Source organism: Daucus carota, chromosome 3 (genome assembly GCF_001625215.2).
Source record: "Daucus carota subsp. sativus chromosome 3, DH1 v3.0, whole genome shotgun sequence".
Classification (NCBI taxonomy): domain Eukaryota; kingdom Viridiplantae; phylum Streptophyta; class Magnoliopsida; order Apiales; family Apiaceae; genus Daucus; species Daucus carota.
The window spans coordinates 55,537,089-55,609,177 of NC_030383.2; the positions used below are offsets into that span (position 1 = coordinate 55,537,089).

Here is a 72,089-nt window from a genome sequence, read left to right on the forward strand (position 1 = left end):
CAACAATCAAACGATTTCACCTGATACGCATTAAAATTCTGAAAAGAATTATAATCTTGATATCGTTCTTGATCATTGTTGAAATTCTGAGCGTTATTCCAACCAAAATTGTAATCCATGACGTCTCTTTAGCTCGCACTCTTTTTGTATCTACCTCAAAGAACCTGTAGACACACCAAAAACAACAAAAGAAAGAAAAATAATAATATACAACAATAAAATCTAAACCACAAAAAACAATTAACCTAAAATCAGTATTGCTGCCTTCCCCGGCAGCGGCGCCAATTTGTTGTCGAGTATTTTCAAGAGTATCGTTCGCAGGGAAGGACTAATATCAATACCAATTTCGAGTCTTTTATCTCTTGTAATTCAGAAGTGTGGAGAAGAATTTGGTGGGTTTTTCTATCAACTAATTAATATAATAAATAAATAAATATAATAAATATGAGAGAAAACAACCCAAGAATTAGAGTTCTTCAATGGCTATCATGAATGTCTAATTTATGTCTCTTGATTGCTAAAAACAATCCTTCTAATATTTATAAACTCCTCTCCCAAGGTAGATTATAATGCCTACAATTATCCATTAAAAGCCACTCCCATGGTCAATCAAAGAACACTTGTAAACTATTAAGAACCAAGGATTTTATGTCTCACAATTCTCATATTAATCTCCCGATCTAATACTCAAATTGTGTCCATCATATCATGTACTAGAATTATAACTCCTCTCCCGATTCGTTATAACTCCTAGAGATTCAATTAAAAGTTAGCTACTCTTTTAATTGTATAAAGCGCTCAATGACAGATTAACAAATCAAGAGAAAACACAATCCAACTAAACAAACATAATAAGCCAAAGAATACTACCTAACTCTTGGATCAAAGAATTAGCTACTCATGAATAGGTGAAACAAATATATATTTATACCACAAACCATGAGAGTAAGAATTTAAGTACAAAGAATACAACTTGATGAAAGTGCTTGAAGTCCGGATGAATCCCTTCACTCCTTCTTCCAATCTCTCTCTCACAAGTGTTTCTCTCCCTTTTCTCTCTAAAAGGCTATCTCTATATTATTCTATATGATACAAAGTTAGTTGTCTCTAATCTCTATCAAAACCCTAATATATATATATGAGTTTTCTTAATTTACAAGAAAATAAAATAATATCCTAAAGCGAGTTGGATTCTTATGCTGAAATTCGTAGGCTGCTGTTCAGGCCTGATTCTGGGCTGATCCAGTTAGATTTTGATATCTGGACCACCTTAAACTTGTAGAGAATTTCAATATCTTCGCGTGGGCTGTTGAATCGCCCAATTCTGACATCCAGAACTCAAGTTACGGCCCAAACAAGATTTTCTTCGCTGGCTATCCATAAAGTCCGAATTTCCATCTGATTAAACTCAAATAAGCTTGATTTAATCCAACTTTAGGAATATTTATTTTCCTGAAATTAAACACTTAAAATCAATTAGTAACATCCCGATTATTTACAAAATACTAAAATTATGGGAATAAAATCATATAAAAACATATATAAATATATGCTCTATCAAAGACCAAGGGCGTGCCTTTAACGGGGTGTCCTCGCCTCCCCGGGGGCGCGACCTCATGTTAAAGAAGGACCTGTCTGATGTGTTGTAAGAAGGCTCTTCTTATGGGAGAGTGTACATTCGCTGAGACAACCCTTCCGAGGGAGACGAAGACCGTCCCTCCGGGGATAGGAAGACCTACCCCTCCGGGGGGGATATGACGACCCCTCCGGGGGATACGACGACTCTTCCGAGGTGTTGTAGCCGTTTTTGTATATCATGTGGAGGGGAGGACGCGCCCTCCCCAGACATGGCCCGGGAGGTGCGGTCTCTTGTCCAGTAAGGAGGATTGAAGACAAGATAAGGGATGGACGCGCCCTCCCCAGACATGGCCCGGGAGGTGCGGTCTCTTGTCCAGTAAACAGGGATGAAGACGGGAATTGGGAAGGACACGTCCTCCCTATCAGGGCGCGTCCTTTGACTCAGAAGAGGCATAGTTATGAAATACATGATGAAAGAAAGAGGATGAGTGAGTCTCCGTGACGACCCTTCCGAGGGATATGAAGACTAGTTACCAAGCTCATTTGGTAGTTATCAGGCTCATCTGATAGTTCCCGGGCTCATCCGGGCATGATCTACAATCCTCAATCCTGCTATCTGCCGAGTTAACCCTCGTGTGGGGGCTTGAGGTGATCATGGCTCTTGAAGGCCCTCCGGGGTAACACGAAGGCCGATCATATGTCTGGATCCTGTATTCTGGTGAGTTAGCCCTCATCGGGGGATTGAGACGATCGTGTAATTTGGCTCCTTGTCTACCTTGTTTGAAGATGAAGACCTCACCGAGAGGTGAGGACGTGTCCCTGCACCTCGAGGGGTTAGTCATGGCTCCCCCAGATAACTTCTCCATAAGAGTCGTGGACTCGTGGTAGATGCTATCTCTCGTAGTGGAGATATCGTTGAATCCGTGATCTATTTGGATTAGGAGTCTGAGGTAGTCATACTCAAGACTAATTCTAACAGGAGTAGGATTTTCCAAGATGGGCCTTCGGCCTATCTCCGACCTTATTGCCAAGAGGCCTAGTCCTGATCAAACTAGGACTCCTGGTTCCATAGAACTACGTATGGCTTGATCCCCTATAAATATAGGGGTACGTAGGCACATTGGGGGATCATGAGTTGAGAGCACGTGAGACCAACTCAAAACCCTAATCTCAGCCACCCCCTAAAACAAACAACCACCACTCTCCGGCAACCAAAACCACCGTCACAGATCTTGATTCCGGCTATGAACCTCATCTTTGTTGATTACCAAATTCCTCTATCAACAGAAACTAATAGGACTTCATATCACAAGAAAATACATATATTGTTATTGATTCAGCGAGTAACAGATGAATATCTGCTGAACCATAATCAAGGAATAACACTAGAAAATTATTAGTTTAATATAGGAAGACCTGATAGTCTTTTAAAATATGTACATATATAATTTTTTTAAGAAATAAGTGACTTGTTTATACAAATAAAAAATATTAAACAAATGTTAAATATATAATTAAAAATATGAAAATATGATTTTTCCGCCGAAAATTTGATTGAGAGGATAAAAACCGATTCCCCACACAAATATATCATCATCCTAGTTAATGCAGATTAGCTATTTTACACATGCAGCCGTAGATTAGCTATTTTACACCTGCAGCCTTATAGTACGACACTTCTCACGTGGGAAGTGTCCAGGAAGTACACAAATCAAACCATACTGGATAGCAAATATTATAATATCTTACATTCTTACCGAATACGATAACTACGCAAACTCACCTCCCAAGTTATTCAAGCTCCAGCTATATTACACAAGTGAAGTAAATCACTTCTCATATCTAGGAGGTTCTTAGAATATACACACAGCTAGTGCATGCGTGTAAAGATACACACATGACACAACCCTATAGTACCTCATGCACGAGAGGCTTGCCTTTCAGCATCTCTCTGATTCCCCACAGCTCGAACACGAAGATGAAGCTCGATAGCAGACGCAAAGAACCTGAGTTTCTGATGAGCGGACTCCAGTTTCTCCAAAACGTAACAAACAGTCATTTCTCTTAAATCATTAGCCTCTTGGTACAATGCTTCCATTGGTGATTTGAGCTGGGCCGCAACAAAGTACCCGTCCTCAGATGGCATTGCCACAGAGTCATGAATCGCAGCCAATGCAGACATCAGCCTTCTCTCTTCCCCTTTTATGTGCTCACGAAACTCTTCCATTTCCTCCTTTTTATCCTCACTTATGTCCAACACCGTCTTAGACACGAGGCGTAGCACCTGAGACGGCTTGTACCCCCGATCCATAACAAGGAAAGCTGCAGAGTGTTTAACCAAGTTGGTGAAATGATCAGAAACACGTCCATATTAGCTAGTTCTGATTTCATTTCATAGTACTCCCGGTAATGACTCAATATCCTGGTGACTAGAGCATTACAACTGGTTTCCTCCTGGTCATGCTGTTGATTGATTTCGCGAAGATAGTTTTCTAGACGTTGCAACCAGCCTTCAAAGAAGGTTATGAAGGTGTTGAGGAAATGGTTTGTCTGGCTCATACTGTGAGGAAATATTTAGGGTTGTGGATGAAGAGAAATGAGATTAGCAAGTATTCTATTTATAGTGGTAGCTAGATGGGCTAGCCGGCCCAATCCATGTAAATGAGATTAGCAAGAATTCTATTTATACATGAGACTCCCTTAAGGTCTGTGAGTTTTACAGTTTAGCTAGGTTCATGAACTGCCCTCGAATTCACGTGAGCTGCTTGCTTGCATACAAAAATTGGCAGAGGGAGATTCCCTTCTGGAAAGTGCTATTGGTTTTGTTTTGTTGCTATTTACTCACTTTCAGTATATATTTATTCGGAGTGATATGAACTTCCTAGAAAGTGTTGGATTTTTCCCTGGTGGTACAGAGCGGGTGCTAACTTCACCATCCCAAATAGATCTCGAAAATGATCAACACCTCGCTCATTTCTCAAGTCGATTTAGAAGTGATTTCTCATATTTTCAAACCGCAAACACTTCTCTCGATAATTTTCTCTTCCTCTTTTCATGTATGTAAATATTTCCCTATTTTTGTAAGTCGATGTATCAAAATTCTAGTCGTCAATTCATATGCTCCATTTCCCTCTCCCATCACTCATTTATCTCATTAATCTTCTTTGAGTAATTAGCACTTTGCACCCTTTAACTTTGGTCGTTTTTGCGATTTGGTCTCGAACTTTGAATTATAGCAAAGTGCATCCCATAGCTTATAAATTTCAATCAGATTACACCCTTTTTACTAACTTCCGTCAAAAACTAACGGTCAACATTAAAGGCGGAAAGTTTTAACTTTATAATTAGCACTTTGCACCCATCAATTTTTATCATTTTTTCGATTCGGTCTCATATTTTTATGTCGGCATAATGCAACTTCCAACATAAAAAATTTAATCATTTTACAACCCTTTAACGAATTCCCGTCAAATATTAACATTTAACATTAAATGGCACGGATAAAACCGAATTATCATTTAATTTTAAAAGATAACGTTAGATATATTGGATATATAAGTAATTAAACAATGATTACTTTTAATTTTAACAGACAAATACGTAACAATCGAAAGAAGAAAGAAAAGATAAGTGAAAGCTGGGGATTCTAAAACGAAAAACAGGAGTTTGGTTCTGTAGAAAACAAAGCGAGGGAGGGGGAGGGGGGTTTACTGCTTTTGTTAACAAGAAACAAAGAGAATGGGTTTGGAGTTTAATAATCTAAAACTAAACCGGTGAATCAAAGAAGAGACTGCCAAACATATATTAAACGCTAGCTTTTTTATAATTTTTTTAAATCACTACTTTGCAATTTAAATAATAAAATTAAAACATAATGATTTTGCAATCCCTTAAGTATAAACTCCCACACAAATTTGAAATTAAAGAACAAGATAAGAGAATGCAAAATTTTTTTTTTTTATTAAAGTGAACAAGTGTTTATAAATTTTACCCGTGCCATTTAACGTTTAATGTTGATTATTTACGTTCACCATTTGCACGCATTTTGAGGTTTTTATAAAGTATAGTTTCATAACTTCTTTCTAATATTTTTTTCTGAATAAAAATTAAAACATCAAATTTTTATTCAGAGAATATTTTTTAAAAAGATATTATAGAACTATACTTTAAATGGTCGTTGAAAAGCATGACAAAATGTAAAAAGGAGGGGACAAATGGAGTAATATTTGACGGAATTCATTAAAAAGTTGTAAAATGATTAAATTTTTATGTTGGGGGATGCATTCTGACGATATACAAAAATATAAGACTGAATCGAAAAACGACAAAATTTGATTGGTGCAAAGTGCTAATTACGAAATTCAAACTTTATGTCTTTAACATTGACCGTTAGTTTTTTACGGAAATTAGTCAAACGGATGCAATTTGATTAAAATTCCTAAGTTATGAGATGCACTTTGCTATAATTTAAAATTGGAGATCAAATCGCAAAAACGACCAAAATTAATGGATGTAAAGTGATAATTACTCATCTTCTTTCTTCATCTCGGTATCTAAACCCACCCCACTACTGTCATTTCTCACCGGCTATCACCGACTACTACTTCCAGTCACAAACATCCGGTATAACATCTATAAATTAACTACTAATTCCGATAACATCCGGTCACCATTTATAAATTACTCCCTCCGTCCTTTTTTATCTGTCCATTTTGGAAAAAAAAACACATACCAAGGAATAATTGATTGTATGAACTTTTTCATTAAATATCTCTAATTAATATCTTGAAAATGGTGGAATACCCCTACTTTATGTCTTGAAAACATGAATTCAACCAAGTTTCAAATAAGTCAAGCCTTGAAAATTGAAATTATGGAGATATATTTGAAAAACTATCATTAAATTAGTTTTGAAAGTATAAATGGACAAATAAATAGGGACAAATTTTTACTTCCAAAGTGGACAGATAAATAGGGACGGAGGGAGTATCAGTTTAATACCATATTAACAAAAAATTTAATGCCAAAAATGACTCCACTCTATGTAACAATACTAGGTTCGAACTTTTTCCAGGCTCAATTATGCTCCCTTTGTTTGGATATAATAATCTTTTTAATTTTTTGCACGTATTTTTAAAAGTTTTGACCGTTCTTCTAAAATTATATTTTTAAATTTTTTTTTGTCAATAAAAAATAATTAGTGATTTATTTTTATTCACAAAAGAAAAAAATTTAAAAATAATAATTTTTCTAGTGCGGTCAAAACTTTTAAAAATACGCGAAAAAAGTCAAACGACTATTAAATCCAAGAGAGTACATCAAAGCCGTACCTCGAATTTAGGCTAGCCGAGGTTAATAAACACATACCAATAATTACAACATGCATTCCAACTAATTACGTAATTATTTTAAATTAAATTAAGTATCGGATACCTATTTTCATTTTAGGGTCGCGAAACAATGCTTAAAATAGAATTATAGATGATAAAACCATTAAGGTTAAGGTTCTGCTACAGAACCCACCTTATTTCTTAAATAGATTTTCAGGGTCTAAATTTAAATACATATTTTTTTGCATCGCTGTGTGTTCAAAAGTAATTTCAAAATAAAATACATAAATAAGAGATTTTTTTCATCTGTAGTTCTGCTGTAGAACCCTAACTAATACTAGAAATAAGCTCATGGTTCGAAGGTTTCTATGATTAATGATTTTATGTGGAACATTTATATGACCCTTTCATTTATACACAAAAGTACACGAATGGATACTTTTAAATAAATAAGTATAAAAATATATAATTACGTACATATAATAGTTATACATGTACAAATTTGTATATGTACACAACTGTATGCAAATATAAAAATTTAATACATAGTTTATTAAATAATATATAAAAATATAATTTTCAAAGTATGTATATACAATTAAATCAATATGAAAATTACACGACACGTTTCAAAACGGACATGGATATTAGTTACACGAATCTTAAACGTGATAATATATAATTTTATCATTTAAAATTATAAAAAATAAATTATTAAAAAATATCTCAAACCACATTTGATTTAAAACACTTCCAATTTTAAATCAATATATAATTTATGTAAAAGAATAATTCTAACATAAATTCAAAATTTGATTGCCTAAACTTCTTCCAAACGTGTGTTCTAAGCGGTGTTGTAAAAAGTGGGAATCGGACTTAATCGGTGAATTCACGGAACAAGGATTAATTGAGGATTAATTGAATTGATCGGAGATTAATTGAATCTAAGTAGTGTTAAATTACTTTTTTTTTTCTTATTTTCCTTTTGACGTGGCTTGTTATAATTTATACAAACTTCTTCTTTGAGTTTGTACGATCAAGATACTTGAATATGTCTTTCTTGAAAAGGATTTGGAGACATGCGAATCATTTTCAGGGAGAAGGTTAACAATTAATATGCCCTCTTGCCCCACTTGCCCACTTGCAAAACCAAGTTGCACCCCCTTCCAGAACACACTTTTTAATTAAATAATAATTTCAAGAAAATAAAAATAAAGAAATGCTTTCAATAAATATACTACTAAAATAGATACACAATTCACAATTCGGCCGTTTACAAGTAGGGATGGCAGAAAAAACCGATCCAAATGGATACCCGACCGTTTCGACCCGAATGGATCTTACCGAACCCGATATTTTGGATTTGGATTTGGATTTGATTTTTAGACCCGAACGAGTTTGGATTTGGATTTGGATACTAGGTATTTCGTATCGAAACCCGACCCGAAATCCGAATCCGATCCAAACCCGATCCAAACCCGAAACCCGAAAAATATCCAATATATATATGTATGTATGTATGTATGTATGTGTGTATATGTATATGTATACTAATATACTTTTTTTCAATTTTAAATCTACTAAATTTTGTTTATATATATATATAGGTAGAGTGTGAATGTGTATATTTTTGGGTTATAGTGATTTTTTTTGTTTAACTAATGAGTTACTTTAAAATTTCATACTCCATATAGTGAAGATTTGTGTTTATAAATTATTAAATACGGTTCAAGATTTTATTAATGTGTAATACTTTATTATTAAAGTAGTTTAGTTTTAAATATAATGAAATAAAGGACGAAAAAATCAAAAATAATATTTTTACAATACTATATAAATTTCGGAATTCAGGTTTTGGATAAACCCGAACAAACCCGAACCCGATCCGAAACCCGTGGATTTGGATTTGGATTTGATATTTGAAACCCGATTGGATTTGGATTTGGATTTTAAAAATAATTTGGATTTGGATTTGGATATCTCAAATATCCGAACCGATCCAACCCGTTGCCATCCCTATTTACAAGTCTATAGAAAAATGTACTATAATAGTATGTAAATGCTTCTATAAGAAAATGACAGAATAATAAGAACATTTTAAATAGTGAAACATTTTGAAGTAAATTTTTATATGTAATATATTTATTAATATTTTGATTATATTTCTGGAATTAATAAAATGCTTAGTTATAATTTTATAAAATCATAAAAATAAATAGTTTCATCATAACTAAAATTTTACATAATTATTTTGGTTGATTATTATATACCGAATCAATTTATAATTGTAGGAGATTTACGAAGGAAAAATTGATAAAAATGAAAATTCATGTTCACTCAGTTTCGATTCTAGTCTTCGTTTTCTTTTTCTTTCCTCAAATTTTTTTCTCATATTAAATTAAAAAGATAAAATAATGTTAAGTTTATTTTTTTGATAACTGTATAAAAAAACTTAAATGACTTAATTTAAATCAAATAAAAAAATATTTCTTTATAAATGAACAAGAAAAAACAAATCGAAAAGTTTCTTCTTATAATTAAATGGTGTCAGCTCTATTAGACAATGTTAACAAGTTGTGATAAACAACATTCAAGTTGAGCGGCGATTGATTCCTTCTCACAACTACTACATTTACAATAGAGTTTAATCTCAGCTTTTCCATGTCTGCGTGCTTGCACAGGCTTTAATTATAAGACTTTTTTTTTTTGAGGCATTAATTATAAGACTTGAATTATATCCATAAGGTACAAAATTCACGGAATTAATCTATATTATTATTCCAAATTTAAAATAATCTATATTATTATATTTACAAATATAATTTTATTATATTATATACTAATATATATTTAGTCCAATTCAATTTCACAATTCTTACAAGTAATTAATTATATATAAAATCACCGGCGCATGCATGTGGATGTATTTTACAATAGATATATTAGTCCACATGAATAAAAAATAAAACCCTTTGAGAAACGCTGCATGTTATTTAATTGCAATATGCACTTTTAGAATCGAATGAGATTTTATTATTCCCTAGCTTACAGTACTATCATCGTAATACACTGATAAACTATTGTTAGTGGTCCTTTGGCGGTAAAGCACACGGCTTTGTTTCTGTTGAGCTAAGCGAGATCACAAGATATCCTCTAAATGAAATTATACATGTATATTATTATAATGTATCAAGGCGAACCCTTTTATTGTGATTATTGCTGGCTCTTAATTAATCATCTCGATCTTCTGTTGTGGTCTTGATCTTGATCTTAAAGGAAAGAAAATTACTGTGTATACATTTCCGGTAAAAGTGAAAATGTTGTTTTAGATTCGTACTGATAAACTGCAAGAATGTGCTTATAGATCAAAGTAATTTTGGTCCCAGACTCCCAGCAAAGGAAAAAAAGTATAAATATTTTTAATTGTCGAAGTAATTTGCACTTATAATTACTTGCTTTGAATCTTTAATTTTAAATTACAAAATTAGTCTAAATTTCCTTTTATCGAGTTCTATACATTTAATACTATTCTTAATTTTCAGCTCGGATATTCCAATTCATGTAAATATTATCGTATAACTATTTGATGTTCTCAAATTTGTCACGAATTAAATTCTATTTCAAAATATGAAATCCATTTTGTCTCAAATGAAGGAGCTGTCATTTCAAATTTATACTTAAACCTCAAAGTGAACAGAAACAAACTCGAATTTAAATCATTTTAATTATCAACACATATCTATTTACCGTGCTTTAGGTTATTTACTTGCTCAATGTATATAATTCAACATATATATTAGAAACATTCTCTTGAGCTGAAAAAAACTACATATTTACATTATAACCATTGAACAAATAAACTCATTCATACAAATCAAAAACTACCGAAGAACAAAAAAAAGTCTGCATGTGAATTACTTATGACTTATGAGTCAAGTTTTCAGCAATCTTCGCCAACGAATGTAAATTACACGTCACAATCGTATTCGCAAACCCGCAAGTCTCCTCCTTAGTATTCCCCTCCGGCACATCCACCACATACGACTCCACCACCACCGTCCCCTCCCCGCTCTCCGTCGCGTGCAGCGTCGTCACCGACCGGTAATTATTCAACCGGTGATCACCCCCCACCACGCTAAAACTCATAATGTGACACTCATCGTCGAGAATATCTAGCCTCTCGATGCTCGAAACCGCGGGGAGCCCCGAGATCACGTGGACCTCACGTAGACTCCCCACGGATCCGTCCCCGTGGATGACGTGGCAGCTCTTGATGAAGTGCTTGTAGATTTGCGGGGTGTCGAAGGTTCGAATAATTGACCAAACGGTCGATATAGGCGCGGAAACTTTTTGGACCACGGAGGAACAGCTTTGATTCGAGCTGATCATGTGAGTGTGGTAGGGTTCGATTCCTTGCGGCAGCCCTAGAGGAGGCGGAACAATTGTGCACAAATTATTATTGCTCGATTTTTTTTGGAATTTGTATTCGGTGGTTGTGTTGTAGATTCTTTGGAGTTGGAGAGAAGAAGGCATATTCTCGTATATTTGGTTCTTGCTTGCTTTCTCTTCTTCAACTTAGATGGGTTTGAGATGGAGATGTTATATATATATAGAGTGGATTAGATTTGTATATAATTGTGTGGAGAGAAAAGAAAGAGTCGACAAGCAAGTTGGTGATCAAGTTGGTAATAAAAACTTATGGAGGAGCCGATCGAGTCTTGTTTTCATTAGGCTTGTAAATACTCCACCCTAGAACTTACGCCACTCTCTATAATAATATTAAGTCCCTCCGTTTCTTTCGGCAACCTCGTATTCCTGCCCTATAAATCCCTAAACTGTGAAAAAATTATACTCACTACTCTCTCCCTCCGAGGTTATTCATCTTTATTGTTTAAATATATTTTGAGACTCTTAGAATGTTTTGTTTCATAATATTCCTGTTAATTTTTTTAATAAAAATTTAAATATTAAACATTTATTCAAAAAAAAAGTTTAAAAAAATATTATGAAACTATATGTTATAGGAACCTCAAAATTCGTGTCAAAAAGTAACATAGACAACCTGCCGAGACGTAGGGAATACGTCTCGCCGGCACCATTTTAATTATGTAAAAGTACTTCCAAATACATATTTAAATAATAATATATTTTAATAAAAAAATTCTATAATTTTGTATTCGGATTTCGCAGAAGGTGTCCTCACTGCATCCATATCTAAGAATTCTTTGCATTGCGCTTTCCTAAATAATTTAGGTGTGTATAATATTCGCATAAAATTGAATTGATCTATCAAATATCGATTAACATTAAAGTTTCTTAACATTTTGGGGAAAATTTTATAATCTTAAAAATAATGATATATATGTCTATATAATTATATCATTAATGATATTAATAAATATCTATTAATAATCTGATTAAATATTAATTCCAAATTCCTTTTCCACACTGACTATATCCAGTAACAACTGTAAAATAGTACTACCTCCGTCCCTTTTTACTTGTCATTTTGACTTTTTGCACGTAACTTAAAGTGAGTAAAAAACATAATTCCGCTCACTATTTTTCAAATTTTCTTTTTGTGAATAAAAATATAAACTATAAATTTTAATTCGGAAAAAGAAAATTTTAAAAATAATAAGTAGAAGTATGTTCTTTAGTCACCTTAAGTTACGTGCAAAAAGTCAAAGTGACAAGTAAAAAGGGACAGGGGTAGTATGTTACAAACTCTTTTCTACCCCTATTATTATAAGCATACAGTAAAATTGACAAATGACAAGTAGAATAGACCTAGTGTCCCTAATAGCTACCAATTTGAATTTAGCAAAGATACCATCCTCAAAAATTGACAATTGTAGGAACTTGTTTTACAGTTTTCAATGTATAGAAAAAAGAGCAGGCTGCTCAACCGATCAACTAGCATCTATTTTATACCAGTACCACACAGTTTAGACAAACTTAGCCAAAGCCTAGTTGCAATATAGTTTTACTAATTTGGTGCTAATAATTGCAGTCCAGTTAATAAAAGTCTCTATGCATATCTTTTCCTCTGTCCATTGTGCATATTTTCTCACCCACCTTCCTTCAAGTTGAATTTGTTAAACTTTAAGAACCACTTGAATAAACATAAAGTTGAGCTCTAAACAAGTAAAAGCTATCAACTTGGTTTGCAGTCTTCAAACGTTCCAAATTGCACTAAAGGAGAACCTAACCACTATTCCACCACTAGAATTTTGTTGGGCGAACTTGTAATTTTCACCTACTAGAAGCTACTTGTGGATTTTTAACGGAAGATTTTTAGCATTGGTGTGTCATTTGAATATTTGAGTCGGCTCGGCTTGATTCGAACCCGATTTTGAATTTGAGTTTAGATAAATATTAGAATTTTAGAAAGACGTTTATCACCGTTGATACGAGTTTTTAATAAATTTTGTTCGAACTTATTTGATTTTCCAACTCCATTCGACTTGATTTTAACTTGAGAATTTGTATTTTTGTAATTTAATGAATTGGACCGGATAAGATTTTGCCAAGTCGTTCACTTTTTCATGGTTCATCAAGTACTTTATAATTTTGAGTAGTTTGAAATCTGACCGGGCTTGAAAAATCATCATAGGAAGCTTGGACTTGATTTTATACTGCATTATAATTTTTAATTTATAACTTTTGGACTCGATAACTTTCAAACTTGACTTGGTAAAAAAACTGAACGTAGATTTGAGAAGACATGTCGACAAATCCCTAATATCCTTTTTCACTGGTTTGAGGTAAAATTATAAATTTAGCTAATTTCATATTAACCGCTGAAATTTGTCAAAATTTCAAGTTTTCACAAAGCTAAATATTCAATAATATTCTATAAATTATGATTATGATTAGAAAAAACTTTTACTAACACGGATATCTGTAAGAGAACTATTCACTTAATATTAAATATATTATATCAGATAGCTCGGTCAAGCTAGCACGAGACTTGAATGGAGAATTACAAGAAATGTTGCGGTAGAAAAATCCCATCTCCGTAGTGATGCTGACATAAATATTAGTCTTTTATTAGTTGCCTAAAATATGCAGAAAGTAGAGCAAGTGCTAAGATTTGATCACACAGAATTGAGATGTATGCAGCATAATTGACATGCAAGAAGCAGAATGTACAAGAAAATCCATGTTAAGAACATATTAAGGAAACGCATACTATGCCTCGACAGTGAAAAATAAACCATCAACAACTTGCTAGGTGCAAACAACCAATAACAATCTTAGATGCAAGTCTCTAACCGACTAGCTTGATTCATAAAACACAACTGCATGACTGCAGTAATGTTATCGAGTCCCTGAATTTCTGAACTCAGGTAGAGAGATCAAGCTAGAATAAGTCACATTAATAATTCTACGAAACAAACATGTCGATAGTATCACTGCAGATAAACAGTGATTATAAAAAACCATAAACAGCATTCCATATGTTTCTTACAGTTTTGTCGAACACAGCATTGCTCTAGACCAACTTAGCCTTGGATAACAATAGCTGGCAACGAAACGAAGTGGATGCTTGCTGCATGAAAGAGAGGAGTTGTAGGGTACGAGAGGTTTTACATCCGAGAAAGCTGGAAGGTTAATCTTTAACTCTCATCAAACCGTTTGAAGCCTTTTCATTCTTCATAATCTGATGGAACAATGAATTTCGATCTTCCTGTATCATCTCTCCCAAGAGTTCATCTTCAATCTTCAGTGCTTGCCACTGAGAAGGATCCTCCACAAACTCCTCGCTGAATATCATACTTGAAACCCACTCCTTCCATGTTGTTCTCTTGAATTTCTCTTCTTCGAGGGTCCCTGTAGCTAGTAGTTGATACACATAAACAACCTTATCCTGTCCAGGACGAAAAGCTCGTGCAATGGCTTGCTTACTCTTGGAAGGATTCCACTCCGAATCGAGTAAGATCACTCTTGATGCAGCAGTCAGACTGATCCCTTCACAACAGGCCGAGATGGAAGCGAGCATTACCCTTGACGGTCCTGCTGCCTCTTCAAACTTCTCCATCACTCTTCCTCTTTCGAAGAGTTCAAGTTCCCCCTGTAATACAAGAACTTCTTCACCCTTCCTCCAGCCATAGAACCTCTCAAATATTGTAAGAAATAGGTTAATTGGAGCAATGTTGTGACAAAATATCAGTACTTTCTCCTTCCTGATAAGACACCGAGGAATAAGACTCATAACGAATCTTACTTTTGAACCTAATTTCAGGTCATACTTCAGCTTTTCAAGAGCGGCCAACTCCTCCAGACTAAAGTAATTACCCGCACATTGTGTAGTTCGGATTAACCAGGGATGTATCGACCCAAGAGTGATTAGAAGCTCTAGTTCTAATGGAAACCCTTTGTATATAGGCCTTTGATTCTGAAGTTTTTCCAAAATGTCCTGTTGAATTTTTGTCGACTTCATCATCAAAGTGTAAATTTGTAAACCAGGAAGGCTATCGGAACTTCCACCTTCATAAACATCTATAAATTCGTTTGTTAAATTCTTCAAGACATTTAGACCCTGAACTCTTTCCTCACTTATATCAGAATTGATCTTCCCCGATATCTCATTAATAAAGACTTTCCTCGCACGATTTTCACGGGAAAAGTTTGATATTTCTTTCTTCTTCTTCCTAAATTTTGGATCAAGTTCATCTAGCACCTCATTGACAAAATTTGGCCTTGCTAAGCAAAGGGTGTTAAAATATTCTCCAAAGTTATTCTGAAACAGCGTACCAGAGAGCAAAACTCTCAGGTCTGTATCCACCTTCATCAAACCTTTCCGCAATCGAGATTTAGTACTTCTGGGGTTGTGCCCTTCATCAAGGATAAGTATACCTGGACAACGGCGTAAAACTTGAGCCATATATTGTCTGTGGGTATAATTCGAATCATCTCGGGTCAAAGTTAGAAATGAGGTATAACCCATGAGAAGGACACTTGGATGAGCAAGCCAACTCTGTATTTTTTCTAGGCAATCCAAAACATGTAACACATCTTGATTGCGAGGAAGCCCGGCAGGTGCTTGCACTTTCCGCCTTAACAATTCGCCTCTGTATGTCTGACCACCATGGATTTGGTATACAGGAATAGGAATCTTCCACTTCAATATTTCTTTGTACCAAGTATACAGGGTTGTCTTTGGAGCAAGGACTAAAGGCCTTGCTCCCGGGAATAACTTCAAGTAACTCTCCAGAAATGCAATGATCAGCAATGTTTTCCCGGCTCCAGGAGAATGAGAAATGACACAGCCACCCCTATTATTACGCGCTGACTCCATCTCTGCTGGTATCATTGAACCAGCAAGGTTCCGCCAAAGAAACTCAAAAGCTCTTTTTTGGTGGAAGCGCAACTTTTCTTTAAGGTTTGGTATCAAGGCCCAAACACTGTCTTTCTCTTCTGATAAGAATGTATCAGAGTAAGTAGGAATAGAAATATTATCAAATTCCTTTTTCTCTTCCTGCTTACTATCTGAAACATTTTCTTTGTCTTCTTTGCGTACATGCTTGCTTGTGGTCCAGCTATGTGATGGGAACTACATGTAAAGAAACTGAGTTGTGAGAATGAGCAGGTTTGTATACCAAAAAAGGAATTATAGACTATATTCAGCTTAACGGTCTCGACATAATTATAAATATATAAATACAGAATGTTTATGTTGGTATTATTGATGAGATATCCTCACACGGAGATGTTACACTGAGACAGCAATTAACTATAAGGAATGTGCAACTCAAAGCAACCACATATATCAAGTACTTTTTAGCATTTCGAATATTGAAGTTACTTACAAATGGTAATGAGACATATCTAATCTCGGTGCAAACAAATCCACAGGAGCGGCATACGATTCCAATCTCTTCATTTAGTCTGTAATCATGCTGACAAACTTGCCGGCCAATTCCAGTTGATTTTTTTGTTTCATTGGGGACTTCGTCCATGGTGTCCTGAAAATTCAAGCACAATATCATCCTTAAGATTGATAATCAAGTAACATTATCAAGTAGGCATATGCAAATGTAAAAATTAAAAAAACAGCTTAGAACAAGGTAACCGTCTCGACTCCGTGCTAAATTACACAGCAAACATTCCATATCCTAAAATATGGATAAAAAACTCATCAAGCAGTCCAATTTAAGGTGACTAGACTTTTTTCATTTCTGGTTTCCCAGAACTAGTGCAAAAAATTGATAAGAAGGGAATATTGCGCATTTGGAATTTGCAAATTATCAAATAATTACCTCTTCGTCAAGAAGATAAGCTGAAGCCAAGGCCATATCCATTTCTTTCCACAATATATCAATTTCAGAGACCTCTTCTTCACAGCTATCTTCCGGCTCCTCTGGTATCCCTGCCTCATTTTCATCCATGTCCTTCTTCTCCTTCCCTTCATTTTGGTTCGAGGAATTTGATTGAAACTCTTTCCACTGATCAAGGATTGGTGGTTGTTCTTGACCGACAACAGAGTCTATGTCTGTCATGCATCTTCTTATCAATTCCCTGTAAACGCTTGCACTAAAGGCTCTTCTTGTAGAAGATGATCTTGTATGATCATAAATGTTCTGCCAATCTGTAACAGTAGAACGCAACCTCTTGGCTCTGGGATACCTCTTATATGCAGCTTTCCACCCCCATCCGCTGTGCACTAAAGAATAGTTGACTGCAGGTTTTTTCTTCTTTTGTTGTTCCACTTTGGAGTAGTAAGTCCTAGATGTTCTCTTCTCATCTACATTACCAGCTCTATCACTGTAATACTTAGAAACTATTTTACTGATGTCCGCTGCACTAGTTCCAGAAACTTCAGCGGCAAGAGGGTACACTTCACCAGCACCGGAATTGTTTTCAGTAGACAAGGGGACAATTGCACTTTGAGATGGATGTTCTCCTTGATCATTCATAATTATCTCTTGTTCTTCATCAGATGAATCTGAACTCAAATCCATTTGCTTGATATTCCTCTGGCTATTAAGTAAGCTACCAAAAACTTCTTTCCTGTACGAGCTGATTATCTTGTCCATCTCCTCCTGCCTATCGGTTTTATGTCCATCTGTTCTATGTTTCTGTGTTTTGTGTGCATGATCGTCTTGGACAGATAGAGCCATAGGAATATCTTCGTAGTCCAATTTGGACTCTCTGATTAGACCTATACGGCTAATATCAATATCCGGATCTGGCAGTTCATCACAGCCCAGGTAACGCTCGGGCTGCACATTACGACGCTTTGAGCGCCGCAAGTCCAGAACATCATACAATGACAATGATCCAGAGTCATTCAATTCGTCATCAGGTGTCACATTCTGGGCATCAGTTGGAGCAAATGAAACTACGACCGGGGACAGAGTTCCATTCTCTAGCTTGAAAGTCACGGCCTTTGAGCACTGCTCTGAATTCTGAGAATATGTATAAGTATCTCCATCCCATATCTGATAGACAATTTGGCCTTCTATCGATCTTACGTCAAATGTAAGTTGCTTGGCAACAGATGTAACAAGTAGCCATGTCAAATCAGATGCAAACTTTCCTGTAAACAACTTAAAAATGTGACGTGATGTACTGTCCTCCGAGAACTTCCAACGATAAAGTTCATCCTCACAAGGATTCTTTTCAAGTTTCTGGAAAATGGAAATCTTTTCAATCTGCACCATGGTTATATCTTTAGATAGTGCTTTCTTTATCATACCAATAGGGCCTTGTGTGACATAGAACTGCACATAAAACGTGCAAGCGCAATCATCTTCATGAGGTTTCCTCTCTATAGAACTTATTTTTGCGTCAAGCCATACCTAAACAAGAAGAATGAACTAATAATTGAACAAGTTTGAAATTATTTTATAACACGTAGGAACATTAAAGAAATGTCATGCTGATGTAACCAACAATTCCAATAAATTAAGGAAATTATCGTGCAAACTTTGCTAAAGATGAACTAGTTAACTAACAAAAACTTCTGCAATTCAGTCCAATACTTTTCAGGTATGTAGATGAGAAACTGAAAAACAATATCAAAATCATATTGGACACTTCCCATGTTATGCAGACTATTATTACTAACTTAAAGCAAAGTTTATAATATGCTGTAGCAATACACCTAGAGAGGCTTATCTAAACAGAATAGTTTTACTCGAGGAATCATAAATATCCAATAATTTGAGAATAGATACCCCCTGGCCTTTGTAATTTGGAAAGAAGAGGAAGTATCATCCCGCAAAATATGAAAAAAAATATCAAAATTAAAATCAATAATTGCTAATGAGCTGATGGTGTAACAAAGAACTTGAGCTTACTTGCTTGAGCAAAGCTGATAGCATCATACAAAGTATGGGAAATGATGTAGCCAATCACAGGTATGTCTTTGTGTAATAAGATTTAACTTGTTAACTAAAGTCTTCAGCTCCTTTAAAGTTTGAAGCCTTATGAAAACCCAAAATTTACTTAGACAGCCGTGATTTTGGTTTTGACTATTAATTAACGAATTTTCTATGGTGTGCCCATGAACACACAATAGTCACCAACTCCGATGAGAATATTAGCTTTTGATTGGTGGATGGATAATATATGTTAGTTACCCCATGCATTCACATCAATTCCACCAATCAAAAGAAGCCATTTTCATGAGAGTTGGTGCTTATTGTGTGCCCTTGGGCACACATTAGAAAGACCGATTAATTAAAAGTAAATTATTGTGGATCCAAAAAGGAATTATAGCATATCGATGGAAATTATTATAAGTATATCGATGGAAATTAGCATAACATAATGCATGAACATTGAATAGGTATGGATATTAATAAGCTTTTCCCTAAAAACAGATCTCATAACTCTTTGTATAGTTTACACGACTTCAAAATACTTGTACATAGGTGAACTGTTGTTTACAAGGATAAAACGAGGTTCAATATGGTTCCCAACACTGATTCTGTAGGCACAGTAATACTCAATACACTCAGAATGAGACACTTAATATTAGGAAATTTAAGCTACTTAATATTACTAAGGAACCTCATGGCACCTTAAGTCTAAAGTAATGGCATATCAGGAACTTCATGCCACAAGGAACTGTATAGAACAGAGCAGGTAAATATCACTTATTTTGCGGAAGATAGGATTTCAAAAGGACTTACAGGCATTTGATCTTCAGCACTTGAATTTTCTGTATCTTCTGCATCTTCTGTATCTTCTGTTTGTTGAGGCGTTGAGAGCACAGAAACATCAAGTCCAGGTCGTAGAAGACACGTGCAATCAATTGCAGTAGCTTTTCTTGGCTTAATTCGCATACTTGAAATGGGAATCTGCACCTCAATCATTGCTTCATCATCTATAACATGCATTCTTATAGACCCGTCCTTGATTCTTAAGCGCTCTATGCTTTGCCATTTGTCACACCAAAATGCCTCAAAAGCTGAGAGACACTTTCTAATTAGCAAAGGTAAAGACGAAGACAGTTCATATTACAAGCTACGTCAATAAAACAGTGACATTAATCAGATGCTCTCCAGCATTAAATGGATGGACTCTCTCTAAAACCACATCGGTAATAATATCAGGCACACAATCTGGTTCCACCACATCTTCAAAGTTCTGACAATTCACTTCAAATTATCTTCAAGGATACTAAATAAAGGTACAAATTTGTTTTAGACATAATTTTGAATGTCTTAAAAGTTAAGGAGCAACTAGAGTGTATTAAAATGTTAGCAAGACACTAGGTCTCGTTAGGGCTCCACTGTAATAACTGTAACTTGCAGCAAAAGTTCAAGATTAGACTACAAAAAGTTGTGGCAAGCGACAGATAGTTTCAAAATCGTTTATGAATATTGGTCATTAAGATTAGAACTTAGTTGTTCCAGGATAAAGAGGAGATGATCATAATTTGGTCATAAATTCACAATACACGGAGGAAGGGTTAAGGTCAGATTACGGAAAGTTGAGATCTTGTATGCAGGGGCGGATCTAGGAAGAGGCACGGGGGGACACGTGCCCCCCCTAAATTTTATTTTTACACTTTTTCACCATTCTAAATTTTACAAAATTATAGAAGTGCCCCCCCAAATTTTGAAAATATATAGGTTTTTTCCGAAAATTTGCTTGGTGCCCCCCTAAGATTTTGGGTCTAGATCCGCCCCTGCTTGTATGCATCATCACTGACATGTGGGAAGCAGAATGTACAAGAAAATTCATGCTGTTGGTTAATAGTTACTTAAAGGGTAAAAACATATGGATTACTCTTTCTTAATGCCATTGCACAGAACCTTGATGCTTATACTTACGCTTTATATTAAACGGATGAGTGGCTTGATGTAAACTCCGTCTCCTCATGACGCTCCAACCTGCATACTCTTAATAGTTAGCAATAATTTTGGTTTAGCATAATCTGCCTTGTCAAATATAATACTACAACACATATACGCATCACCGCGATGTACAACACCCCTAGCAATGTTTCACCCTATCAATGATATTCATCAACTTCGCTCTACACTGATCAAGATCAACTCGTACACTTACCCAGCGACTTAACCACTGTATAGCATTAACCTCTTAAACTAATCAACCATTATACAAATTATTATAACATACATAATCAACACCTATCAGCCACTCTCAAACCAGGAAAAGTAAGAACTCGGAAAACAAGAGCAGAGCAACAATTATCCAGAAGATATGTCACATAATTATTAAACCTACAAAATTAACGACTACTAATTTACCTAGTTTTGTGCTTAACAAGAAATTTCAGATCAAATAAGTCAAATATCACTTGAAGTTGAGTCACACTTAAAACTGTTGTAACTGATACATAAACTTTAAAATTCTTGATTCTTACCAAATCAAGCAAACACAACTTATACTCAAAGTAACTAGCCATATCATCTTACCACAAAAACAACAAGTAATTTAATAGCTCCTTAATTAGAAAAGATTCAATCTTTCTTTACCCTTTTAGCTACATGAATCAGTAACAGTTCCTCATTTGAGTAAATTCAACAAAAATTTAATAAAAATATATCAAACAATCATTTCAGTAACAGTCCCTATTTTGAGTAAAAAATCATTTTAAATATCTAACACAAGAAGCAAAGAAATGGCAGATAGAATCTATACACACAACTATAGATACAACTAAAAGCATGAAAAGGGCTGCCTTAATTTTACCAAAAACCACCAAAACCAGCAGCTAAAAGATCACCCTTCTTCTTCTTTTCCCTGAAACAATACAAGCACACTATAAACAACTCATATAAAATAACAAAAGCTCAGAAAAATAAAAAATATATATTTTCCGGTGACTTTACGGTGACAATCCGGCGAAATGATGGCCGGAGTGAAAACCCACCAGGCCTTTTGTGTCAGTGTCAACAAAAGTGAAGTAAAAAGCAGCACAAAAGAAATGTTACATTTATATGCACACACATGTGACACGTACATAGTACATGAGTGTGTGTAAATATAAGACGTACGTACAAACGTAAGTATAAATAGTGTGGTTAAAGTGAGTGCGGTCTGTAATAAATAGCCACAACAGTAGTTGTTGTGAGTGCAGGGGAGAAATCTATGAGGGTAAAAATCTGACAGCGTGCCTTGATGTGCGTGCAAATTTACAGTGATTTTTGTGCGGAAAGTGGACGGTAAAAGATGAGTGACCTTGGGAGCTGCGCGCAGTAAAGAAATGGTCTATGGTAAATGGAGGAGTAGGTGAGGGAAGTAGGCTATTTCTGCGGTGGTTTAGCTCAGCCACAGCCTATGAAGATTGTTTAGAGGTGTGTTGTTTGTTTTGTGCTCTTTATCTTGGTTTATGTTTCGATATATTCTGTTTTCTGCGATTTGTATTTTGTAAGAATAATGGATACTGATTTGTATCGAATAAATTCCGCTTTTTGTAGAATCGGAGGAATTGACTTCCAACGTTCGTGAATAAAAAATATCAACAGATATTATGAACTTGTAAAATGTTCATATTTCTATGTTATCTATATTATACTACGGTTTTTCTATGGTGTGCCCATGGGCACATGCTAAGCGCGGAAAATTTTGTGCTTGGATCATTTTGATTGGTTCCTATCTCATGATAATGGTGGACCCCCCTGCAAATACACCAACCACACCAATCAAAATCTCCCAAATACAAAAATTTCCGCGCTTAGCATGTGCCCATGGGCACACACTAGCCAAACCGATTATACTATTACAGTTGATATCCATATTTTCATATTATCTGTATTATGTTACTAAAATTGAAATTGAAATTATAATAAAGTACGATTTTTCTTATTCTCAATTTTGGTGTTGAGAATGTCAAATAATGAACATTATTTGAATCTCAGGACTGTTTTAGTAGAAGGGAGGTCGCGAGAGTATTTTTGCTGAAAAATTAGTGAAAATTTGTGTGATACATTTGTTAGTAACCTTTTTGAATAGCTGTTTTTCGTTTAATATTTTTTAGAAAAAATAGATCTCTTATATCAAATCTCACAAAAAAAAATTATTTACTATTTATATTATAACTCAAAATACGTAAATGCTAAAAAAAATATCGAATAGTGATTTTATTTCTACAAAAACGCTTTTTTTTATTGACACTTTTCCAAACAGCATAAGAAACTATAAGCGCACTTCCAAACAGTCTCTAAGCGAGGATGTCAAAATATGATCATTAGACAACCAAATTTTGTAGTTTGGGGATATTTTCAAGGAGAATGAAGGATGAAAATCGAAGAGATTGTCCAAGTTTATAAATAAATGCATCTAGGTTGCTTTAATAGTCGAGAATCTTTCTTATTTCTTCTTAGTGACATTTTAAGAAAATTGTTACGTGGCAACACGTGAGTGAAGTTGTCCTCAGTTGAATATGTTAATAGGATCTCACATCACTTGCAAGCTGAACTCAAAATTTTCATTTATGTATTTTTCTTTTTAAAAAAAATGATAATATAATAAAAGATTGACAACAACTTGGTGCTAAATGCATATACCAGAATATTTAGTGACGCTACATATGAAGTTCATGTAAAGAAAGCTGTAATAATATAAGGTACAAGAGTAAACATATAAATGTGAAGACGGAATAGGAAGATCTATGACACAATATGAAAGGGCTTGATAATAATCAATTCAAGTTATGACAACTAAACGAAGGTGCAAGAAAGGATCTACTGTCACGAAATTAGAAATTATGGATACTATTATGAAGTTTATAACCAAGTACAGGACGTATATATTCAAGTAACAGATTCGAAAGTATCAGTCACATGTGAACGGTATTTTCACATGTCTGTAAAAAATGTAACAAGAGCTAGGATAGCACGTGAAAAAAGTTGGCATCTCAAAGAGAATAACAAGATTGTTCCAAACTTAAAAATGAATTTTTTTTTCAATATTCATATAAATTTTAGTAATATTTTATTTTACTTACATTTTTCAAAAGATTGTTGGTGGTAACATATGAATGAGATTGTCATAACTTTAATAAAAATATATATATTTATGCATTTATCTCAAGCAAATTCATGAGTAGAAAATTTATTGCTAAATCGTTGTAGCAATAAAACCATAATAAAATATTCATTAAAAATGCATGATGATATTTTAATTAATTTACATAAGTTCTCACAACATAAATTATAAAAGTAACTTGCACGATTCATCCCAAATTCTCCAATTCCGTGTAAATGAATCATAACAATAGAGCAAAACAATACCATTTAAGACGCGACACAAAAAGTATTCCGATCTAATCAAATCAAATGAAATTAGAATTGGAATTCGGGAATCACTAATTATTGATTGAGGTCTAGATCGCGACTCACTTCCATCATTATAACTAGAATTTATGTTAAGTTTTAATACTTGATAAAGCAAATAATATCATCCAAGTCACAAAACAGAAAGCATTTCGATCTAATCAATTCAAAATTAGAATGAGAATCACTAATTATTTATTGATTGAGATCTAGATCGCGACACACTTTCATTATTATAACTAGATTTTATACTAAATTTTAATTAATTTATCCATCTTAATTACAAAAATTGATATGTTTTTCAATTGAACAAGTTTCTTGAGATTTAAAAATACATGGTATGAACAATGAACAAGATACAAAACTTGATGCGGAAAGAAGTTGTAGAGACTTACCATACATAATCAGAGTGAAATTTGGATCTTGGTAGAGATTAGACGAGTAGAAAAATGTGATGAAGATTGCACAATTTTATTTATTTAGCTCATTTTGATCTAGATTGTTCCCGTATATACTTGGGTCGGATCTTATATATGTGATATTATTTCGGTTATAATACATTGAGATTATTACACTTTGGACCCCTGGATTTTGGATCATTAGTAAATCTGTAAATGAGTACCCACACTTTAAAACGTGGTAATTCGTACCCCAAAGTTTGTAGTAGCTTTCAGTTTGTAACCCTTACCCACCATTCCGTTAAAAACTGATGTTAACGTTAAGTATTTGAGGGTAACAGTGTGTATGTTAGTTTCTAACAATTACTTTACCTCCGTGACCCCTTAAAGTTTATGTATTATATTTTGAACATATTTCTGAACATAATATGTATTTAGATTTAGAATCTGAAAATTTATTTTAAAATTTGGGACTGCTGAATAAAAACATGTATTATTTAATTTATAATATGTATTTAAATTTAGAATCTAAAAATTTATTTCAAAATTTAATTTAAAAATTCTTTACATCATTGTGTGCGTTTAAAAATAATTTCAAAATATAATACATAAACTTTGAGGGATCACAAGTGGTAAAGCAGCTGATAGAAATTAGTATACACATTGTTACCCCATCGTTAACATTGGTTTTTAAAGGAACGGTGAGTCGGGTCACAAACTGAAAGTTATTACAAATTTTGGGGTACGAACTACCACATTTTAAAGTGTGGGTACTCATTTACTACCCAAAGTCCAGGGGTATAATGTGCAATAATCTTTAATAAATATATTAAAGTATCATTCATATATATCAAACTTAAGATATAAGAGTTCGAAATCTGAACTAAAATAATTAATGTAAATTTAAATTTAAATTAAATGTTCCTCTCAACTATAAACTAATATTTTAGTTCAAAAGGTAAATTTCGGGTTACATAAGTCGTGTTTATGTCGGGTTAAATTTTAAATATTCACATTTAAAGTCACCAAAAAAAATATCTGAAACTAACCTCTGACGTTAATTAAAGCTTTAGGTCAGTTTCAACTTCCAACTTTTTACATAAACAGACTTTTTCCGGTTTAAAGTCAACAATGACATAAAATCCGGACAAATATTTTTAATTTTAATCAGACTTCTAACTTATCGCAGAAACTGACCAAACAAGCTCTAAGTTGCGAAAATATTAATTAAGAAGTGGATCAAGGAAACCCGCTCATTTAACTATTTAAGCCCACAAAATCTGACTTGGTGAGAACCAAGACTCTATTTAGGAAGTGCGGTTAAAAATTATTGTGTTCTCAAAAAGTGCTAACAAGAAAAAATACAGTTGTATAGATCGGATATGTGTTGAGTGTTTTTTACATTCACATTTTGGTTTATAGTAAAATATAATAATATTTTTGATAAAATTTGCTGATAAAATCTACTTCCTCCGTCCCTCTGAGTTATATACATCGGGGAACGGGGACGCGGCACGGACTTTAATGCTCCTATAAAGTATAGTTCTATAACTTATTTTTAAGATTTTTCTTTTCTGAATAAAAGTTTGAATGTTATATTTTTTATTCAGAAAAAGAAAATTTTATAAATAAATTATAGAATTATATTTTATAAGAGTATTGAAGTGCGTGTCGAGCAGTGAAAAAGAAACATATAGAATTAAATGGGACAGAGGGAGTATGATTTTGCAAAAATTGATAAGCATTTTTTTTTGTAGAAGCAAGAACCTACTTTTCCTAAAACAATTTTTGAACTAAAACCACCGTACAATTTTGCTTTTAAATTTATCAAACAATTTTCACCTATTTTTCAGTAAAAAACTATATCAAACTGTTATATACTCCCTCTGGTCCATTATACAAGACGTTTGACTTTTTACACGTATCTTTAGAAGGTTTGACCATATATTTAAAATTAGTATTTTAAAAAATTTCCCTTTCTGAATAAAAAATATTTATATTATATTTTTATTCTAAAAAAATTACAAAAATACTATTACTCCCTCTGTTTTGAAATATAGGTCGTTTGACTTTTTTACACGTATTTTTAAATACTTTGGCCGCATATTAAAAATTATTATTTTTGAATTTTTTTTTCTCGAATAAAAATATATATCACATATTTTTATTAAAAAAAGAAAATCTTAAAAATAATAATTTTTAACTTGCAGTCAAAGCACTTAGAATTGCATGCAAAAAAATCAAGCGACCAATATTTCAAAACGGAGGGAGTATTTGCTATATGATCAAGAGACCTAAAAATTCGTGTAAAAAATAAAAGTTTGACTTATATAATGGACCACATGGAGTATGCAAATGCAACGATACCAAACCATAACTAAAATGACCACGGGAACCCAAACTTCCACTGGAGAAAACAGAAGGTCAGGATGAGTTTAAACTGAGAAGATAAAAAGGTCACGACTCATGAAGCTCCAACACTACGAACTAGCGAAACATGGATTATGTACAAAGGATATACATTAAAACTTTCAAACACAGCAGATAGTCACCAACATATGCCCTAAGAACTAGCTTACTCTAATAAACTAGTTAACAAACTAGGGAAACACTGATTATGTACACCAAGGATAGTCATTAAAACATTCAAACACAGCAGAATGTCACCAACATACTGCCCTAACCACCAGATTAGTCTAACAAACTAGTTTAACCAACCAGACCAGGCAAATGAAAAATAAAGAAAGAAACGTTTAAAGAAACAGACATTAGTTTTTGGTGCTAAATCACCATAAAGATGGGAAATTGGCTCATTTCATGGTCCATGTGAACTCGGTGAGACAAACCTAAGTTTTTGCTTGCTATATCAGATAATGCTCTACTCTTTAAAACCCGGAATTTGCATCCATGCTAAGTAGCTTGAGCTCGTCCGGTAAGAAATTGGAATCTTCAGGCCTGCCAGGAAGTAAGAAGTCCAGATCCTGATTATACCCTGTTTGTTCATTAAACATATCATCTGGCTTTATATCAGGATATTGCTGCTGGATGCTTAAATCAGAGGGGTTCGATATAAGCTCGACGTCCTGCAAGAAGTGACCAATGTCTTGATCATTGTTGTAGAACCATTCAGTGTTGCTGGCCTGATCAGGGAGAGTATAGGTGTTTAAGCTTTGTAAGAGCTCATCAACATCAAACATTTCACCTAGCAGAAGACCCTTGTCCATGTTAAATACGTCGTTGTTATCCTCCTGCTCTTTCTTGATCTCCACTCGTTCATCCTTCACTTCATTCATAGCTTCCACTACTGCAGGACTTTGGTAATTTTGAGCTTCTGAGGCTTTCGACTCACCTTCCACATCACTACACTTCATTTCAATAGCAGGAGCTTTCGACTCACCTTCCACATCACTGCACTTCATTTCCAAATCGTCAATCCCCACCTTCGGATCAGTATAAGCGCAAGCCCCCGTGTGGTTGGAAGAAGTATGAGTAAGCACTGAATCAGCACATGACATGCTAGGGGCAGCAGATCCCCCGGACGACTCCTTGTAGGAACTAAAATCTGGTAAATTAAGTCGAGCTCCAGCTCCATACATAGCTCTTGCAGCTTCATCATAGGCAAGAGCAGCTTCCACAGCATTTGGGAAAGTCCCCAGCCACAATCTACTCCCTCCACTAGGCTCGCGGATTTCAGCAACCCATTTGCCCCAAGTTCTCTGCCTTACACCTCTGAAGTTAGAGCGCGTATTGTCAGGACCCCCCTTCCCTTTCATACATCCTTTCTTTGATCCCTTAGCATGAAAATTGCGAATTGGTTTAGCACTGGCATTCAATGCATCAAGCTTCTTATTATGATCCCTCCACATAGCTAGGGTCTCAGCAACACTCTTGGTTTTGGTGCTTCGCGACTTCCTCTTCCTGGAATCACCAATGCGCGGGGTTCCAGTATCAGAATCTTGTTTCATTATACCCATCACAGAGTTTCTGCAGAACAAAGTGAACAACATGACTTTAGCCCAAAAACACACAATGTAACAAAGGTTTAACCAAGGATCACATCAACATAGAGAGCAATCTGCATAACCATATTCATACTCCTTCAATTACAGATACAGGTAATCAAATATACTCACAGTCCATTTTAATTTACAACCACATTATATAATTCAGAAAATACAAGATTCAAGAAGCTTTCAACAAGATACTTCAGCTTACAAAGTATATCAATCTAAGGATAGATTTTGCCTTGGCAAAACCTAGGCACTTATACTTATTAACAAAGCAACACATATTCAAGCCTGGATGCACAATTCAGCTATATGCATGTAATTTCATCAGCACAATCAAACTATCATACACCCACACACGATCTCCCTCCCTCCCTCTCTCTCTCTCTCTCCCCCCCTCTCTCCCCCCTCCCCCAGCCCATCAGCCCTCTCTCCCCCCCTCCCCCACCCTCTCTCCCCCCCAAATCAACCTCTCTCACACACACACCAACCTGATACATCAGTTAAAACACACAGCAAATGATCAATAAAACCATCACAAATAACAATCAATTAACAATCCCATTTAGCAAAAAAATTCACAAAAAGCCCCAAACAAAACATAAAAAATAACACACAGATCAACCACAAAACCAATCCACAAAACATACCTCTGCACAATATTAGCCAGCATGATCCTCACTCCCACACTCCGAAAATCCCTAGGGTTCCTCACCCCAATTCCAAATCTCCACTCCAACTGTGTGCGTTTCTCACTCTCAACTGTGTGTGAACCGAACGAAAACAAGAAATGCTCGACAGCGGGGTGTAAAACCAAGGTTATATAGCCTTCTCTAGACTACTCTTTGTAGATAAATATCTTTCCTGTGTGCCAATATTTTATTATAAAACCTCTGGACACGTGGCGCATTCTGGACCACTTATTTTGAAACGTGGCAGCGGAAAGTTCACGACACACACGGCTTTATCATTTCGATGCACGTCCTTTTCTTGGTGCCGAAGTATTGCACATTTAAGTTTAGAGATATGGCTACTTGGTTCTGGTTGAGACGCGATGGTTCTAGCTTAACTGACCGATTTGCCCTTTGACTCTTTGACTTTGACTACAATAGCTCAACTAATTTGCGTCATGGGGTTCGTATATATCACATTGCAGTTGTTATCCTTTTTAATTTTAATCAAACAAAATTAAATTAAAAATGGGGGAAGCTAAAGGGTTACCATAAGTACATTGTATTTGGATTGATAACTTTTTTGTTATTATGAAATGCATGTATAATGAAAAAAAAAATCGAATTTGATCATAATTGTATGTATTTTTCTATCGGAACATGATTTAAATTTCTAATATATGGAGAAAATGTATGATTAATTGTACTAATTTTTGATAATTTAAAATTTAATATTAAAATAATGCATAATGTAGTTTGTCTTGCTTTTAGGTTAATATATATTTCTATTAGGTTTATCCGCTAAATTAGTTATTCACTTACGTCGTCATGCATAATAGAGGAAGCCCTAGAAATAAATTGGGCGGCTGATTTATGAGTAAAAAACAAATATCAACACTAACTGATGACGAGTGCTGACGTTTATGAAATCTTCACATTTTCGGACACGATGAATCCAATTTCACCTTTTCCTCGGACCTTCCGCTTTACTGGGAACAGTTTCGTAGGGCTTCTTACAGGGTTGGACTAGTTAATTATCATATTAAATAATAATTTAAATCTCTTATTATAACATATTTCATTAACATGCTGGTAATTCATTATTTAATCACATGACACAAAGTCATCCAACAATTCTAATATAACTAATATACTGAAATGTTGTGAAAGTAAAAGTATTATTCACGCTCGTATTTTAAAATTTATATATGGTTGAATATTATATGATAGTTATGTAGAATTAATTGTGTGATAAAATATATAATTAGATAATTATGTAGGGTTAATGGTGTGATATAAATATGTAATTATTTTTTTAGCAATGTAAGTCAAATAAAACACGTATATATTAATTACATAATAAAGCCTACAATGTCTCTCTTTGGACAAACTTATCCATTGAAATTAAGAATTTATTTTAAGGAAAAATTCAATATTCATAAAATATACTTCAATACTAAATATTTAATAAGTTATTATCTTTTCTCTCATTGTCACAAATTAATCATACTTTATTTTATAAAAAATAAACATTTACATATTTTTATAAAAATAAATAATATATTTTGGCTAATGACTTGTGCTCCCGCCGTCAGTGAAAGTGCTTATTAACTATAAGTTAATTTCAAGTGAAGGTAACTGTACAATTTATGTATTTGGATTTTTTTTTTGGTATTTATAAATTATTAAGTATAAAAATATCAATAATAAAAAATATTATAAATTATCTTTTAGAGTGATATAATATATATATTTCTCTAATCAAATATAAAAAATATAAATAATCAGCCAAAGAAGGTTAAGATTCTTACCTATAACTTTTATAAATATGGATTCCGACTTATAAGTCATGAAAACCTTTTGTAATCGCATATGAGGGTGTTTGACTCGTTTAAAAATCCAGCATTCTATTCATATAATTTGTGTAAATAAATTATAATTCAATTTTCGATATATAAGTCAAAATCCGAAAAATTGAAAATCTTAATTTTTTTAGTGAGTCCTTTTTGTTTTTGAATTTTGATTTTACAACAATGTAGCGGATCACTCTAAAATCAATTTAAAAGATCTTTTATATATTAATTTATTATGATATTAATAATTTTTATAGCTGATAAGTTGTAAATTTTATCCAAACATATAAATTAAAAGTTATTTTTCACATATAAATAATTTTCTCAAACATAAATAATAAACATTTCTCACTTCTTTGTCTTTTTAATGGTCGTTTTAATTTTCTACACTCAGTTTACTTAAAAGGAAGCTTCCGTTTATTGCTTTTCTAAAATTTGAAAGAAAGCTTATAGTTTATATTTTTTATTCTGAAAATAAAATTTTTATAAACAACAGTATTTTTTAATATACCTTCAACAACGTGTTAAATTTGAAATGAACTAAAAATAGACTTAATATTTTTGTTCAAAAAACAATAGACTTAATATTTAACACGACTACTGCTCCTTCCATCCCAAATTAGATGAGCTCGTTGACTTCGGACACGCATTTAAAGTCCGTTAACCGCATAGCTGCATTACTTATTTTTAAAATTTTATTTTTGCGAATAAAAATTTAAATATGAAATTTTCGTTTACAAGTGAAAATTTAAAAAATAAATTTCAAAACTAGACGTTTAATGCACCTTAAGTTACGTGCCCAAAGTCAACTAGCTTATCTAATTTGGGATAGAGCAGGTATATACTACTATAAATATCGATACCAATCTACTTCGTATTTCTTAAAGGTTTGTCTAGTGTTTGCCCATAGCACATGCTAAGCACTACTCCCTCCGTCTCTAAAAACGTTTCTCGTTTGAAATGTCGGCACTGTTCATAACATGAGACAAATTACTAATTTACGTCTAATCTATAAGATAAAATATAGTCATGAGTGATCTTGTTGGATTCGTATTTATGAGTACTTTAATACAGTGAATTTTTTTTATTTAATACTAATACAAAACTAAAGATATTATTGATTAAAAGTGTGTGTTGGCAAACGTGAAAAGTACAAATGAGAAAAGTATTTAGGGACGGAGGGAGTAATATTTATGATATTGGAGAATTTGGAGAATTTTGATTGATGTGATTGTTGTAAATGCAGAGAGTTTCATCATTATTAAAAAGAATAAGCCAAGAGAACCCATAGGAAAACCGTTTCTTAAAAACAAAACACCTGAAGAAAATATAAAAATACACATATAACATCAAGCTCAGATTGCATGCAACGATGCAAGTATGTAACCGAGAAATGGATAAACACATGTAACGGATAAAGCTGCAGAATAGCTGGCATATTTGGACAGTTTTGTAGAAACGGTCTGGACTTTTTCACTTGAATGACATCGCAGTATAGCACACAGATACATCAGTTCGATACTGGAACTGGATAGACACAACTTAGAAACACGTGTTACTAAGAATTGAAGAGGCTATGAAGTGACACGCGTCCTTATGAGAGCAATTTATTTTCCGAAGCTGACACGTGCTATTACAGGAGAACTGGTATGGCATTTGAGACTAGCTACAAACTTTAGATTTGCACCCAAAAATTTCCGTTCGGGTCGAGAGATAGATGATGAGAATATTTAATCGGTAAACATAAAAATTTAGTTTCAAGTAAGATTTCAGAGAACGTGGGATTCGCAATGCTGTGTTCGCAAAATCAGATAATTAGAAGATGCACTCGAAAATTTTAATTTACATGAATAATTTTTTTTTGATATTTACAATTTTTCAGATTATTAAATATAGAATTATAAATAATATTTAAAGTGATCCTCTCTCTACATGACAACTAAAACTTCACTTAAATGTTGAACGTGTTAAAATTCTTAACTCGAATCCATCTCAGAATAAATTCGTCATCTACAGAACCCCTCATTAATTTAAACGTAGAATGAGTTAAAACTTTTAACCTGAATCCATCTCAAAGATAAGAACAAATTTGTTATCTAAAGAACCTAATGTAAGGGATAAGGATATAAAAAAACAATTTTTTCACACAAAAATAGTAAGATATTAAATAAGAGTATAAAAATCAATTGATAAACAATCAATTATAGATGAATGATTAAATAATTCAAAAATTATTAGTCATATAATAATACCAGGATATTAAAATATTTATGATTTAGATATAAAATTTGAGGCATTTATTTTTATTTTGGAAAAAATTATCAAATAAGTGTTGTAATTAATCTTTTAAGACTTGTGCCTATTAATAGATAGATTTTTATTCGTTTAAGATTTGTATTTATTAAGTGATAGATTTTCAATGTAAATCTTTTTATTTTAGATGACTAATTAAAAAGTATAATTAAATTAAGTACTGAAACATAACTTAAAATTAGTATTAGAAATTATCCTCATATTAATTTATTATTGTATAGATGTCATACGACAGTTCAAAGTATGAATTCTTTTGTGAGGGGAAGAAGTGCAGCTCAAGCTTGTTTCCTCACGTGCGAAATTATAAAAATTATCTTCTTATATTAAAATTCCATCCAATTGTTTATAGTCAGCGAAAATCGCTGAGTCATGCGGGTACTTATTCCGAGTATTCGTTTTTAACCCCTCGTCCGATCTGAGTTCCGAGTAATCGGGTTCAAAATTGATTTATTAAAAAATTGGGGAAAATTCGGTTTGACTTCAGATATTCAAGGTCAAATTCGAGTTTGACTTTTCATTTTTTTTATTGTTTTATTCGAAATTTATTCCAAAAAAGACTAAACATAAATTTATATATGTTCTAATTTTTTTTTCAAAGTATTAACATTAATTAGAAAGCATATGTGTTTTATCATTAAAACTTGTGAATGATTATTATGTCAAAAATTACTAGACAAGTAACTTTTATTTGAACTTCACTATTTCAAGTGTGTTATTAAAGTATTAATATTAGTAGATAGTTTTATTATTAATCGGTATATAACTATATATGATAGAAAAAATTAATAAAAAAATACTTGATAAGTTATCCGATAACTCGTTCCGATTACTCTCTGAATTCCGAGTAATCATTTTTCCGGAACCAAACCGAGTTGAACCCAGTTCCAATTTTTACAACCTTAATTATAGTTGTATGCGTCATAGCATCGATCATATATTCATATCATAAACTAGAGGTGAGCGGACGGCGGATCTATGCGGTTTTAAGGTAAAACCGAAATCGAAACCGCATACCTTCGGTTTTTAAAAATCAAAACCGAAACCGCCGGTTCGATTTCGATTCGAAATTTCTCGATTCGGTTACTATTATTTCAGTTTCGGTTACAAAACCGCATACATAAAAATAAATAATAGAAATCTTCTTTTATTCAAAATACGAGGAATCGATATTATAACGGAAATTGAAATTAGGTCATGTCCTACTGAACTCACTGCTGAGTACTCTCAAGTCTCGACTGATGCGTGCTCCAGTGCTCATCTAATATGTATATCTAATTATCTATTGCTAATTTTTATTACTTCTTAATCTATATCCAGCCTCTGTTTTCGACTTTTCGGCCTGCAAAAAAAATAATGGACCGAGGCCATGTAAAGTGTAAACTAGGCCAAACTACTGGAAACTGATCTTACATTTCGAATAACCCATAAACTCGTAAACTAATATCTGATATATATGTAAATTTTATTTTCAAAAATCAAAATTTCTTATAAATTATAAATATTAAATAAATATCATAATTATTTTAAAAATCGGATCGGTTCGGTTTTTTCCGGATCGGTTCCTAGCTATAACCGGAACGGCATAATCGGTTTCGGGTTCGGCTTTTAAATTTTCGATTTCGGTTTCGGTTCGATTTTATACGGTTCAGTTTTTAGCGGTTTCGGTTTCGGATTTGTTCGGTTTTTTCCTCACTCCCGTCACAAACTCCTTATTTCAACTATTCCCTTGTTTCTCCAATGTCTATTTTCATTGTTCAGTTATTCGAAATATAGAATATTTTTTTCATCGAAAACATTTTACAGGCTAATAAGGCTACTATAAAAATATTTATAATAAATAGCGCAGTGAGTTTTTATATTTCTCTAAAAGGTATATTACTATTGATTAACATATTTTATATCAATTTTTATTAAGATCTAGTATGAACTATGAACTAAGAGAGATTTCTAAATATCTGAAAATGAGATGAATAGACAAGCCTAAGATATTGTTACCGAACAACTCAACAACGTGATTTCTGAAAGCGATTCCTAAAAGTAAAGATGACGCGAAGCTACCTAATTCCAAGCGAAGGGAGCCCATCTGACTGGCCTAGCATAAGGCCTATTATAAACGGGCTGGGTTCTAGACATGGGTCTTCTTTCCTTCTAGATGATCCTTCATGTAGATCAACATAATAATCCAATAATGCTATGAGCCTAAGAAACTTATATAGACAGCATTCTTCAAGTGTAGGCATGTTTCGGGTCATGCTAAATAAATGTTCAGTATAATAAATTCAAATAAGAAAACAAGACTATATATATATAATAGTAGTATGCAATGACAAACTTCTAAACAGGAGAGACACCTGATTAAAATTTTTAAATGATAAAATATTATTATAATAATATAAATATTAAAGAAATAATTTCTTTTACCACATAAATAAATATAATTAAAGAAGTTTACATGTTCAACTCAGGTTCTTAATTAGGTTGTGTTCACTTGGAGTGAATGGAATGGAGGGAGAATGGAATAAATTTTGTACTCTAAAATGGTGTTGATCAAACAAAATGTATATAATTTTCATTCCTTCAATCATTCCAACTTTACTATTTTAACTATAACTCTAACCCACATGTTTTGGAAGGAATGCTCATTCCATTTCAACATCATGTTTCTTCACAATCTCTCTCACAAAAAAATAAATTACATTCATATTTTATCATCATTATCTCATACTTTCTTGTTTCATTTTAAAATTTCTATATGATTTTTCATTACATTCTCCTGTCAATTCATTCCTAAACACTTCATCCCATTTCATGAAGTGTTTAAATTTGGTTCAAACAGAACTTCACACGTGTTCAACTCGTGTTTGATAGATTAGTATTCAAGGTCGGTTCAAATTCGTTAAACCCATATTTAAACATCCCGGCCCTGTAGTATGTTACTATGAGCCTGCTTGTGTTTATAGTCCGTATTTTAAGTTATTTCTAACTTTCGGCTGAAAAATATCTGTTTGTATAATAAGTTAGAATTCGGCTTAAAATTAGAATTAAGTCGAAAACTGGCTTAAATAATATTAGATGGTCTAAGAATGGCAGGGAAACAAAAAAAAACTAGAATTTTGTCGAAATAATTAGTAAAATTATATGCATTTTCGTTTAGATTATTGTAGGGTTATATAAAAATAACTGATCTCGATCAATTTAGAGTGATCTCTTAATCAAAAGTACATGTATAATGCAAAACAGAAAGTTTATATTCTACATTTCCTCTTGGAATGTAAAGCAATACATGAGTAACCACCGTACACAATGGTCTAATCCTAACAGATATATATGTGGGTCGAAGTATAAAACTACATATGTATCTCGACCTGATTTATCTATCAAGATTACAAATTGAAAAAACAAATAATAACTAGCTCCAATGTGGAACAAACAACATTAAAAAGTAAAAACAGGGCCCATCTGAAATAATCATGTTTGTTGTACTAAATGATTATGTTGTTGATAGCTTGATATCATCATGATCAGCACTTGGGAAAATCTGGTGGAGGTTTCTCTAAGGACTGTGATTCTCCAACTCCGTTCTCTACTACGAAAGTCATGGCCAGTCCCCAGCCTATGTGAACATCCAAGTGACAGTGCATAATCCAAACTCCTGTCACACAAAATATGTTTAAGTATCGGGAACGAGAGACATGTGTGCGTGAATATTTAAATTTGAACGTTTATGAAAAGAAATTAATATGCAGATAGGATTTAGGGACAATTGTCTAATTAATCTTACCAGGATTATCAGCAACAAATCTAATGACAGCCCATCCTTTGACAGGAACACTGGCAGTATTGCGGAGAGGTGGATCAACAAGGTTGAATTTAGATGTATCGGTTTTTGGATTGAAGTTTCCGAATCCCTCTGCAACAATGTAGAAATCATACCCGTGTAAATGAATTGGATGATTCTCAGCTGTGAATATACTTGTTCCCTGTAAAACAACTTGGACTGTGGAACCATATTTTAGCTTATAAACTTTAGTCCCGGGGGATGGTTGCCAGAGTGATCTGCTTACATTGCCAGTGTAATCAAATTTCACTGGTGGCACTTTTGGAAAATCAGTGGTGAAAACTCCAGGGATTTTGTCATAGTATGCTTTTAGAATGGAGGTGTTTGAAGGAAGAGAGAATGTGTTGTTGTTCATGCTGGCAGAAAAGCGGGTTCCATTAGGACCCTGGCAGTTTCTAGCTCTGGCGCCTGGTGGACACTTGTTGAGGCCTAGGCCTACTGTGATGAAGAGGTTTTCGTCGATCTTAGTTGGGACGGGGACTTGTTTTGGGCTTTTGAAGCTGGTAGTGAAGGCTGTTGCTGTAGCTGTATCATTGAATGCTGGGAGAGGAGGCATGACAGGTGTTGTGGTGCCACAATTTTTAGAAGTGCAAGTTGGGGTTTTGTACTCGAGGATGGCTGTAGTTGTGGTATTGTCAAATGGTGCGCCTTGGGCGCTTGCATAAGCACGTGCTGCCATGTAGTACCGGGCTGGTGGCTGATCAGCTTTGATGAGGACATCAGTTGTTTGGCCCGGACCAAGCATTAGTACTTTGGTGGTGAAGGGCTTGACATACGAGGCATCGGCTCCAACAATTGTGAGTTTGTGGTTGGCCACTGTGAAGAAAAGCTGTTGGTTGAGTGCAGAGTTGATGACGCGAAGGAGGCTGGTTTCACCAGAACTCACTGGAACTATCACCGTGTCTGAATAACAAAAAACTAGAATTGTTAATATTTCAAAAGTTACTGTTTGTATCATTAGTGAGGAGATTACAACAGAAGCAAATTAACCTTTGCTCGAGCATTTGTAGAGATCACCAGGTTGACCATTGATGGTATATGCATCGGACACATTAGGAGCTGCCCCTGTTCTTGTAGCCTCCCTTATGACATCGATAGGGTTTGCATCCCACCATTCACCTGATTATAACAACACTCTTCTTATCAAAATTTACTTTACAACGACAAGCAATTAAGTGACTGCAACACTATTTAGAGCTCAATTTACTAACGCATCTATAAATGTGAAAGCATACCCATCAGGATTGGTGTTTCGCGCTTTGGCTTAGGGAAAGGATATGAATCTCCTATCCTTGGGTGAATGATTAAAGCTCCGTAAACAGTGGCTCTGAGCCATGAACTATGAGCATGCCACCAAAGTGTTCCTTCTTGGCCTTGGACTGTAAATCTGTAAGTGTAACTCTGCCCTGGTCTAATTGGACACTGTGTAATGAATTCAGGTCCATCCGCCCACGCTGTCCTCATCTGTCGGACACCATGCCTAGACATCCAAATCGAAAAAAAAGTTACATACTTTAGGATATATACTTTGTTTACATAATGTAGCTAAAAATCAAACACTGAAGATTATCTGCTGTGTCCTAGTCTGCATTTACCAGTGAACGGTGACATTGTAGCGAGCTTTGTTAGTAACCTTGACCTCCAAAGTGTCACCATTATTTATCTCCAGGGTTGGTCCTGGAAACTGCCCATTGACTGTAATTGCATTGTGGGTTTTGCACAGCCTCTTCACTTTGGTTGCTTGGATCTAGTTTACATCAAAACAAAAACAGTTAACAAATAACAGGTGAAGACATAAACAATTAAATCATTTTGTAAAGAAGAGGACATACAACAAAATCATGATGCTGAACTACTGCATTTGCTGCATTTGCTAAGAAAAACAAGAGGCCTAGGACGAAAACAAATCGCCATTGGCTAGAAAAAGAGTTGTAAGCTTCCATTTTGAGGTGAATGAAGATTGAAGTGCTGAGTTTGTGAAAGAGAAGTACAAGGGGTTTGCTTTTATAGTGTCAAAAGAGGGGTAATTTTCAGGTTGGCAGAGTAGGTTCTTAATCAGCATGCATAGTGGTCAGCTTACAGGGCCAAAACTTGGTTCAAAATCTAGACGAGTTGGTGCACCCACTGACTTATCAAACTGATTATCATTTTCGTTTTTGCTTGATTTGCAAGTCTTGTAATTTGACAGTGTAATCATCATTGTAAGTAGCTAGATATGGTCATTAGTGCTTTACAGTAATTAACATTTTAATTGGATTTACAACCTTTGGCTGATTGATGTTTCCTTTCTGCATGCATCTTCGTGTTAAGTTGCTAAGATCCTTCTTGTGCCACACCATGTAAATCATCCAACCTCCTCTTTCTTTTTTACCTTTTGCTTTGATATTTTTACACCCGATCGATTGTTGGCCAATTTAATAAGTTGCGACACAAACTCAATTATACTCAATATTAATTTTTGATATAAATTATCATTGTTTCTGAATAAATTATGAGGGTATCATTTTGAGGCAATTATTTGTGTGTGTGCGCGTGTGTGTTAAAAAAATGTTATATATAATCATATAACAACAAAGGAATTTAATAAATTGATAAAATAAAAATTCCATATTATAATATTTACTAGAATGTGCTTTATTGTTAAAGTGTATTTTATTTTATATCCTAAAAATGTCAAGTCTTGTAAATCAAAGCCTCTAATGCGCATATGTTATAATTAACAACATAATATTTGAAAATTTTGCTTAGTACAAGCAGGGGATCCAACAAAACTCTCCACAAGGTTACTCACCTTCATATCTGAACTTTTTAGCAATATAATTAAGTTTCATTAATTTGCATATCTTAAGTTACATGGTCTTTTCCTAAAGGAGATACCTCATCGGTAAAGTCAACCCAAACAATTTTCAATCAACTTTGCTACATTTTTTTGTTATGCTAATTAGCTATGCTCATACGTAAATGAGTAATTTGATTTTGTGGTGGAACCGAGTTTCTTCATGCGACTAATTACTCTGTTTATGTCATGATTATATATGCATTATGACTTCAATTACATAATTCGGTCGAAAAGATCTTATTGAGCAAAAAAGGAACCATTTCTTTTCTTTTTATGAAAAGATTAGAATGATTTAATGCTTTTGAATTTGTACGACTATTCGTAGCCATAAAACACGTATATATATAAATCGACTTTGCTAGAAAACTTTTAATATAAGTGGAGACGTTGAGTCTTGGAGTTTTATTACACTTGATAATCACAATTTGACGATCTGATAAAGTTTAACAAAAGGTATACTAGATTGATGGTTGGTGCATGTACGATATTAGCCTAATTTTCAACAATGGTGATGATGATGATTTGGATACAAATGTATAAAGGGGGTGTGATATTATTAATATTCTAGCTAGTTTTGTTTTACCTTTGGCTATGTAGGGAACACTCATGCATGCATGTTGCCATGTTCTTCACAAATTACATTCCCTCCTCAAGCTTAGGGTTTGGTGGTAAACTTTTACAATTATGCAATGGGACACCCAGATATCGCTCCATATATAATTAAAGGAAATGCAGCTTGCTGTTCGATAATTTGTATCAACACGAAGAGTGGAGCATGAATCTGTTCGCCAGGCTCGTGATCAATAAATTTTGTGACCTGTTCGTCAGTCTCGAAAGTTAATAGATTAAAAGCTTCCAGTTTACTGTAAAATTTGAAACAATGAGATCATACTACAAGAAATTAAAGGGCTGAAAATTATGTATAAAAATCGCTGGAAGTGATCGTTTTACGGTCAATAAAAATTTGAGTTGACTGATAGATAAAAGCGACCATTTATAAGTTATTAACTTCTTTTCGTAATTTTTAATCAGAAACTGTTTTTAACAGTCAATTTTAACTAAAAACAATCACATATTAGTGATATTAGTGATCATGATTTTTAATCATTTTTCTTACAGTATCAGTCACGGAAAAAACATCCGATTTACTGTAAGTTTTGATACATCATTCAAGGAAGCAGAAATCAGGACTAAAATACTTCAGAATAATTGTCCACGGTTTGCACATGCAGTGTCAAGCAGGATATTAACGTCCTTTTACATATCTGAGAGCAATTGTTCAAGGCAGAGGCAGCTTGAGGATAGGTTTCTTGTGGACAAAACATCCCATATAATATTTGAGCATGAGTCAAGATACTAGCCAGAAAGTCTCCACACATTAGGTGACAGACTTAACTAACTACTATGATTATAGATTTGCCTGGTTCCAACAACATTTTCTGTTAGAGTTGACATAAAGTTTCACTTTTCATTTTAGTTGTTTCTAGTTTGGTAGCCTATATACACACATACATCAATATTTTATATTAAGGTTGATTAGCAAAATCTTATTTATATCCCTGTCTCTTAATACTTTTTTCTTTGCTTTTATTACGTTTGTCAACACAAATTTTTGATCGTTAATATTTTTAATTTCATATTATTGTTAGATATAAAATTTTATGATCGTATTACTTACTCGTGAATAAGAATCCGACAGGATCACTCAAATATAGTCTTATAAATTAAACGTAAATTAATAATTTGTCTAATGTTATGAACAGTCCCGACATATCAAACAAAAAAGTAATAAGATACGGATGGAGCAAATCACAATTTTAACCAGTAATCATCCAGGATTAGTATAAACACACATATGACATATATACACTACTTCTATATTATTAAGAAAAATAGGTAGAGATGAGAGGGACAGTGGAGATGAGTTTGTTAAACGACAGATGACATTAGCTAAAGCTGGCAAGTATTCTTGGAATTTTGAAAATTAATTAAGCTAGAGAATATTACTATAATCGAGATTAGGTTGTGTTCAAAGTCACTAATCCAAACTCATAATTACATTATATCTTTAATTAGATTGTCATTCATTTTCACCATTAGTTATATAACAGAATGTATCAAAGGTTGGGTGCATGTGAATCTTTTGATAAAGTTTGATAAGCAATGTAATAGGCCATGGGTTTCATTGTAAGCTTTTGTGTTAAATGTCAACAAATAATATAATTAATTAAGGAGATGCTGCGTCGTTTTCAAATGGGCACTAATATATCTTTACTGATCTTGAAACTTCTGTAGCAGAGATAGATCGATTTGCTGTTAACCAATAAAACTACGCGTAAGTTGATAGTTCGTCTGCTGTTGTCATGTCACATGTGTAGCTCAAATATTATAACAAATTAATTACATAAGAAAAGAATCGGAAAACGTAGAGAATTAAACTAATTTAGAGGACATTTAAAATACTAGGACTTCCAATTTTAAATTTTGAAAAGGGTTTCTTGTTTTTTATGCTTTTACAAACAACAATAGTTTTTCGGTAAAAAATGTTTGATAAATATAAAAAGAGTGTGTCATGTTCTTTTTAGAACCGTTAGCCTAAGAACCATTACAATCTTCTAATATTAATGTGCAGCAGAATTGTACATGTAAAAAGTTTCGTGTTTATGTATTATATTTTAAAATTATTTTTGAACACATACAACGATGCAAAAAAAAAATGTATTTAGATTCAAATCTTTAAAATCTATTTAAAATTTAGGGTTATGTAGCAGAATTTTAGTGGTTTCATGATTCTATTTTAAAGACCGGTTCTTTCTCGAGCGCGACTCTAAAATAGTTTATCTAAATAATAAGTTTTGGTTCAGAATCTTTTTCCAAAATAAAATAGGTCCTCATACTTTTGAAAAGATGCTTTTCAATTTTCACGGTAAAGTTTAGAAATGATCAACAATCACCAGCCATTCAATAGTTGATTTTAAGAGTGTAAAGATTTTAGACAGCAAGGGTGTTGTTGTTTGAAACTAAGGAAGATCTCCCGATTTTGATGAGGTTGATTCTGTGATAAAGGTTTGTATAGTGATGCATTTATGGTCGATTGTTCAAAACAATATTGGGAGTATTACAACATGTACATATCTATTCAAAAAATTGCTTGGTTGACTATCGGAGAAGGAAGGATTAAACGACGATATGATTATGCGTTTGTTTAATTTCGATTATATCTGTAGATGTCGTATTCCTTTTCATTATTGAATTATTTCCTTTTAAAAAAAAAACACTAAATTTAAAGAGGATATGAATGGCCCGTTTGGGAACTAGAAGCAGAAGTTGCTTCTGACTTCTGCTTTTCTTGACCCGTTTGTGTAAAGAAGTAGAAACACTTTTAATAAGCTGAGAATGCTAACTTCTCTGTTCTCTCTCACAGCTTCTGCTTCTTTCCAAACACTTTATTGACCTATTTACTTCTCACTTCTACTCAACTTCTTTATTTTAAGCAGGAAGTCACTTTTTTAAGTTTGGGCAAACAGCCCCGAAAAATTAGAATTACAATGGACTCCTAATAGTTTTTTAAACTTGAAGAGCTTCCTCTCTTTTCCTTTCTTTTAAAGAGCATCGAGGTGCTATTAGAGCATCTCCAATGGCGCTCTCAAATCCTTTTTAAAAAAATAATATAATATGCGACTCCTAGTTAGTTAATACATTGAATATCGTGACAACTCCAACCCAACTTTTTATTCATATTTTATTATTATTTGAGAGAAAAGTTGGAGAGAGAATTAGAGAGACATAATAGAAATAGGAGGAAATGATTATTTTATTCAATGAAAATAAGTTATGAGTATCTAGATGCTCTTTAAAAGAGAGGAGAGAGAGGAAGCTCTTAAATATTCAAAGACCTACTAGGTGCCCATTAGAGTTCTAAATTTTCATATCCTATTTAAATTTGGAGTTAGGAGCTTGTTTGAGGACCTTATTTGAGATGCTCTTTAACTTATTTTCATAGAATAAAATAATTACTTACTTCTACTTCGGGTTAATTATCTAGTTGGTCACTGAAGTGGGCTCAATGTATCAAGTTGGTCACTGAACTCAAAACGGTATCAAGATGGTCACTAAAGTCACCATAAATATCAAACAAGTATCTCGAAATATGAGTTCAATCAGTAAAAATATTATTTAGAGAGTTTTACGCATTATTTTTGAATGTTATCATAACCATGTAAAAAGTTATAACTTCTAATATTTATGATAATATATTTAGATTTTATCAAGTTTATTTATTATTTATTATTTATTATATAGTTATTTTCTTTATTTATATTAAAAATAAATATTAAATAAACTTAATAAAATTTAAATATATTATCATAAATACTAGAAATCATAACCTTTTACTTGGTTATGATAACATTCAAGAATAATGCGTAAAACTCTCTAAATAATATTTTTATTGATTGAACTCATATTTCGAGGTACTTGTTTGATATTTATGGTGACTTTAGTGACTATCTTGATACCGTTTTGAGTTCAGTGACCAACTTGATATATTGAGCCCACTTCAGTGACCAACTAGATAATTAACCCCTTCTACTTCTTTGCTTCTCTCTAATTCTCTCTCCAACTTTTCTATTAAATAATAATAAATTTTGAATAAAGATAAGTATAAAGAGTAGGTCGGAGTTGTCACGATATTCAATGTATTAACTTAGTAGGAGTCACATAATATTTTTTTTTTAAACCAGGTTTTGAGAACATCATCGCCATTGGAATTCGGAGATGCTCTTACGGCTGTAATTGATCAGTATTTGATGAACGGTTTTTCTATGGTGTGTTCATAGGCACATACTAAGCGTGAAAATTTTTGTGTTTAGATCATTTTGACTGGGTCCCACTTCTTAATAATGGTGGATCCCTCTCAAATACATCAATTAAAATGATCCAAATGCAAAAATTTCCGCGCGTAACATGTACTCGTGGGCACATGCTTGACAAACTCAATATTGGGCTGTGAATGCTGTGATATGCAGTTAGTTACTTTTAAAAATAATAAATTGATGAAGCCGTCGTCTTCCAAATTTGTTAGACTTGAATACTTGATTAAACCAATACTTATGTACCCATTTGGACTTTGGAGTTTGATTTGGATTGGGTCAGTAGCACCAATTTGGACCATACACCTTGAGAGACTAAAGTCCATAGAAAACCTATTTGGAAAATGTTGGACTTAGAACTGGATCCATGAACATACAGTACTTCTGTTTAAGGAGTATACAACTTCAACTCAGCAATAACTCAATGCGCTGGTTGGTTGTTGCAGTAAATGGGCCTGCAGCGTGTATGTCAGGAAGTGGGCTCTCACTGCTCAGTTTAAAGCAAGTCCAATAGTCTCCGGAACCCTAAATATAATATAAAAAATTATTTCATAATAGTTTATGATATATTCTACTAACTTCAACTCCAACAATGTGCCTTATTTTCACTATATGTTTAATATTTTATTATTAAAAGTTCACTTTCATCATTAAAATATAATATAAAATAGAGAGAGAAAGAGAGGTTTGGTAAGAATTTATTATAAAATAGGGGATATGGCAAGGAGAGATGGCCTCAAAAATAGGGCTTAAATGAGTTGTTAAGGGCATCACTGGAACATTGTCGGATCAATTTTTTTCATCAAATGCCCTATATTATGACTTAAGATACTAAATAGGGCAGCTGTGACTTGCTGTTACTTTTCTACCTCTCCCCGTCCCCAGAACTGTTTAGCAATTAGCAGTGCTGCAGTGGTATACATTTACTACTCACTATTTACGCTAATTCCACTTATATTTACGTGTATATTTGCATTCCGTAAAATATAAATACATGATATATTTTCAAAACTTTTTTATTAAATAAAATTTAATATTGAAGTTTTATTTTAAAAAATATAAAAAATTATTGTAAATTATATTTTAGAAAATCTTAAAAAATGTGTCAAAACATAATATCCATGAATTCCAAAAAAAACTCTTTGGCAATTTCACATAAAAAAATTATGATTTATATTGGAAAATTTCTTATTTTAATACTTATTCTAAAGTTATTTTGTAATAATACTACAAAAATCATCAGAATTTGAAATTTTTTAATTAATACTTTTACCTGGTATATTATAAATTATCGATTAATAATGAATCTGCATTTCCAAAAAAAAAAAAAATTCAATAATACATATCCTATATTTTATTTTACATTTTGCCATATACAAGCAACTTAAATTAAAATCGGATAAGGCTGAATTGTGAAGTAACCTGGACACACACATGTACATACAAACTTGAACTCCAGGTTTCTCCTCGTCACTTACACTTAGGGGTGGCAAAATCCGACACGACCCGAAGCACGACCCGAAACCGACTCGAAAAAATACGAATTAGGGTCGGGGTTTTTGACTTTCGGGTCGGGTTCGGGTTGGGTAAAAATATACCCGAAAAAATCGGGTCATTTTCGGGTTGACCCGAAATACCCGAACCCGACCTGTTTATTTTAATATTATATATATTATATATTATATATTATAATTGACATATATATTACATCTTCCAGCCTGCAAAGTGCGATCCGGAGTCAGTAACCCAGCTGTGAGGCCCAATCCATAATTACATCGACTCAAACCCTATTAGGAACCAAGAATAATCATTCCGCCTCTTTCATACTGACGACTCCATTCTGCCTCTTCACAAAAATATAAAATCATCTCCTTCTTCTGATTTTACAAAGCCATATCAATTATACCTCAGCCTAGCTTCATCAAGAGCAACACCACCCATCTCAAAGTGCAGAGCAACTGACCCTGTTGTCGAATCATACGATACCTCCCCATTCGAATAATTGCTCAAAGACTGATTGTTCAAAACAGCTCAAGTAGTGTTACGGTTGGAATTGAAATCATAAGTAGGTGGTGTGGACCATAGGTGGGATCGCAGAGCTCATCATTCATAGCAGAGAGGATTTGAAAGCCAGCTTCTATGGTTTCTTCTGGTTGTTTTTGACCAGACTATTAATTTTTTAATTTTCTAATTTATTTTTATTGTTTTATTCAAATTTTCGGGTCATTTCGGGTCAGTTTCGGGTAATTCAAGTACCTACCAGGTCGGGTTCGTGTCACACTTTTTCAACCCGTTTCGGGTTCGGGTCGGGTTCGGGTTGAGATAAAAAAAAACTAGGTACATCCAACCCGACACGAACCCGACCCATTACCCGAAATTGCCACCCCTACTTACACTTCACTTCCAATACTAACCCCAATCTCTACTTGCCGTAACTTCCACCGCCACGCGCAACCTGTAAAATCCCCACGCGCCACCTTATCACTTCACATAATGATGAATCAAGAGCACGAGGAGCAACAGCACAATCACACATCCCGAGACGAAATGGAAACCCTAGCTCTATCCAGCACCGAGCAATCTCCGCCGTTCGCCGAGATCTCGATGGACGATCACGATCACGACTTCAATCACAAATACGATCCGCTACTCAATCAAACACAATCGCAAAATCAAACGCCGAATCCGTACAACTCGTTTCTCGAGCCGCCGTCGTACGCCGAAGCGATTTTCAGATCGTTCGATGGAGACGATAACAACAGCAATAACAGCAGCAACAACGGTGCAGGAGTCAACGGTCACGATGCGTTCGCCACGTCGACATCGCAATCCGGAGCGGAGTATGTGCGGATCACGGTTTCGGATCCTCAGAAGGAGCAGGACGTGTCGAATTCGGGTATAATTGGAAGTACTAGCTATTTTACTTATTTGATTACTACTAGAACTAATATTAGGGAATTTAATGGAATTGAGTTTAGTGTGCGGAGACGGTTTAAGGACGTTGTTACGTTGTCGGATCGGTTGAGTGAGACGTATCGAGGCTATTTTATTCCGATTAGGCCGGATAAGAGTGTTGTGGAGAGTCAGGTTATGCAGAAGAATGAGTTTGTGGAGAGTAGGAGAGCAGCGTTGGAGAAGTATCTGGGGAGGCTCGTGGAGCATCCGGTGATTAGGAAGAGTGAGGAGTTGAGATTGTTTTTGCAAGCGGATGGGAAGTTGCCGTTGGTGAGGACTACGGATGTGGCATCGAGAATGTTGGATGGGGCGGTGAAGTTGCCATGGCAGTTGTTTGGGAGGGAGAGTTTGGCGGGTAGTGCGGTGGATGTGAATGAGGTTGTTTTGCCTGCGAAAGGAGGGAGGGATTTGTTGAGGATTTTTAAGGAGTTGAAGCAGTCGGTTACGAATGATTGGGGTGCGGCGAAGCCGCCGGTTGTGGAGGAAGATAAGGAGTTTTTGGAGAAGAAGGATAAGTTGCTGGATTTCGAGAATCAGATTAGTAATGCTTCTCAGCAGGTCTGTTGAAATCTTCTAATGTCAGTTTTGAAATTCAAATGTGCTATGTTTCAGTATATATAAATAGTAATATTTGTCAATTTATATATGTATTGATTTTGTGTGATGATGTGTTCTAGTGAAATCAATGTTAAATTGTACACTTTATTAGTTGATTGAGCTTAAATAGATGTTAATCAATTTGCTAGAAATAGCCTATGAAGAAATTAATATGTTGCACAGAGTTTGGTACGGGAACATATACGGGTACGGGAATGGGGACATGAAACGGTTATAGGGTACGGGTACGGCATTTAATATATTAATTTAATCTTTTACATATATGAAACATAGATAGCTTCCGGATCGAATATCATCACAAAATGGCACTGGTAGCTCCAGGTCCCTCCGGTTCCCCTTTGTTTTCTCCAGCTTTGTCACATAGTCCCACAAAGGAGGTTGATTTTCGGACTTCCGGTGATCCGCGGTAGCCGTAGCACTTCCACTTCCACTACTACCAGAACCCATACCGCTGCTTCCATATCCAAACTCCATTGATAATGTGAGAGGGAGATAGAGATGGGAGAGTGAGTGTATATCTCTATATATATGTCTCTGTGTATATAATAGCGAAGCGGCTGTACATAAGAGTTTAGGGTTTGTGATTTTATATTGGGGTACGGGTATTTTGGTAAATATATCACTGGAAACGTCCCCAACATCGCTTGACCATCCCTTGATTTCTGGGGACGTCCCCCAGCCGTACCCCAGCCGTACCCAGCCGTCCCCCGAGGAGTCCCCGTCCCCGAGATGTCCCCAGAAGGCGGTACTCTGCCGCTCTGGCGTCCTCGTGCAACATCAAATTATCAACTCTGTATCTTCACATCTCAAGTGGCTTGCATAAATTATAAATTATGTAGATAGAGCTCCCTGTTATGTCTTAATGATACTCGATTGCTTTTTATTCTTTAGGCTTAAGATACTAGTGCAGAAAACATGTCTTTTAACTTTTCGTAATGTATTATGGTATAGTATATAGTATAAGCATAACATTTGTTGATATTGTGGTTTGCTCTGAGGTTGTGGACCTGCACTATGTGTAAATATGGTGCTCGCCTCCAACGTCCGTTTGGTGAATGCCATGATCTTTATTTCAATTTTCAATTTGTAATATCTTCTATCATGTAGCTGACTTAGGTAACGTAATTTGTGGACCGAAGTTACTAATAACTTGTGGAATAAAACGGCATGGGTAGGCTATTAATTTGGGAAATGTATTGATTGCAAGTTGATATTACTAAAGGTATCTGTTTATAAATTTGATATTTAATCTGATCTTGCAGGCTGAATCCCTTGTTAAAGCTCAGCAAGATATTGGGGAGACAATGGGGCAACTTGGATTGGCTTTTGTCAAGCTAACAAAGTTCGAGGCAGATGAGGCACTGTTTAACTCTCAAAGGGTAAGATCTGCAGACATGAAAAATGTGGCTACTGCTGCGGTCAAAGCGAGCAGACTGTATCGGGAGTTGAATGCACAGACTGTGAAGCATTTGGTGAGTTACCGGATCGTTGTACTTTTTTGAATTTGAAATATTAAATTCCATCATGATTTGTTATCTTTTCAGGCATCCTTTTTCACTTAAATGCTAGATATTTACAAATGCTCTATTTTGTTAATGCAGGATAAGCTCCATGACTATCTTGGGGTGATGCTGGCAGTTAACAATGCATTTTCGGACCGCGCAAATGCTTTGTTGACGGTGCAAACTCTTTTATCTGAGCTGGCCTCTCTGAATTTAAGGATCGAAAAGCTTGAAGCTGCTTCTTCAAAAATTTTTGGTGGTGACAGGTCTAGGATTCGTAAAATAGATGAGCTGAAAGAAACTGTAAGAGTAACGGAGGAAGCTAAAACCTGTGCAGTCAGAGAATATGAACGGATCAAGGTAACATGTTATTTCTAACAGTGCATCTTCTAATTAAACACTTTAGGAATCTTATTCTCTTAGTAAAACCAGGTGTACATAAATTCCATTACAGTATCTTAGTTGCTTCATTCAACTCTTCATATAAGTATATTTGTTTTACCTATTATTTGATCTAAGATAGGATATATATATTAACTAGTTCTTTCCTTTTTTATTTTATGAAAAAATGCAGTGCAAGGGTCTTGGGACTCGGAAAAAACCATTACTATGCCTCTGTCCATGAATAAGCTTTTTTCCAAACTTAATATAAAAAGACATAAGCTTAGCCCTTGCTTAAGTTATGCTGACAAACAGAGAATGATTATTTATGCTGTTAAATTTTATCTTGATGTTCTTATAATGGGATATTGATTTGTTGCCTAACAAAAACTAGTTAGCAAGGACTTCAGTCAGTCATTAACAGCCGTGGTCTCATTCTTAGTATGTAGCATAATTAGGGACACAGTTTAGCACTTCATGTTTAGAAATTAGCATATAGAGTGGGATAAAGTACTTAGAAAACAATATGAAGAAACGGAAGAGGAGCAGAAATGAACAAAACTGAGTGTGTAATGGAAGTGGAGTGAGTCATGTGGAATGGACTGCACACATGGCAGTGGCACTAAAACACCAAACTGATCGACATTGTGACAGTCAGAAGGTCATCAGCTTTATATAATTTAATACCATTAATCTTTATTAAAAACACTGAATACAAGTTCTTGGACCTGTGTTATTTGATTGTGACAGCAATACCCTGGTGGTCTTCATTCAAGATGAGGATGTTAACAGTAGCGACGTTGGAATGGAGGGTATCCGCTGCAGCCTCTTGACCATTTCTTAATGACTTTTTTATGGCTCAATATAATTAGTTAACACAACTAGCAGAAGACTAACTAAAAGGTGAAGCCTGAAGTCACCATCTCATTATTAGATCTTCTAATAAAACCCATTCTTCTAGGTTAGTTTTAGTGTAGAATGGAATTGCTATACTTTGTGGTTAACGAGGATTTGCAGACTTATGCAAACAAATAGCTGCATACCCTACTCTTTCATAGGCAGTAGCCAGTACTCATGTGAAATTTGCAAGCCAGACTGTGACAAAGATGTAGATGTTCCTGCTGCTTTCCTCTAACTCATAACAAGGCACCAAATACCTGTGCCAGCTTTCTTCTAGCATGTAACTGTAATGCATTGACTGCCTAATTCTGTACTCTATCTAGTGCTAGAAAAACTGTTTAAAAATACATCTCATTCCTATGCAATTTTTTTCATGTTTAATTTGGACACAACCATTTGGGAAGGTCTTAAGTCGAAACAACAGGCTGGGCATACTTTCGAGTTAAGTATCATAGTTCATTTGTGAATGGTTTTTTTAAGAATATCCCCTGATTTGCTGCAAGCGAAGAAACACATTGAGCTGGTTCACCATTTAAAAGTGGGAGAAGACTCCCAACTTCATAAGGAACTTTGACAGTGAGGAGAGAATTTACCTCATAAAAAAAATTATTTTAGGAGCAGCAGCAGTACACAGTTATTATAATACTATCTAGACGTAGGGCCAACTTTGCTTCCATCACAGGTTACTTCAATCCTACTGCTTAAGTACCATTTATCTATTATCTTTTAGAAAGGCAAGCACTTTTTTTTAATCCCTGTGCCTTGTCAGGGAACTAGACTAAGTAGTGTATGACAAGTGCGAGAAAGTTTGTTTACCTTTCATGGCCTTGCAACAAATTAAAATGGTTTGCACTCCTTGGGATCCGTAGTTGAACAGCAAAAGGGTTGTTCAAGTATATGATGCTAGTTGGTGTGCTTTTGCTGTTAAATGGATTTGTATAGTTGTTCTTCGTAGTGAGTCCAGAATCCAATTTGCTTTAAAACATAAGTATGAAACAGACAATTTTTATTTATCTGTCAATACACCTGGAACGATTGATGGTTGTCTTACTTTGCCTTGTTGGTATTAGTCATCCATCCTTCTCCCTGAACTTGATATCAGTAACCCAATAATGCATGGTTCAATATTTTTCTGCTGTCTAAGGTGATGATTGCAAGTCAAAGTCAAGAATACATCTTTTAGTTCCTCAGAGTTGTTCCTCACTAAGAATTCTTGGTAAATTTTAACAGGAAAACAATAAGAACGAGCTTGAAAGATTAGACAATGAGAAGCATGATGACTTTTTGAGCATGCTAAAAGGATTTGTTGTGAATCAGGTAATTCCTAATATTTCTCATTGATGACCTATAAATTTCATTTTATAATTTGTTACTTAAATTTTGATTATGTTGTAGGAATATGACTAATGTCCATTGGTATTATTATTATTATTTTTGTTTACGGAGGTTAATGAAAAATAAGTTTGTAATTTGTAGTCCTAGTAACGAAGAAAAAGAACGAGCCAATGTCATCTTTTTCGTTATGAAGAAAGATTTTAGTCATTTTAACGAGGGATGTTTGATGGCAAAGCTAGAAAAAGAGTTCTAGCACAAAGCTAAGCTATTAGCACAAACCCAACTTATACTAAAATATTGCTTTTATTGTCGAGATGATGAAAGTCTACTCGGGAGGATATTAAATTGATAGATTGAGAAAGGCAGATGAAAGTAGTGGTGGGATTAATTTATATATTATAAAAGTGTACTATTTTGGAAAGTTCTGAAATGTTAACGATTGAGAGTGACATCATCAATCAAGCATAAATGTAATGCAAGTGGATTTGCTTTAACTGAAAGTGGATTTGGGGGGGGGGGGGGGGGGGGGGGGGGTTACTTCTTTGCATTTGCTTCCAAATCATGATTTTTTGCAATAAACTAGTTGCGTTGCTATAATTTGCCCCGGGGGGGGGGGGGGGGGGGGGGGGGTTGTTACTTCTTTGCATTTGCTTCCAAATCATGATTTTTTTTTGGGGGGGGGGGGGGGGGGTTGTTACTTCTTTGCATTTGCTTCCAAATCATGATTTTTTGCAATAAACTAGTTGCGTTGCTATAATTTCCCCGGGGGGGGGGGGGGGGGGGGGGGTTGTTACTTCTTTGCATTTGCTTCCAAATCATGATTTTTTGCAATAAACTAGTTGCGTTCTATAATTTCCCCGGGGGGGGGGGGGGGGGGGGGGGTTGGTTTGTTAATTCTTTGCATTTGCTTCCAAATCATGATTTTTTCGCAATAAACTGGTGCATTGCTATGATTTCGCCCCGGGGGGGGGGGGGGGGGGGGGGTGTCCAAATTTGCAACCAAGGATATGCATACATGCGTTGAGCCACATCATTAATCAAGCATAAAAGTAATGCAAGTGGATTTGCTTTAATTAAAAGTTGGGAGGGTTGTGCAAAAGTCGCCTTAGAGATGGAAGTAGTTGTTACCAAAATGCACCTAGCATCAGAGAGCAAGTTTCGCTTTAGCACCAAAATCACTTTTTTGATGCCATATTTTAGAGATGGCTGATGGCTTTAGCCAATTTGCATCTAGCATTGGACTTGTTCTATTGCGTCATTAAACTATAAAAGATGCTTAAAATCTGGACATGGTGATAGCCTGCTTGTATGTGCCTTTGGTATTTTCCAGTGTAAGTAGAGAAGTAATACCATTCATGTTAGCAGGCAGGATATGCAGAGAAAATGGCAAGCGTGTGGGAGATGGTTGCTCAAGAAACAAGTGGATATGCTGTGAAGGAGAGTGACTGAGCAGACTGTGTTTATACTTTTATTTCTTAGTTTCTTTTTTTTTTCCTGTCACCCTTCTCTTAGTTTGTACGTATTTTCATGTACACTGGTAGTAACTGATTACACCTAAAACTGTTAATGATAGTATGTTACACCTTTTTTTTTTGTTGCTAAATTAGTATGTTACACTTTTAGAAGTTAGCACACATCTTATTTTGTAATATTTTATTCCTTTATTGAAATAAACTCAACCCGGGTTTTTTGATGTCTGATATATCTTTGGTATTTTCCAAGTTGTGAAGTTAAATTATGGCCCCATCTCTCAGTTGTGTCGATACTTTTCTTAGTTGGCACCTGTAACTGATAATCCATAACTGTTGCTGAGAGTATTTTACAGTTTTTTTGAAGTCTGGCTCACATCTGACTTGGTAGAGTTGGGATTGCATTTTCCAAGTTTGTGAAGTTAATTTATGGCCCGATCTCTCAGTTCTGTGTCGATACTTTTCTTATGTGGCACCTACTGCAACTGATAACCCATAACTGTTGCTGAGAGTATTTTACAGTTTTTTAGAAGTTTGGTTCACATCCGACTTGATAAAATTTTAAGCTGGGATTGCTGCTGTATTGTCGATGGTTTTGGTTGTTTTTATTGCGGAGTTAGATATGTCACATCCTTGATTGATGCACATCTTTTATTGAATATTGATATTCAGGTCAAATTATATTTTATATACTCTCTTTTTAGATGTCAAATTTCTATTTTTGTTGATCAAATTGACTAATATTTGATCGAAGAATATAAATCATGCTTACATTATTTTAAAAAAACTGAAAAATTACATAGTAAAATAAATTAAAAGTTATTTTCGGTGATATATTTTTCTTTTTTTATTAATTGATAAAATGTTAATAAATTTGAGTCAAATTTTAATCAATTTAACTGGTTAAAAATCAAATGTGACAACTAAAAAGCGATGGAGGGGACTACACTTTAATCTCCTAATTATTTAGGTGCAGTATTTTGATCTCAAATTTAACGAAGGGTGGGGTACCTATAAACTCAGGGTGTCCTAAACTTAGGGTGTCCATCTATCCGCTCCCTTTTTTTTTATGGGTTTGAAGTTAAAACTATTTTTTCTGGCTTAACAACTTTGCAGTTGGGCAAAGAAGTTGAAATCAATTTCAGCATAAAAATATACAAGGAACACTTGAGGCTTATTTTCAGCATGGTATTATAAACTATTAAAATATATGGATATAAAATAATAGAAACATTTTAAATTAATGAAATTATCACTGAGGCATAAACATCATATGATGTTTCCCAATAAAGCTTCTCACTAATGCAACCTATCAGACATCACATGATGTTTTACTAAACAAAAAACATTGCTGACAGCCTATTTGAATGAAAGAATCATCTTCTATGCTAAGCACTTGAAACCAAAGTTCAGACAGCTGTTGAAGTGCCAGCTCCTGCTTCATCACTAGAAGTCGGGGTGGTATCTGATCTGATCTCCTCAAGCTGCTGAAGAACTTCCTGAACTTCTGGCCTCGATGAAGGCGAAGGATCAACACAATGCAAAGCCAGTTTCAATGTATTTAACAATTCATCGCCTATTGCAGATGCATCTTTCATCAGTTCCAAGTCAAATACCTCATTTGTCCATTCCTCCTTTACAATGGAAGCTACCCATTGAGGCAGGTCTGCTCCCTCCCCCGGAGACTTCCCAGTTAGAAGTTCAAGTATGATAACTCCGAGGCTGTATACATCTGTCTTCCTGTTTGCTTTCTTGATCTTTGATAGCTCTGGTGCTCGGTAACCTAAAGCTCCTGCTGTTGCAATCACATTAGAGTTGGCAGCAGCTGTCATCAGCCGAGATAGCCCAAAATCTGCAACCTTGGCATTTGTGTGCTCATCAAGCACAACATTGCTCGACGTAAGATTCCCATGGATCATATTCGCATTATTGTGGAGGTGTAACAAGCCCTTTGCAATTTCTTGCATAATCTTCATTCTTGTTAGCCAATTGATAGGCGTGTCAGGGCTTCGAGCTGCATCAAAGATGAAAATAGTTCATAAGACGAACATTTATAATCTATTAGACTACATGATCTATCAGACAATGTTTCATGTAAATAAGATTAAGCTGACTAACCATGGAGAAATGTTGTAAGACTTCCTTTTGGCATATAATCAAAGACAAGAAGTTTTTCTCCTTTAGGTCCCATATAATACGCCCTCATAGCCAAAAGATTAGGATGTCGGATTTTCCCAATCACATTAACCTCCTTCTCAAATTCCTTCTGATTCTTTGTCAGCTTTTCTCTCAATCTCTTCACCGCTACTTGATTGCCATCTTCCAGCGTGCCCTTATAAACTGTTCCGTAAGTACTCTTTCCCATAATCTCAGCTGTGGCACACAACAAATCCTCAGCTGTAAAAACTATAGGTCCATCAAAATGGACAAGTTTTCCACCATTTCCTCCACTTCCCCCAGCTTCAACTTCACTTGCAGTGGGGGGGACCTGCTTATCGCCACTTGGAGGAGGAACCGCCCTTGTGGCAGCCTCACTATCTTTTCCTTTCGACTCTGTTCTCCTCCTGAACAAGCAGCAGAGCAGTATACAACACAGCAACAGTAACACTACCAACAAAGCCCCAGCTGCAATGAGAATAATATCTTTGGTGCTTAATTTGTTTCCATGGTCTTTCTTTTTCTCCTCTGATGGGGAGGGAGACACAGGACACAACGTCGAATCACTATAGCCGCAGAGCTGAAGATTACCCACAAAAGCACTCGAATTGAATTTTTGGGAAAGCAGAATTGGAACAGGGCCAGAGAGGTCATTATATGAAACATTGAAAGACTTAAGATTGGGTAAATCACCAAGGGAAACAGGGATTCCACCTGTTAGATTATTATGAGCAACATCGAGTTGTCCGAGACTAACAATTTTCCCAATAGAGCCAGGAATTTCACCAACAAAATGGTTATTCCTCAAGTTGAGGACTGTAAGGTTATGCAACTCACCTATACTCTCTGTGATATTGTTATCAAGATTGTTGCTTTCAAGATTCAAGAAAGTGAGTGAAGATAGATTCGATAGGCTAATGGGTAAGCTTCCATTGATGGAATTAAAAGAGAAATCTAAAGTTTTAAGCTTGGAAAGTCCACCAATCTCACTTGGTATTTCCCCACTAAATTTGTTATGACTCAATGTAAGTACTTGAATCTCTTTCAACTGGACTAAAGAAGCCGGTATGCTTCCGGTAAAAGCATTATGATCAAGTGTTAACAATTGAATGCGAGAGACATTTATACCTGATGGTTCTCCCCAAGAATCTGAAATTGGGCCAGAAAGATTGTTGTTTTGAAGAGCCAAGAATTTGAGACTAGATGATTGCATAAGACTAGTGGGGATTAAACCAGACAATGAGTTAAAGCTAACATTGAGCATGAAAAGCTTACTAGAGTTTGCAAGACTAGCTGGAATGTTGCCTGTGAGAGAATTATTAGCAAGATCAAGTGTTTGAAGACTTCGACATAGGCCCAGTGAGGCTGGGATCGAACCAGAAAACCGATTGTTGAATAGCTGAACTCCTCTGAGATTTGGAAGAAAGCCTAATCCCACTGGAATAGGGCCTCCAATGAAATTATTGTGGAGACTGAGCTTTCTTAGAGCTTGAAACTGCGCAATCTTATCGGTTATTTTACCACTTAGTTCTCTCCATGGAAGCTGGATCACAATAACTTGGCCTTGAGCACATTTGATCCCTTCCCAGCCTCCAGAACAGGCTCCAAAACCACTGTCATTCCAGCTCTTCAAGAAGCCTTTGGGATCTATCAAGGTTTGCTTGAAGGCCTGAAGTGCTTGGTAATCTGCTTGAGTCACAATTACACCATCCCATTCCTGGCTTGAGACTGGTTGAATGGTGAAAATTAGTAGCTCAAGCAAAACTATAAAATGGGCTAATTTAAAAACAAGGTTTGACAACTTTGAAATGCTTGACTGGTGTGACTGAATCATCTTCATCTTCAACTTCAACTTCAACTTCTCCTATTTTCTTCTCAAAATGGGTACTTTTTTCAATCAAAGTTCAAGTTTCTTTTGAAAAAAGTGACATTTCTCACAAAAAGTTGAAGAAAGATGAAAAGGGTTGGTGTAAAAACACTGAAAATGAAATGGGCTAATTTGAAATAGTAGAAATACAAGTGGGAAAGAGGGGTTGGGAGTATAAAAGAGGAATCTTGATTATGGCAGACAAAAAATGATAAAAATGTCAGGGAGTTAATCTACAAACAAGGCTTCTTCTTCTTGCCCCTCCAACGGCTAGTAATTCTGGGTTTTGTTCAGCATTTGATTGTGTGTGAAAGGTATGTGTATTTAAGTACCTCGAAATCAGTGAGCAGCTGAGTGTTTGTATATGTGTGTGTGGGTATGCATGTACATTTAATTGTTTATTCTTGTGATGAGGCTCCTCTCTAACGGCTATATTTCGTACTTATGGATCCAAGCAACAGTTACAATGTCTAAATGTTGTCATGAGTGTGCTTAGACTTAGACGAGGAGTTTCTTGCTTTGGTCATAATTGGACTTGGGACTATCACTAACTAGTGCTGGCTGAATCCGTGCGCATATGTATCGAACACCACCGTATCTCGATTCGATTTGAAATCTCAATTAAAATCGAAATTGACCGTCATTCAAATATGAGCCTGTCTGTTTTGCCGGACTTTAAATCATTTTCGACTTTAAAATAAAAATGATCAGTTTGTATGAAAATTTTATGTTTATATATTTATAAAATTTTAAAAGTAAATTATAATATAAAATATGTATTAAATAATATAAAAGAAATTTTAAAAAAAACGAGAGGAACGAAGTTTTATGTATATATACTCCTTCTGTCCCTCTCATTTCTTTACAGTTTTTTCACACTGCTCGACACGCATTTTAAAGCGCATATAAAACATAATTCTATAACTTATTTTTGGAATTTTCCTTTTCTATATAAAAATTTAAACATCAAACTTTTATTCAAAAGAAAAAAAAATAAAATAATTTATCGAATTACGTTTTACGAGAGCATTAGAATGTGTGCCGAGCTCCCGTCCCCCAATGTAAACAAATGAGGGGGAAGGAGGGAGTACATCTGTCTGTTGGGACCCGACTGTAGGTCCTGTGCTGATAAAAATAGTCTTCGGTTCGTGACTTTAAGTGGAAATATGAAATGGTACGGATTAGTTGGTAAACGGACCAAAGTTAAGGAGATGATGTTAACTGTAGGCTGGTTAGGTAGCTCAACTTAGTGAAGCTATGAGACCATTGTCTTTTCTATTTTTCTTCTGTATATGTAAACAATATTTATGATTGGCCCAGGTTTCAAGTGGCCCACTAGTAACGTCCTCGATCAGCAATCGGGTCGGGTCCATTTATTCAAACCTTGACTCATTACGTCTGCGTAAATAGTTTCGTAGTTTTACGCATCTTTGTCGTTTTAATTTTGAAACGACGGTGAGATATAAAATTCAAATATTTTTCTGTAAACAATGGTATATAAAGTATTTTCATTTTAGCATGGACGGGTTATAATTAAAAGTAATTATTACTAATAGAAAATAAATCTAACAGTTATATCGAATTTGAGCTACTACTCTGCCACTAAGAGGGGTGTATTGGATTGGGATTTTAAAGCATTTTTTTGCATTCATAAAATCCGAGGGTATTCGATTGGGATTGTTTGAAATCCATTAAAATCTTGAGGTATTCAATTGGGATTTTAAATTATGCTACAAAATCTGGTGGTATTCAATTGGGATTTTAAATTATGCTTTAAAATCCGAGGGTATTCGATTGGGATTGTTTGAAATCCATTAAAATCTGATGGTATTCAAATGCTGATGGATTTTTTTTCATTTCATAAAATGATGGATTTTGTGGCATTTTTCAGTGTATTTTAAGTTTTTTGAAATCCCACCAAATTCAATGGGATTTTGAAGCATTGTACCTAAATCCTATCAACTCTGCGACATTTCGTCAAGAATCCGCACAAAATCAAAATCCCATACAATCCATTAAAATCTATAGACTAAAAACAATGCATTAAAATCCCAATCGAATACACCCTCGTAATATTTAATTGGACCTTATACGGGCCCTCTATTTACTGATGGAGGCAATGCCGCAATGGTTATTTATTGCGAGCGTTCACCGTAAAGAGATGAGACAACGATAGCAAAAATATTGTATATTCCTTCTATTTTAAAATATAGGTCATCTTTTTTTTTATATAACAAGGAATCAATTCATTACTTAAAGCCATACGGCATCTAAAAACATAATCGAAATTGGACAGGCGCTGAAGAATATCGCTGTTGAATTCTTCCTTTTTGGGGAGACAACTGAGCGATTTGAAGATGATTTGAATATACACACTTGTTTCCATCTGATTGGTTTTCACCTTAATGTTCTGAACAATCGACCATAGATGCGATCATAATAACCTTCAAATCTGATTCAAACCCATGAAAATCACGCTGATCTATAACCTCAGTCATGAAGAACATCAAAACACACCAAAACAAAATAAACCAACTCTCACAAGAAGGAGAGACTAACAAAACCCAAATAAATTGGGAACTTATTGAATGGGAAATAAGATTTCAAAAAAAAAAAATAGGAAGAAAAAAAAGGAACTGGGGCTTTCCACCAATGTAAACTAATGGAAGCCCCTTCAAAAATTTTTAACGGAGGCCAGGGTTTTGTGAGAGAGGACTGTTGCACTATTATTGAATTATGACACTTTTTTAATACACACTTCTGAGTATTTTGATCAGTAAATTAAAATTATCATTCTTAAAATTTTATTTTTCCAAATTATAATATTAATTATGTAAGTATAATTATGCGGTCAAAATACTTAGCGTGTGCTAAAAAAATCAAAAACTTATACTCCCTCCGTCCCACCCAATAGTTTACATTGGGTTTGGACACGGAGGTTAAGAAAAATGTATAAAATAGTGGAAAAGAGTAAAAAAAGGTGGGTGAAATGGTGGGACCCATTGATTTTTAATATATAAAATAGAGATAGTAGAGTAATTAGTGTGAAAAGAAAGAAAAAGTGGAAAAATGGTGAGACCTATTAATTATTTTGAGAAAGTTTTGTAATGTAAAAAAATGAGTGAGACGTCAAAAGAAGAAACCGTAAAGTGAGACGGAGGGAGGGAGTACGAGACAACTGAAAACAGGGGGAGTAATAATTGTCCCCGTGACTCGTGAGTTACTACCTCCATCATGTCTTTTTGACAAAATATTTTAGCCTTCTTTTTGCGAAGTAATTGTGTGAAATAAATTACTTATCTTTTTCAAATATGAATTATTCAAAAAATCTCTCTGCTTTTAAAACAAATCACTTTTTTTTTGAAAATATATATAAATATAAATTATTCTATAACTAAGTAACTTCTTTTTTACGAATATAGACTTTTAAACCCTATAAACATTCCTGAAAAAAACCCTATCAAATATTTAATACCAATATGAATTATTTTATCGAATGAAGTAATTATTTTCGTTAATTAAGGATCAAACAAGCCCAGTATCTTTCATTAAATAAGGGGCAAACATACCCGATGTAAACAACTTGAGCTAACTTCCGTCTTTCTGGGAATTGATCTTTCATATGTTGTTTTCAGGTGATAAAGGCAAGACAAGGAATTTATGTAGCAGCGCAGGTAGTAAGTTTGGCCAAATCTAAACATTTCAGAAATTAATTTCTGATCGACCTTCGAACGATTCAATACACATCAAGTACTAAGTCGGTGTTCTTGGACGTATGGTAGTCAGGTAAGTGTGATGCTAATGTGTGTCGGGACACACCGCCAATAATCTTTCGGTTAGGTGACAGATTTTTATCTACTCTAATGTACAAAAATGTCCGTTACAAAAAAATTTCATCTAAATAGAAAATAGTTGTTAGTGCCCGTACTCGAGGAACCCGTAAAAGACAAATCACTAAAGCTTCCTATGTTTCCAAGCTTCTGTCAAGCTTCTCTCGTCTTTCGGATAGCCTTGTGAAGAAACTGATTGAATCAGCAGTTTAAAAGAAAAGCCTAGTGTATATGCATGGCAAAATGATCACTGTGGATACTTAAGAAATCCACTAAGCTTGTTTGAAAATACTCTGCCTCTGTTTCAGCCTATGGGACTAACTGTGTGACAGGCACAGGCACCTTATCTGGACCACTCTGTTCTGTGTTTATTTTGATGTAAGCAAAAGTTATTTCTTGTCATGTATTACTTCTATTCAACCAATCACCAAGGTGGTAAAGGTGTACTACTATTTACTATCGTTGAGATGTGAAAATTCTTTATCTTTTTGGATTTCTTTTTAATTCTTCAGTTTTCCTTCCTGTATACTAGACTACTAGTACATTATTCTCAACAGTAAAATTTCTCATCTTAATATGTTCTGTGCTGGATGTGTACTCTTTAGCAAACAATTCAAGTTCCAGCTGCATTTTAAGTGGAAATTTTACTTGGATTGTATGTATTACTAATTTACTATAGGCTTTATAATTGGTTTTCTTGCATGTATCATGTCCATTGCTCGGAAATTTTCATTGTCAATTCCTTCCAGCCAGAGCTGGATCAGGCACGTAGGGCCGTGAGACAAATCTTATACTCTCAGATAAATTTACTGCATTTTCTTTCATTAGATAGAAAGAAAATGGTGGTATGAAGGCCTGGGACATGTGGTTTCATACAGCATTCAGAATAAACCAGCTCGGAGAGGAATGAAATGAACTCTAATAAAACTAGAGTTCTTCAGAGTCCAAACCAAAGCTATTGCTAAATGGCCAAATTCTCATCATTTTGTAGGCATCACTGGATACATAACGGAGGAACTCCTCATTTTGTAGCCAATCAGCCCCTTTTTTGTCGATTTTCCCAGGCTTCACAATGCTTAATCACCATATCCTTCCTCCAATATTTATACTACCTACTGGATTGTTTATATACCTATTAGCCAAAGTTGGCATTTGTAATATTTGTATCATGCTAAATATTAGTGAGATCACTGATTATAGTAGCGAGCTTGGAGTAGTTGATCTTGTGTTCATCTTATTTCTGAAATTTATATCACTCTCGTGGCCTCATATAGAGGTGAAAACATCGAATAAACTGTCCTATACTCTTCTTCAATTCCTTGCTCTTGCTGGCCTATCTGCTCTTAGAATATATTGTATTCCTTGTCAATATTCATATCCTCGCTCTTGCTGTACATGATTAGTACTTGATCTGTCCACCCTTTGATTGTATTCATCCCTTGCCAATCTTCAGATCCACGCTCTTGCCACTGTACATGTTTAGCACCGAATCCACCTGTATCACGGATATCCTCCAAGCCTTGCTGGTCCTCATATTTACGCTCTTGCTGCCTTTCATAACAAGTACTTAATCTGGGATCTGCTGCTTGAATAGATTATATACCTTGCTGATCTACATTCTTGCGCTCTCACTCTCATACATGATTAGTACCTGGTTTAGGATCTGCTTCTCGAATGTATATCATTCATTGCTGGTCTTCGTCTTTGATTTCTCGCTACCACATTAAAACAGATTAAAACTGAGAAAGAATGCACAGGTCTACAACTACTGGACATTTAAAATATTCATCGTTTAAATATAATATGATCACTAAGCCCTCCTCCTAACACCGTATCAGAGCTTAGGCTTGCGGGAGAGTCGAGTTTGACTTACATCCCTCGATCAAACTGCAGGAATTCAGCATATGATACTATTTGATCATCATTTACAGAATGTAACACATAATATTCGCTTTCTTCAAATTTGATCCCTCCATCAATATCCCCCGTCTCTTCCATAATATAATCCATCTCTTGCTGCAAACACTCTATTCCATAATTAAGTTCAGAGTACATGTTACTTGAACTTATTAGAGTTTGAATAATCTCTATTTGTACATGTACTACTAGTCAACAGATGACCTGCTATATTTTTGTGTAAAACATAAGTGCGTTTTGTCATCCATTTTCAGCGTGATGCAGCTTTAAGCAACCTTTCTGTAGTTACCTGCTGAATACATATCGATAGTCAACATACATCAGGCATGAGTGCGCACGGGGATACAAGAATTTGGTAAATTAGAAATCTGGGAATTCAGACATGGGATTTGATATTATAAACGATTAAATCAGATAATCAAAATAAGTACAGATACAATATACAATGATCTAAAACACAGTTAAATCATCTATTTCTATTGTACAAGTTATGAAAAGGAAATATTTTTATCGAGACTTTATGTGTATCCGGGTGCCTAGGGATACCGGGATTTCTTTGGTTATTCAAAAATCCCTTCTTTCTTCCTTGATTAGTATAGTATTTGTGTGCTGTCTGAAATTCATGTTTAACAAAATTTGGTGCTAGTCCTCGAACATGCTCTATCCCTTGCTCATTATTGTATCCGTGTGCAGGCTGCATCTCACGCTTAGAGGAAGTTGGTGCTGGTCCTCGAATATACTCCATCCCTTGCTTATCATATGATCCTTCTGTTGGTTGCACTTCACAACCGAAGGGAGATTTTGGTGCCGGTCCTCGAATATACTCTATCCCTTGCTTATTATTGGATTCTTGTGTTGGTTGCACTTCAGTTGAAAAGGGGGAAATTGGTGCTGGTCCTCGAATATACTCCATCCCTTGCCGATTAGAGGATCCTTGTGTTGCTTGCATTTCACCAACAAAGGGAGAAATTGGTGCCGGTTCTCGAATATACTCCATTCCTTGGTGATCATTGGATTCCTGTGTTGGCTGCCCTTCAGAAACAAAGGGAGAAGCTGGTGCCGGTTCTCGAATGTACTCCATTCCTTGCCGATCAGAGGATCCCTGTGGGAGATACTCCATCTGTTGCTCAGTATCATAATTATGTCCTCGACCATCGGATCTGGTTAGTCTCGGAATATCTTTAAGCCATTTCCAATCTTCAATTACATGGTCATCATGCGGAAGAGAATCAACAATTGTTGCAAATGTTTCTTCATTAAACTCCATCTCATGCCTCCTGCTCATTCTTAAATCCATCCTCTTGAGTTTAAATAGTTGATCTAAATAAACTTTAATATCCTCCATCGCTTGCTGATCTTCATATCTAGGACAAATATTTGGTCTCATTATTATTCGAATATATCTGATCCCTGCCAGAGTATAATCCATTCCTTGCTGAATATCTTCGGTCTCTTTCATATACTCCATCCCTCGCTGCAAACACTCCACCCCGTGCTGCAGTTTATCATACATATCACTTGAACGTATTAGTATTTCAATAATCTTAATCTCGCGCTTGTAAGATTCTTTCAACTGCTGATCTCTTTTCTTAATGTCTTGCTGGTAAGGTTCCTCCCGTTCTTGATCACTGTCTGTCCACTCTAGCTTTTCAGGAGGTATCATTCTTTGCTGAATACTATATTCCAGCTGAAAAAACAACGTCTCTTCCAAAATTTCCATCCGTATCTGCAGCTCAGAATGCATAACCGATTCCATTGCAAAAATGAAACAAGAATGATCCCTCAAATTATTAACAAACTTTAGAGTAAATGTGTTTTTTAAGTATGAGATGTGAATTAATGTGATGTTGATTGAAGTAAGCTCTGTCAACTAGTACTTGATAATATTGTATGTACAATTATCCGAAGTTGACATTCTGCTGTTTTGGTAAAATATGATGTTGCAAAATTAATAAATCGAGAACTGTCTGTTAATATATTTTCATATATTTTGAAGTATTACATAAGGATATACCAGTTTTTTCCCGGGAAATTTGAGTGTTTTCTAAAAACATCTTAATTTAAAAATAACCTTTTACTTTCTTTAAATATAAAAACTGTTGTTGCTCAAGTGGTAGGTTTATCCTCTGTTGTTCCGGGAGATCGTTCATACACTATCTCCATTATTATGTTCGATAGATCATCTTTCTCTGGCATGGTAGATTAATTTTATGTCACTAGGCCATATTTATAAAGTTTTAGTTAAAGTTTTCCAGAAATTTTAGTAGATTTTAAGGTGCCCTTACAAGACAGCTTGCAATTTTTAAGTGACATTTCTATTGACTTTGTCATCCATTTGTCAATGTTATGTAGTTTAAACTTTGGAGTAAGTTTTCTGTAGCTACCTGTCGGATCATATACACATATATTATCCAACATTTACATTTTGATTAAGAAGTTCTCTACCAATTCTCGTAAGATGCCAGCTTGAAGTGTTTAATCATATAATCGTTTATACTTCTCTGAAGATTACCCGTGGCTTCATTCTAAGTTGCAGCTAATATGAAGTTATTGCAGACTAAATATAACTTTGATTTCCCCTCCCTATATATGCCTCTGGGCACTGGCTATTCTCGACTGTGAAATATATCTGTCACAACTCCGACTTACTTATCAGGGACCGTGGGAGTACTTGCCCCCGTAGCTTGTATAGTGTTTAGTATTTATATTATATGAATTTTAAAAAGTCCAGCCGTGCAGCATGAATCGGTTATTCAAATAGCCAACTAGTATTTAAAATCCTACAGAACTACAAATTATTTGTTAGATTCTCGTGAACTTTGTTAATCTCTCTCTACCCAATTTTTTAAAGAGTAAATCACACTTTGCACCACTATCTTTGGGTCGTTTTGCGATTTGGTCTCATTGTTTAAAACTTTGCAGGTTGCATTCATAAGTTTTTAATCTGTAACGTTTTGCACCCATTTAACACTTTCCATCCAAACCACCGTTAAGTCTAACAAAAGGGAGGGGCAGTTTGGGAAAAATCTGCATGGGGTTTAATTAAATGCAGGTTTAACGAAAAAAAAGTCTATTTTAACGAAAAATGAACTAAATAATAAAATATATTTTATAAAATAACAAATAAATATTATAAATCACTACAAAGGATTATAAGAATTTTATAAAATATATTTTAATATTTAATTTATTTTGAATATAAATATATGTAAGAATAATATGTGTTTTTTTCGTTAAAATAGATTTTGAACAACAGGTGCTCCTGCACTATCGTAGTATTTACCAAAATCACTAATAAATCCTCAAATTTTCTAACCATGAGCTATTTTTCGGTAACTTATAATCATTACCTATTTAATATTTATGAAAAAATTCAACTCCCTCCTTTTTTTTCTTTTTTCGGTGAGCTACCCAGTTGAGGTACATGCTCTCGTAGAATTGAGCTTTACCGAACATGGATTATGTGCAACAAATGAAATTAAAAGCGCAATGGCCAAAGCTTGCAAATTAGCCATAACAGAGGATCAGTAAACAATTTTTGTTACTTTTGCTCTGTTCTGCTCGAAGTTGTGCACGCCTTTATATAGCTTCTGATGCATTTTAGTTTTATGTTTTTCTTAATACTCTGACTTTGAAAAATAGTAGTTTATTACCTGAATTATAGAAAGACATCATGTTGAGATATCAATTATATTTTTCGGTAATATTTATGAATAAAAAATTCAACTCCCTCCTTTGTTCAAAGTCTATTTTAACGAAAAAAACACATATTATTCTTACATATCTCTATATTCAATATAAAATTAATATTAAAATGTATTTTATAAAATTCTTAAAATCCTTTGTAGTGATTAATAATATTTATTTGTTATTTTATAAAATATATTTTTAATATTTATTTTATTTTTCGTTAAAACAGATTTTTTTCCCGTTAAACCTGCTTTTAATTAAACCTTATGCAGAATTTTCCCAAACTATCCCTTCCTTCTGTTAAACTTAACGGTGGTTTGGATGGAAAGTGTTAAGTGGGTGCAAAGCGTTACAGATTAAAAACTTATGAGTGCAACCTGCAAAGTTTTAAACAATGAGATCAAATCGCAAAACGACCCAAAGTTAGTGGTGCAAAGTGTGATTTACTCTTTTTTAAAGTGTAATATATGATTGAGATAATTAGTCGTAGTTAGCAGCTTGGAGTAGTTGCATGAACATGTACTTGTATATAATATCTGAAAATAACATCTGACATGCTTCATATTCCGCTTAGAACATTGATAACTCCTTTTTCCAGAAACTTTTACCAATTTTTGTAAGAGGCCATACATAACTGAGATCACTGCATGTAGCTAGTTGCCAGCCTCGAGTAGTTGAACTTGAACATGTACTTGTTTATGTGATGTCTTAAAATTACACCACTCCAATGGTCTCGAACTGTCTAGAAAATATTATCAGAGTTTTAAAACTGGTATGAGGTTAATGTAAACTAGATATAGCTCTGACCACCATCATCTCTATCCTGAGATCTTCTGGGAGAGGGGTCTTGTATGCCCAGCTACAGATTCTCGAATCACAATTATTGTTCCAACTTCGACTCTTCTGCACTACAATTCACTGCTCCAAGATAAACAATAATTAAATTATATAGATGGGATGAAGAGATTTGAACCATAACTCCTAAACCGAGCTCTTATACCATATTAAATAATCAGTTCATTTAAAATCGGGAAAATAGATTTTTTTGCCACTCAACTTATTGTGCTTTTGGAAACCTACCACCCAACTAAATTTTTTTTTCCTTTTACTCACTAATGTTAGGTTTGGTTTTTTTTTAGCCACCAAGTTAGGTTCGGATTTGATTACTAGTATTATGATAATTTTTTTTGTCACTGAACTTATTGCGTATTTAGAAACTAACCACTCAACTATAATTTTTTTATTTTACTCAATAGTGTTAGATTTCGCTTTTTTTTTTGTCACTGAAATTAGGTTCGGATTTGATTATTAGCATTACATTTTATGTGTATCATTATTAAAATATAGTGGTAGTCTATAATAACATGATGATTTGATATATGTTTGTATTTTTATATGTAGTACTTTTTATGTCTCCAAGGTCATTTACCTTGGATGATAAGAATTTTACACGCATTATATGACCTTTAAAAGATGTAGTTTCATATATAACTTTATTTTTTTCTTCCGAATGAAAATTCAGCGTTTGAATTTTTACACACAAAAAAAACACAAAAATAAGTTATGTAATTATGTTTTATATAAATCTTAAATACATACGAAGCAGTAGAAAAAACTGTAAGCTAATGAGAGGGATGGAGGAAGTAATAATAATATAATATGATGCATTATATATAAAGGACAATCATCGAAAATTAAGTTTTCCTCTTTATTTATTTATCTTGAAAATTGTAATAAGATAAAGTTATTAAAATTTTTGAAGATAAATTTAAAAGAGATCTTAGACTGAGCTAGTCCATTGAAAGTTTAATAGCAAAGATGATGCGTCATATCACTCAATTGCACTGAGAGGATGAATTGTTTGAAGTTATTTATTTCATATTCATGATTTATTGAATTTTTAGAATCTAATTACGATTTTTCCTGATTTTAATTTTTTATCAGCTCATTTTATATTATTATTGCTATATATAAAGATATAAACATACGACACATCATCAAAATATTAGATACTATACTACAAAAAATTATCATAATGCTAGTAATCAAATCCGAACCTAAGTTGGTGGTTAAAAACAAAACTAAACCTAACATTAGTGACTAAAAGGCAAAAAAATTAGTTGGGTGATAAGTTTCTAAAAACACTATAAGTTGAGTGATAAAAAAATCTATTTTCCCTTTAAAATCTTAAAATTTCTGAGGAAGGTTCTGAGATCTTATACTCTTCAACAAATATAGCATGAACACACAAGTGAATCAATTTATTGTTATAAATCAAAAGTATTACTGGATAGAAAAGCGATGAAGTGTTGATTTGTAGCTGATCTACAGGAATCCGGATAAATCAATATCTGATTTTTGAATTTTGACTAGAGTATGAACATCTGAAGATTCATCTAGAGTATTGCAAAGAACACAGGTAGAAAGAACTTGCACGCCAGAACGAATCAGTCTGTTCCTCGTAGCCCGCAGGAAGATTATTTCTGAGAACCAGCCAGGTGATGTATGATAATTTAGTCGCATACTCAAATTATGAATTATATTTAATATAATGATGTTCAATTTATATGTAATGTAATTTAGTTTTTTAGATTGTAATGTATTATGATGTGTATATGTGGTAATCAATTGTCTAATTGCATACTAGATTAAGTTAGCACGCGATTTTAATTCTTAGACTTCTAGATTATTTTATCACTGACCAACAAATACGAATTTATATTACACTAAATTCTACTCCCTCCATCCCATTTTAAGTGTCCTGTTTGACTTTTGAATGGTCAAATTGACCAAGTTTTGACTGATATTTACACATATAATATAATTTATAAAAGTAAAAAAAATTATATCATTATAAAGTACATACAAATTACTATAAAATGTAATTATTAGAGCATCTCCAACGGTGTTGGCTATAATCGTTGGCTAAATTGGACCTGTAAGACATTATGTAAAATTTGCTGAACCTGTAAGACATTTTGCTTCGACGGTATTGGCTATATTGGTTGGCTATAATTTAAAAATAGTATGTTATTAATATTTTAGTTTGTTAAAATAGAATATATCAGTTCAGTATAGTAATAAATGATGTGTAATCTTCCTACAGATTTTTTACAGACCTGTAGAGGTTCGACAAATATAGCCATCCATAGGAGGTTGGCTAAAATTATAGACAACAGTCTCATGTGGTTGGAGTGCGCTTTTTTCAACAGATTGGCTATATTTTTTATATATGGTATGCCAACTCATTTTTTACCTAAGGGTTTTGTAAGGTTGGAGATGCTCTTAGTTTTTTAAAATAGTAACAAATTTGTTCTTAATACCTGGTCAAAAATTGGTCAATTTGACCGTTGAAAGTCAAAACAGGACACTTAAAATGGGATGGAGGGAGTATTTATAATTGACCCGATCAAACTGAACCAACCCAATCCGACTTTGATAAGGTTTACAATGGGTTCAAATTTTATAAAGCCAATCTAATTGGGTTGGGTTACTAATTTGCTAGTAACCCGCCCAAACCGACCCGCGGGCACCCCTACTCATAGGAAGATTATTTCTGAGAACCAGCCAGGTGATGTATAATAATTTAGTTGCAAGCACTGCTGATGCAGTTTAGGATTCATAATACTTTTATCTTAATTTTTGATGAATAGTGTCCATCTGTTGGTGAATAAACCCCTTCCCTTTCCGAGTATACTCCATTTCTTGCTGCAGACTGCAGTTCTGGATTCATACACAATTTTTGTTCTTCCTTTAAAATATTCAATACCTTGCTCCATATTATGCTATCTCTTTGCTAAAAAGTCTCCATTTCTCGCATCATCATCGTCTAAAATTTAATAAAATTATTGATAAAGATATCCGATATTGAAACAAGTTCTTGTGAACACTGAACACATTTCTATAAACCAGCTTGCAAATTTTAAGTATAAAATGTATAAGACATTTTCTGATCTTCATGACTTTGTCATAGAGTACCAATGTGCTGTAATTTGAAGTTCCGTTCGA

At 34.3% G+C, this 72,089-nt stretch overlaps 7 protein-coding genes across 7 annotated transcripts; 1 reads left to right on the forward strand and 6 right to left on the reverse strand.

Moving 5' to 3' along the window:
* Positions 1-3,496: 3,496 nt before the first annotated feature.
* LOC108214096 (uncharacterized) lies at positions 3,497-3,889 on the reverse strand. The gene has a single exon (XM_017385892.2). It carries the CDS (start codon positions 3,887-3,889, stop codon positions 3,497-3,499), a length of 393 nt encoding a protein of 130 aa, XP_017241381.2.
* A 6,835-nt stretch (positions 3,890-10,724) lies between these two features.
* Positions 10,725-11,580, reverse strand: LOC108214097 (abscisic acid receptor PYL4). The gene has a single exon (XM_017385893.2). The coding sequence runs from the start codon at positions 11,439-11,441 to the stop codon at positions 10,827-10,829; it is 615 nt and encodes a 204-aa protein (XP_017241382.1). The 5' UTR covers positions 11,442-11,580; the 3' UTR covers positions 10,725-10,826.
* A 2,562-nt stretch (positions 11,581-14,142) lies between these two features.
* LOC108214094 (SNF2 domain-containing protein CLASSY 1) lies at positions 14,143-22,363 on the reverse strand. The gene is made up of 7 exons (XM_017385888.2): positions 22,226-22,363; positions 22,086-22,136; positions 21,200-21,259; positions 20,054-20,331; positions 17,174-18,715; positions 16,724-16,879; positions 14,143-16,467 (listed from the first exon to the last, which is right to left on the reverse strand). The coding sequence occupies exons 3-7, from the start codon at positions 21,246-21,248 to the stop codon at positions 14,524-14,526; spliced, it is 3,969 nt and encodes a 1,322-aa protein (XP_017241377.1). The 5' UTR covers positions 21,249-21,259; positions 22,086-22,136; positions 22,226-22,363; the 3' UTR covers positions 14,143-14,523.
* Positions 22,364-27,570: 5,207 nt separating this feature from the next.
* LOC108211550 (dehydration-responsive element-binding protein 2A) lies at positions 27,571-29,925 on the reverse strand. Its single transcript, XM_017383183.2, has 2 exons — positions 29,726-29,925; positions 27,571-29,052 (listed from the first exon to the last, which is right to left on the reverse strand). Exons 1-2 carry the CDS (start codon positions 29,746-29,748, stop codon positions 27,954-27,956), a joined length of 1,122 nt encoding a protein of 373 aa, XP_017238672.1. The 5' UTR covers positions 29,749-29,925; the 3' UTR covers positions 27,571-27,953.
* Positions 29,926-37,137: 7,212 nt separating this feature from the next.
* LOC108211767 (laccase-12) lies at positions 37,138-39,742 on the reverse strand. Its single transcript, XM_017383449.2, has 6 exons — positions 39,583-39,742; positions 39,346-39,497; positions 38,986-39,230; positions 38,741-38,869; positions 37,694-38,653; positions 37,138-37,564 (listed from the first exon to the last, which is right to left on the reverse strand). The coding sequence occupies exons 1-6, from the start codon at positions 39,691-39,693 to the stop codon at positions 37,434-37,436; spliced, it is 1,728 nt and encodes a 575-aa protein (XP_017238938.1). The 5' UTR covers positions 39,694-39,742; the 3' UTR covers positions 37,138-37,433.
* Positions 39,743-47,195: 7,453 nt separating this feature from the next.
* LOC108214584 (sorting nexin 2B-like) lies at positions 47,196-54,848 on the forward strand. Its single transcript, XM_017386665.2, has 5 exons — positions 47,196-48,973; positions 50,296-50,505; positions 50,635-50,895; positions 53,047-53,133; positions 54,517-54,848. The coding sequence occupies exons 1-5, from the start codon at positions 47,954-47,956 to the stop codon at positions 54,598-54,600; spliced, it is 1,662 nt and encodes a 553-aa protein (XP_017242154.1). The 5' UTR covers positions 47,196-47,953; the 3' UTR covers positions 54,601-54,848.
* Positions 54,849-55,833: 985 nt separating this feature from the next.
* Positions 55,834-58,833, reverse strand: LOC108211083 (probably inactive leucine-rich repeat receptor-like protein kinase IMK2). Its single transcript, XM_017382580.2, has 2 exons — positions 56,739-58,833; positions 55,834-56,634 (listed from the first exon to the last, which is right to left on the reverse strand). The coding sequence occupies exons 1-2, from the start codon at positions 58,615-58,617 to the stop codon at positions 56,030-56,032; spliced, it is 2,484 nt and encodes an 827-aa protein (XP_017238069.1). The 5' UTR covers positions 58,618-58,833; the 3' UTR covers positions 55,834-56,029.
* Between the last annotated feature and the right edge of the window lie 13,256 nt (positions 58,834-72,089).

Coding starts and splice junctions, on each gene's coding strand:
- LOC108214096 (XM_017385892.2), bottom strand. CDS start 3,889: ATGGATCGGGGGTACAAGCCGTCTCAGGTGCTACGCCTCGTGTCTAAG.
- LOC108214097 (XM_017385893.2), bottom strand. CDS start 11,441: ATGCCTTCTTCTCTCCAACTCCAAAGAATCTACAACACAACCACCGAA.
- LOC108214094 (XM_017385888.2), bottom strand. CDS start 21,248: ATGAGGAGACGGAGTTTACATCAAGCCACTCATCCGTTTAATATAAAG. Junction 18,716..20,053: donor GTGCTGAAGATCAAATGCCT/GTAAGTCCTTTT, acceptor CTTCTTGTTTAG/GTATGGCTTGACGCAAAAAT. Junction 16,880..17,173: donor CTTATCTTCTTGACGAAGAG/GTAATTATTTGA, acceptor TTGAATTTTCAG/GACACCATGGACGAAGTCCC.
- LOC108211550 (XM_017383183.2), bottom strand. CDS start 29,748: ATGCTGGCTAATATTGTGCAGAG. Junction 29,053..29,725: donor CTGGCTAATATTGTGCAGAG/GTATGTTTTGTG, acceptor TTTGTTCTGCAG/AAACTCTGTGATGGGTATAA.
- LOC108211767 (XM_017383449.2), bottom strand. CDS start 39,693: ATGGAAGCTTACAACTCTTTTTCTAGCCAATGGCGATTTGTTTTCGTC. Junction 39,498..39,582: donor TTCAGCATCATGATTTTGTT/GTATGTCCTCTT, acceptor GATGTAAACTAG/ATCCAAGCAACCAAAGTGAA. Junction 38,654..38,740: donor CTACAAATGCTCGAGCAAAG/GTTAATTTGCTT, acceptor TTTGTTATTCAG/ACACGGTGATAGTTCCAGTG.
- LOC108214584 (XM_017386665.2), top strand. CDS start 47,954: ATGATGAATCAAGAGCACGAGGAGCAACAGCACAATCACACATCCCGA. Junction 48,974..50,295: donor TTAGTAATGCTTCTCAGCAG/GTCTGTTGAAAT, acceptor CTGATCTTGCAG/GCTGAATCCCTTGTTAAAGC. Junction 50,896..53,046: donor GAGAATATGAACGGATCAAG/GTAACATGTTAT, acceptor AAATTTTAACAG/GAAAACAATAAGAACGAGCT.
- LOC108211083 (XM_017382580.2), bottom strand. CDS start 58,617: ATGAAGATGATTCAGTCACACCAGTCAAGCATTTCAAAGTTGTCAAAC. Junction 56,635..56,738: donor TCTTACAACATTTCTCCATG/GTTAGTCAGCTT, acceptor TCTTTGATGCAG/CTCGAAGCCCTGACACGCCT.